Source organism: Copadichromis virginalis, linkage group LG15 (genome assembly GCF_057382275.1).
Source record: "Copadichromis virginalis isolate Kocher_CV1m ecotype Utaka linkage group LG15, C_Virginalis_male_GT1.1, whole genome shotgun sequence".
Classification (NCBI taxonomy): Eukaryota; Metazoa; Chordata; class Actinopteri; order Cichliformes; family Cichlidae; genus Copadichromis; species Copadichromis virginalis.
Genome location: NC_140632.1, coordinates 32,347,326 through 32,419,414, shown reverse-complemented (window position 1 = coordinate 32,419,414; position 72,089 = coordinate 32,347,326). Strand labels below are relative to the sequence as shown.

The window sequence follows — 72,089 nt, the reverse complement described above, 5'->3', positions numbered from 1 at the left end:
TATATGCCCTACCAACAAGTCATGTTGTTGCAAGTTAGCATCTTAACTTTGAGTTGTAGGTGGTACTGGTGTCAATAGACTTTCTAGACTCTGTTTCAAAAGAGCATGAAAGAAGAGGACATCAGAGGTCAACAAGGCCTTGACTTAAATTTACTTACCTCTGTCGATACACTATATCTACACTTTAGGGATCATTTTAGACATACGTAGACACTGAACCTTTTAAAAAACACATTTAGATCTTCAACAACACACAAAAGGCACAATATAGCACATAATGCAGCTGACGCACTGAGATACAGTTTGCAGGTCTCTCAGTTTCTCCCAAATTAAAAGGTAAAAAATCTGAGCCACCACCAATGACAGGCTGTCAGTGTGTGTTTGTCCACTGTCTATGAGTGTGCATTGCATGCATGCATGTGGGCGGAGAGCTGGAGAGTTCACATGGGTGGGAAGCCAGTTTCTTGCCACATAAACACAACAATTATAGTTTCCCACCATCAAAAATGGGCTTACAAACTAGAAGTACAACAGTCTGTAGCACAGCTTTGTTTGCTGGCTGCTTTTCTAATGGTTTGGCAAAATAAGAACTTATAATATAAATCACAAGAAATAATTCAAACAATAATAATTGCACAAGATCATGTCACAAATTCAAGTTACAAGTTTTCAGAACTTTTTCATGTGAAGTGCGTTGGCAGCCTGCACCCTTGTTCACAGCACGCCTGTTAAATATGTCTTCTACATCCTGCAAAAACCACAGAGTTTTGTATCACAACCAGCAAAAAGTAACAATATATTATCTTAAAATCATATTGCCAATTTCTATTTCTGTCACATATTTGCAGTATTAATCAACATTGCGTGCTAATCAGTATCATTAATCGTGTATTAGCAAGGTGGAAATCACATCCTTCAGGTAAAAATATAGTGGGATTTAAGTTCTGTCGGGCTTTTGATAATGCTCCCTAAATTTGATCTCATATACATTAATTTCTCATCTGCTGCGTCAACAAACACTGTACTGTAGCCACAACATTAAAAACAAAACTCAGTGGAATGGAGTCAACAGTATTCAAAGGAACATATAAATGTCTTCTGGACTTGTCTAGAAATCTAGGAGTAAAGCAATACATACACTCAACAAAAATATAAACGCAACACCTTTGTTACTGCTCCCATTCCCCATGGGATGGACGTAGAGACCTAAAATTCATTCCAGATACACAATATAACCATCCCTCCCAAACAGTGGTCACAAATCAGTCCAAATGTGTGGTAGTGGGCACATCTGCTATATTGAGATAATCCATCCCACCTCACAGGTGTGCCACATCAGGATGCTGATCTGACATCATGAGTAGTGCACAGGTGTACCTCAGACTGCCCACAACAAAAGGCCACCCTGGAATGTGCAGTTTTTTGCGCTATTGGGGGTCTGGGGACCCAGAACCGGTCAGTATCTGGTGTGACCACCATTTGCCTCATGCAGTGCAACACATCGTCGCATGGAGTCTATCAGATTGTCAATTGTGGCCTGTGGAATGTTGGTCCACTCCACTTCAATGGCTGTGCGAGGTTGTTGGATATTCGTGGGAACTGGTACACACTGTCGTATACGCCGGTCAAGCACATCCCGAACATGCTCAATGGGTGACATGTCCGGTGAGTATGCTGGCCATGCAAGAACTGGGACATTCTCAGCTGCCATCTGCCCTGAACAATGTGAACCATGATTCATCCGTGAAGCGCACACCTCTCCAACGTGCCAGACGCCATCGAATGTGAGCATTTGCCCACACAAGTCTGTTACGGCGACGAGCTGGAGTCAGGTCAAGACCCCGATGAGGACGACGGGCATGCAGTTGAGCGTCCCTGAGACGGTTTCTGACAGTTTGTGCAGAAATTGTTTGGTTGTGCAAACCAATTGTTCCAGCAGCTGTCTGGGTGGCTGGTCTCAGACGATCTTGGAGGTGAACCTGCTGGATGTGGAGGTCCTGGGCTGGTGTGGTTACACGAGGTCTGCGGTTGTGAGGCCGGTTGGATGTGCTGCCATATTCTCTGAAACGCCTGTGGAGACGGCTTATGGTTGAGAAATGAACATTCAATGCACGGGCGACAGATCTGGTTGACATTCCTGCTGTCAGCATGCCAATTGCACGCTCCCTCATTGCTTGTGGCATCTGTGGCATTTTGCTGTGAGACAAAACTGCACATTCCAGGGTGGCCTTTTGTTGTGGGCAGTCTGAGGTACACCTGTGCACTACTCATGATGTCAGATCAGCATCCTGATGTGGCACACCTGTGAGGTGGGATGGATTATCTCAATATAGCAGATGTGCCCACTACCACACATTTGGACTGATTTGTGACCACTGTTTGGGAGGGATGGTTATATTGTGTATCTGGAATGAATTCTAGGTCTCTACGTCCATCCCATGGGGAATGGGAGCAGTAACAAAGGTGTTGCGTTTATATTTTTGTTGAGTGTATATTCTAACTGGCCACATTATTAGACACACCCAGGTTGTTGAGTGGTTCCAAATTTAATCTAATCAAAAAACAACTTGGGCGCAAACCAGTGCAGGTATGTAGACATGGACAATTTGAACGCTACTTGGTTATGCCAGATTGGCTGGTCTGCATGTTTCAGAAACTGCTCATCGGCTGGATTTTCCTACACAACCATCTCTAGGGTTTACAGACAAAGGTATGAAAAAGAGAAAAGCTCAGTGAACCTGAAAGGAGATGGGCTACAGCAATAAAAGACCACCCTGGGAACCATTCTGGGTACTACTAGAACTGGACAATAGAAGACTGGTGCAACCTAGTACTAGCAAGGTATACCTACTAAAGTGGCTAGTGAGTGCAGCTGCCAGGCTTTTATGAACACAAACACCTTAGAATATCCATCAAGATTAAAAGTAAAAACCTTAACAATACTTTGTGTGTTAGTTGTGGAGTAAATAAAAAATCCAGGGGTGAATAAATATGATATGACCTTGTCAGAGTTGTGTGCATGTCTGTGTGTTTTAAATAAAAGTCTTCTGGCATGTTTTTGTTTTTACTATAGGAAATATGCTTGTAAGTCTTGTGGGGAATTTGTCTTCATATTTCACTAACACCAAATGGCAAAAATAGCCCCCAAAACATACATAGCGTCACTTGAGCTGGATTTTAGTGACCTTGGCTATTCTGCAATAGGCTTAGGCTGCTGGGGGCTTCACATAATGCACTGGGCACTTCTCCTTCTCTTATAAACTCGAGGGTTTATACACCTCTGTGCATTTAGTAATGTGTTATTATTAATCTCTGGCTCTCTTCCACAGTGTGTTTTTTGTCCCATCTTCCTTCCCTCACCCCAACCAGTGAGATGGCTGCCCCTCCCTAAGCCTGGTTCTGCCAAAGGTTACTTCCTGTTAAAAGGGAGTTTTTCCTTCCCACTGTCGCCAAGTGCTTGGTCTTAGGGGGTCGTCTGATTGTTGGAATTTTCTCTGTACAATATAATGAGCCTTGAGGCAACTGTTGTTATAATTTCGAATTTGAATTCAACTTGAATTTAATCTTTCAAATAGACAATCAGACTTTATAATCTGGAGAGTAGTCAGTCGCTGGGGTCCCATGACCTTAAGTTTCATGTTTGTTTTATTTTTGTGTTATAAGCACTGCTTATGATTCTGGATGACGATTTGCTCCTCTGGGTCATAAACAGAGGTGGTTGATATCCTATGTGAGCCTCTACAGGGGACACGGTGGCTAAAGAGATCATTCAGTTGTGTGTATACTCAGCTAAAGCCAGGTTTATGTGGACTAGTTTAGCTGGACCACACACTGTAGTGCAGACTCCAGGTCATGGTAAGTCTCTCAGTTTGGCTGTTTGATAGTGGAAACCAGAAGACAGACTTACCTTGTCTCAATGGAGCAAAACTCCTTCCAAACTTGAGAGGTGAACTGCTCAGAGACAAAGTCAGAAACAAAGAAAAATAGTACGCTGTACAGCTGAAAGACATGGTTAATGAGGAGCTGGGAAGCTTGGGAAGTGCATTTAAATGTACAGCTTTGGAGAAACAATCAACTACAGTCAGATTGGTTGTGTTGCAGACAGTTAATTTCCTGTGACAATACTTAATAGTTGGGTCTCATCTGCATAGCAGTAAAAATGTATGCTATGCCTTTTAATGATGCCTAAAGCCTAAACGAAGAATGCATAATGTAAATAGAACAACATCTTTAATACGGACAGCATGCTCTCATCACTGTAATAAAATACTATAGTCAGTGGTATTGAACGTTGCAATGTGGTGTAGCAGCATAAGCACAGAGATCATTCACAGCATTCACTAAAGCTGTTTGTGTACTGTGATTAGCTTTAAAACCTGACTGAAACTCTTCAAATAAATCATTCCTTCGCACATGATCAATTACCTGTTTTTTTTCTCCACAGGTGATGCTTAGGAGAAAAGAGAGTGGACTTTTTGACCAGACTCTATAACACAATTCCAGAGACTGAGAACTGGTATCTATTTTAAAGAATTCTACTCGTTTTTACTGAATAGAGCTGTTGATACCAACAGTTTCCTTAAGGTGCTTTATATTGTAATATGAAGAACCTTCAACCATACAAAGAAAACTCCAACAATCAGACAACCCTCTATGACCAAGCACTTGGTGACAATGAGAAGAAAAAACTCACTTTTAACATGAGGTTTTTTCACGAAAAACCAAGCTCAGGGAGGGTCAGATGGGCAGGAAGGTAAGTAACTACAGGAGGACAAAGTTGATGAACCATATTATGAAGCTATACTTCAGCTGCTGAAGTTAAACTGAGAAAAGAGTGATGATCATTGAGCGTCAGTAGAGCAGGTCATCTACTGATCGGAAGGTTCGTAGTTCAATCACTGGCTCCCCCTAGGCTGCATGCCAAATATCTTTGGGCAAGATGTTAACCTAATCTGACTGGAGTATGAATGTGTGTGAATGTTACTCAGTAAGCACTTAAATCATAGAAGAAAGTGCTTGTGTCAGTGGGTGAATGTGGTATGATGTATTAAGTGCTTTGAGTACTCGGGGAGAGTAGAAAAGATCTGTATATTAGAATCAGAGAAAGCCAGAAGGGGTTGCACTGGGGTGGGATTATATAGGGATCGGCTCTGACTCCCTTTTTTTGTGATGGTGTTAGATGACAAAAGTATTGGAGATTATGTATCGGAATTTCAGGAGCAGGACCACGCCTCCAACCACACTCCTTCTGGTTGTCCCAGTTCTGCAAGCTGTTCATTCTCGTTTACGTGCCCCACCCTCCCTCCGTCACCCTACTATACTGCTGAGTGACTGTCTTCTGCTCTTCAAATACATTTCATTGCAATGTTGACCCTGTGTTAACTTGCATATGACAAATAAAAATGATAAAACTGAAACTGAACTGGGGAGCAGGTGGAAGAGTCTGGAGAGGTGGAGGTATGTCCTGGAGAGTAGGAAGGAAAGTCACTAGAACCAAGACAGAATATCTGTGTGTGCATGAGAGGGAGACAGGTGGAAATATGAACATACAAACAGCAGAGAGTTTAAATACATGGTGTCAACCATCCAAAGCAACGGACACATACAAGACAAGTAAAGAAGTGAGGGGAGGCAGGGTGGAGTAGCAGGAGATAAGTGCCAGAAGTGATTTGTGACAGAAGGATAGTATAATGCAAAAACACAAACAAACAAACAAACAAAAAACAGGATGCTGACCTGGAGAGAGACAACTTAGGTTGAGTGGTTTGAAGACAAAGCTAGAGGGACAAGGTTAAGATTGACATGTGACATGTAACACTGTGACATGTCACTGTATCTTTTCTGCACATATCAGTGACATGTGGATAGTGGATATCAATGAGAAAACATGCTGAAGATGGAGCTGCCGAGAGGAAAACGGGAAGACCTCAGAGGAGGTCATGGATGCAGTGAAGAAAGACATAGACGGTTGGTGTGAAAGAAGAGGCAGATAATCTACTGTGAAACCTAAAGGAAGGAGCTACAAGATGATGATGATAATGATAATTATTATTGCTCTTATTATGAACAGTGTCTTTATTGAGGATAGATTAAAAATGAGGGGACACTTCTTAGGGGTGTCCATCGTAGTGCCAGTTCATTAATTGAAAGCAATGCATATACTTTTAACAGTATAGTATCCACAATGAATAAAAAGCTTAGCATCTGGCAGTTTATTTTAGGAGCCCGGTTAGTAGATGCAGACACGACTGACTCTCTTTCTCAGTGCAGTAAATAGAAGCTTAGAGTCTGCCAATTCTGGAGGCTGTTTACACGGGAAGCGGACCTGGATCTAAATAAGCCGCTTGTCCTGAAGTCTAAACAGGTGAAATCCTTTAAGACGGCCCAGTCACTGGGTGACAGTCCCTTGTCTGTCAGCACTCTTACTCAGGCTGCAGAAGAGCAGAGTAAACAAACAAGAGGGAATGGTTTGTGAGAGATGAGTCATCAGTTCTGGGCTGCCTGCACCTTCTCTGTGCGTTCTGTGTGCCTCAGTCTGCTCAACATCCGCTCCCCTGAAGGCCCTCGTCACCACAGGCATACTCCAGCAATTACCTTCTCGCCCACACACTGTCAGTCACATGGACTGTAATAACAGGCTGTTGCCAGCACTCTGCAGCTCAGCCCAACACGCCCCCCCCGAACACACACAAACACGCACATATGTGTGCACCACTGAGAGCGCTCACACTGTACGCATCCTAAAAGTAGTCATTCTACATTTGAAATCAGTCTTACTGAAAATCTGACTACATGTTGGAAATATGAACCAATACACAGTTTTAAATTAACTCACTACCTAATTTTAACCTCGCTATATATTTTAAAAACTACAGTAATCAACCTTTTTAGACAACCAGTGGATACATGATATGTTGCTTAAAACAATGAATTCACGGAGCGGTCCAGCAGTTTTATTTGATCTTTTTTTTTTTCATTATTTTAAAATGTCAGATGACTTTCTCAAGAATTGGTGGAAACAAACAGCTAAAAGTAGAGTGAATTTTGTTGCACTACTATACCAACTTTACACCCAGACAGAAATAAAACATCTACCTTACTGCAGCTTTAAATGTTTCTGTGCATTTTTTTCTGGAAAATAAATTGTAGTAAGTAACACTACCATTTCTAATGAACTGATCCCTACTATCAGAAATGCAAACATTCCCAGAAGACTGAAATTTACATTTTTGGACTACAGCTTCATGGGACAGTGTAATAGTCCTGGACAAGTTCTTTGGTATTATGTTGATATCTCAGTGAGATATCAACATATATTGTATCTTAGCATGCATCACTGACATGCTTTAGTAAAAACTTGTATAAAACTTGTATAAAACAGCATGTCTTTTATCCTGTCTTCCTTCTCTCACCCCAACTGGTCGTGGCAGATGGCCGCCCCTCCCTGAGCCTGGTTCTGCTGGAGGTTTCTTCCTGTTAAAAGGGAGCTTTTCCTTCCCGCTGTTGCCAAAGTGCTTGCTAATAGGGGTCATATATCAGGCACAATAGCGGCTAAGATGAGAGAATAAGAGACAGAACATCATCCACTCTGGTCCTGAATACAGTACTCTTTTCACACTATTCACTAACGACTGCACAGCTATCTGCTCATCAAAAACCGTTCTGAAGTTTCCAGACAACACCACTATAGTCAGTCTTATAAAAAACAATGATGAAATCCTCCACAGGGAGGAGATCCAGCACCTGCCCCAGTGGTGTTTACTGAACAATCTGCTGCTTAACACCAGCAAGGCCAGTAGACTACAGAAGGTTCAGGAGGACAGAGCAGCCACCTCACCTCATCCAAGGGGAGGTGGTGGAGTGTGTGGATAACATCAAATTCCAGATCTGACTTGGCCACTGAACACCTCCTTTCTGGTGAGGAAGCTTCCACAAAGACTCTTCTTCTTCAGGAAACTGAAGAGGGCTGGACTCTCCCCCCAGTTGCTCAGAACTTTTACAGAGCTGCAATCGAGAACATCCTCTGCCACAGTACGACTGTGGTACAGCAGCTGCATCTTTTTTTTTTTTTTGTATTTTCTTTATCACAGAGGGCACCACTGTAATTTTTGTTATGTTCTAGCAACATCCATCCATCCATCCATCCATCCATTCGCATCCCCTTATCCTTTTCAGGGTTGCTGGAGCCTATCCCAGCTGTCATAGGGCGAGAGGTGGGGTACACCCTGGACAGGTCGTCAGTCTGTCGCAGGACCAACACACAGGGACAGACAACCATTTGCACTCACATTCACTCCCACATTCACACCTGTGGGCAATTTAGATTTTTCAATTGACCTATCCCCACAAAGCAACTATTGACAATAAATAAATAAATCTGAAATCTAAATATGCAACATGAAATCTGTACTGGGGGTTAATTGTCTTTGCTTGCCTTTCTGTACATATATTTACATATCAACATGTCACATTGCATACATGTGCATATCATGCGTCACAGCAAACCTACTGGTGAATAAAGCCCTCTTCACATTTGACTGCTTGTTTCTATTTTTCCTAGACCTCTGCTTTTGGAAAACTGTGAGGTTTTGTGTTTACATGGCAAAAGTTCACTTTGAACTCCATGGCCTGTCTCCTACATTTAGTTTCACCTGCCACCAAACAGATGCTCTGTACTGAAATGTTATAGTCACAATGTCAGTGGAGAAGGAAGGTAAAATGTGAGCATATTACTGCATCCCAGCTTTATGTTGAGCAAGCTTAAATTATGAATAAGCTTGTGCACTGTGTCAATCAAATGTGTGCAACGGGCAAAAAGATGTTGTAGTGATCATGTATTCAGGAATATTTGCTGTTGTTATTTCATTTTCCTTTATAGCCCTACTCTTGTCTGTTCCTGCTTCGTGAACCAGAGGGCATGAGGGAACAAGATGCTCTTCTTACAGTAACACACAAATCCCTCACCACTAACTCGTGCATCTCTTTCCAGCATGACGCAGCAGTAGCCTGTCAGCTGTATTATTACAGCATCATTGGGATCCTACTGAGTCTCAGCAGAGGTGATCTGAAACAAAGCAGGGCCATCATGTGAAGGCTTTCACCATATTGAATTTTATCTAGACTTATTGTGGCCAAAACAAATTAATATTAAAGGTTGTATGTGTATATATATATATATAAAAAACACCCAGCACGCCCCTGCGGGCGGTTTATCCTTCAAGCTCGGGTCCTCTACCAGAGGCCTGGGAGCTTGAGGGTCCTGCGCAGTATCTTAGCTGTTCCCAGGACTGCGCTCTTCTGGACAGAGATCTCCGATGTTATTCCCGGGATCTGCTGGAGCCACTCGCCTATCTTGGGAGTCACCGCACCTAGTGCTCCGATTACCACGGGGACCACCGTTACCTTCACCCGCCACATCCTCTCGAGCTCTTCTCTGAGCCCTTGGTATTTCTCCAGCTTCTCTCATTCCTTCTTCCTGATATTGCTGTCATCCGGAACCGCTACATCGATCACTACGGCCGTCTTCTTCTGTTTGTCTACCACCACTATGTCCGGTTGGTTAGCCACCACCATTTTGTCCGTCTGTATCTGGAAGTCCCACAGGATCTTAGCTCGGTCATTCTCCACCACCCTTGGGGGCATCTCCCATTTTGACCTCGGGACTTCCAGATTATACTCGGCACAGATGTTCCTGTACACTATGCCGGCCACTTGGTTATGGCGTTCCATGTATGCCTTGCCTGCTAGCATCTTGCACCCTGCTGTTATGTGCTGGATTGTCTCTGGGGCATCTTTACACAGCCTGCACCTGGGGTCTTGCCTGGTGTGATAGACCCCAGCCTCTATGGATCCTGTACTCAGAGCTTGTTCTTGTGCTGCCATGATTAGTGCCTCTGTGCTGTCTTTCAGTCCAGCTTTGTCCAGCCACTGGTAGGATTTCTGGATATCAGCCACCTCCTCTATCTGTCGGTGGTACATACCGTGCAGGGGTCTGTCCTTCCATGATGGTTCCTCGTCTCCCTCCTCTTTCTTGGGTTTCTGCTGCCTGAGGTATTCACTGAGCACTCGGTCAGTTGGGGCCATCTTCCCAATGTATTCTTGGATGTTCGTTGTCTCATCCTGGACTGTGGTGCTGACACTCACCAGTCCCCGGCCCCCTTCCTTGCGCTTAGCGTACAGCCTCAGGGTGCTGGACTTGGGGTGAAGCCGTCCATGCATGGTAAGGAGCTTTCTTACCATGCATATATATAAAGCTCCTTACCATATAAATGTATGTATATATACACACACACACACACACACACACACACACACACACACACACACACACACAGACACACACGATATGTGTGTGTTCCTTATGCTCGGGTCCACTTCCAAAGGCAGTTTGAGGGTTCTGCACAGTATCTTAGGGCGTTTTCCCACCTATACGTAGTTTACCCTTGTCCGAATTGGTTGACGAGTTTGTGAGCTTGCAGCTTTCCCCCTTGGTTTGGTTTGTTTTCACATAGAGAAAAAGCCAGGTGAGCTCCCAGCGAACCAAAATGTGTCACTACAAACCATGTGAGAATGTTCAGTCACCTCTAAGGCCAGATGTGTCTTTGTGGGGAGCAAGAAAAGAGGATACAAGAAGAAAGCGCTCTGTTCTGGGCAGAGACCTCTGGTGCCGTGGCTTGAATCTATTGAATCTATACACTATTCCAGTTTCAAGGTTACAGCTCCTAATTCTCCTATTATCATTGGGACCATTTTGAACTTTATCTTTTGCTTTTCCTTTATCTTATCTTTATTTGCTCCAGCTCTTCCTTCTGGTACTTCTCTATTTTCTCATCTTTAAAATCATGATTACCACATCTACCACAACTGCACCACTATGTCTGGCTTGTTTGGGACTTGAAGTCCCACAGGACCTTTGCCCTCTTGTTCCCCACCCCCTTTGGTGGAGTCTCTTTGGGGACTTCTAGTCCATATGGCGCACAGATGTTCCTGTACACTATCCCGGCCACCTGGATTTTCTTCTAAGTGTACGCTCTCTTAGCTTGCATTTCACACACAGCTACTATGTGCTGTACAGTCTCTATACAAAAACAAAACTGAGGTAATAGTCTTTGGCGCCAAAGAAAAACGATTACAGGTCACCAGAGAACTTCAATCTATACATCTAAAAACCACAAACCAGGCGAGAAATTTGGGTGTAGTGATGGATGCAGACCTAAACTTAGAAAAACACATTAAGACAATAACAAAGTCAGCTTACTATCACCTCAAGAATATATCAAGGATAAAAGATCTGATGTCTCAACAGGACCTGGAAAAACTAGTCCATGCATTCATCTTTAGTAGGCTTGATTACTGTAACAGCATCTTTACAGGTCTACCTAAAAAATCAGTCAGACAACTACAGCTCATTCAGAACTCTGCTGCTCGAGTCCTCACTAAGACCAAAAAAGTGGACCACATCAGTCCAGCTCTGAGGTCCTTACACTGGCTGCCTGTCCGTCAGAGGATAGACTTTAAAGTTCTGATGCTGGCCTATAAAGCTCTGAATGGTTTAGGACCAAAATACATCAGTGACCTCCTGACCCAGTATGAACCTTCCAGATCCCTCAGGTCATCTGGATCCGGTCTTTTATCAGTTCCCAGAGTCAGAACCAGACACGGAGAAGCTGCATTCAGCTTTTATGCTCCTTATATCTGGAACAAACTCCCAGAAAGCCTCAGATCAGCTGAAACACTCAGTTTATTTAAATCCAGGTTGAAGACTCACCTGTTCTCAGCTGCATTTGAATAAAGCACCAAATCCACACTTTAAGCTTAAATTTCAAAACTTACATTTAACTACTGATTTTATCTACTGTTCTGATTTTATCTGTTTTGATTTTATATACTGTTGTTTGTTTGTTTGTTAATTAGTTAGTTAGTTTATTTGCTTGTTTTAATCAATTTTAAATCATGCTTTTTATTTGTTCTTGTTTCTAATGTCTCTGTAAAGCACTTTGAATCACCTTGTTGTTGAATTGTGCTATACAAATAAACTTGCCTTGCCTTGCCTTGCCTTGCCTAGGGCACCAATCTGCAACTTGGGTCCTGTTGCCTGTGGTAGACTGCTGCCTCTCTGGATCTGATGCTTAGGGCCTCCACCTGTGCCATGTGTGGGGCAATTTTCAGGCCTTGCTCAGATCTGCCTGCCAGGTCTTAGCCCTGGTATACTGCTCTATTGACCAGGAACTGGTGTTTTGGCTCTCTGGTGTTATTTCCAATTCCTTTCTGAGCTGTGCTCATGTATTCACTCATGTGCCTACTCAGTTTGGTTGCTATGATGTCTGATAGGAGCTTCTATGCCATGGAAAGAAAGGCAATAGGCTGATGTTATGAGATCCTTCATTACCAGGATTGTTCTGCTCTGTGTTAGTTGGAGGAGTACCTTCTGTTAGCAGACCCCTTATTTGTGCTGCCAGGTGATCCCAGATTAGAATAGCTTCTTCAGCCAGTAGGCACGGATCATGTCACGTCCTGGTGCTGCACAGCTCTTCATTCTGGAGACTTGTTGTTGGATGTCTGTCTTGGTGGTGTATATAGCTCTGGGAGGTTGCTATGGTCTGATTGTGGCTTTACCAGCCACTTGGCACTGGTGTTATTTAAAGCTTCTTGTTTCCTGATATTCTTCCAGTTTCAGCTCTGGGTAAGTCTACCCTATTCCCCCGGTACATGCTGGATGGATCTTTGGAGAACAGGCTATTTATTGTCTTGGCCTCTGTTTCTCTGGTATATGTTTTCAATGTAGTGGCCAGAGCCTTTGTTACAGTTATTAGAGCCTGAATTAGTTCTTTCTAAGATGAGCTCTATAGGCTGCTCATATTCATGCGTTTTTTTTTTTGTTTTTGTTTTTTTTAGAATTTGGAGCCGAAATGTAAACCAGCAGCCTGGGAGGAGCAGTCTTACTCTCAGTGGCCAGATGCGTCTTATGTCAGATGCATTTAGGCTTCAGTTATTACATTATATATGTAGTATGACCATGTCTAAGCTGACAGGCAGGAGGAAGAAAAAAAGAATGAAGGGGGTAAAAAATATGAGAAAATATAATAAAGGGATAGAGCACAAATAGAAAAGCACAATGTATCACAAACTGCTGCAGCTGTAAGAAGTGAGCAAGTGTCTCTGTATGTGCCTTTGCCATAAATTGTACTTGATAAAAAGGGTGGGAAAGCACAATAATGTCCCCAGGAGCCAGAGGCAGACACAGATAGATCCAGGAGATCCGGGCCAACTGCAGCCCCCCCTGAGGCCTCACATCCTGATGACAACCGCACGTCCATCCCACCATGAGGAGGAGGAAACCCCCAGACGGGAGCCATGTAGGTGTTCTCTTCAATGTGAAGTCCATTAGCTTTTCTCTGATTTATTCACCTTCAGAAGTGAATTTTTTAAAAACAAAACAAAACATTAGTGCTCTGTTCTCAACCACTGCAGAATCAGAGTATTTTTGTAGTTGGAATGAGTTGTACTGAAAGTCTAGGGGCATACAAGTTGAACAGGAAGACAGCCATAAGGAGCTCCTGACATGTTCATCTCCAAATCAGACAGAGCACTGCCCAGTCTCACATATTGTGGCCTGTTAGGCAGAAATTAGTCAGTTTGATGGTAGCGTTTACTGACACACACATATATATATGTATATATATTCCTTCCGATTAGTAGATGAGCTACTCAACCTCATTTTTCAGAAGTGATGAAAAACAGTTGCTGCAACAGACTGCCAGTTACCACAGAGCTCCTTTTTTATGTATTTATTACTAGGATTATCATGCTGCTGCAGTCTTTTTCCCCTCCTAGCAACACCAGAAAAAGTAACAGTTTAGCAGGTGATAGCAAAAGGGAACCTAAATAAAGAAACACCAGTTGCGTTCAGCACTTGCCTTTGACTACACTGGTGTTTTCACTGACACAATAACCTCTTTTAGAAAGTTAACTCATTTTGGGACTTTTCAATGAACACTTCAGATCATTTACGCATTTAACTTTCAGCACTGGCTTCATATGAGACTTCAACTACTTCCAGCCCTTACTTGAATTCAGTACTTGTGTGTTTACTAACACTAACTTCAGCTCATATCAGTACTTTCTCCTGTGTTAATGAAACTTTCTTTCAGTATTTTCTTCTATTGATTCTTAAATACCAATTTAATTAAAATCATTTGATTAGTTGTTTAGGTTATCACCCATCTCTTTGCTGTGATTTTGAAATGTATTCCATGGTCTGTACCTTAACATCAGTGTTGGCTGAGCTTGCACAAGACACATAATAGATGCTTTTAAGTCTGCTTTGCTTGCTGGCTTGTTAGCAGCGTCTTGTCATTAAGGAACCATAGTTTGTATATTCCAGCATGCTGCACAGACTTTGACCTTTTTCTGCCACTATAAAATCCCATAGACGTTTCTCAGATGCTCTTCCATGAAAATTAATTAAACAGAAACAAACCACTGATATGCTAATAATCACAGAAAATTTGTCAGAGCTTTTCCTTGCAATTCTGCATCAGAAACTAGAGCAGCTACTGTTCTTTCCCTCCCTCACTCTTATTAGTGCCCCTCTAAATAAACCTGCAGTGAAATTATGAATGGGAAATAATTGTGTTGAGTGCTATTCCAAATAGCAAAGTGATTCATGATCTCAATTACCATGCTTAAGCTGTTAATGTCGCTGAATTGCAGTATGTAATTACATAAGACATGAAGTAAACAAAGAAAAAAAAATTGGTGTAAGAACATGTGGCTTTTTCCTCCTCTAACATTGCTTTAATGATTGCAAGGAGACATCACTCAGTTCTTAAATGACTGCCTGCAGCTGATTTGAAGACCAAGCAGGGATTCATGCAAATTAATGAAATTTTAAGTGGCACATGATGCAATTTATGGATCTAACAAGATCAGATCAAGCAAGATATCATGACCCAAATTCTGTCCATTATTAAAAACTGCAACATCCCTCTCTCTGCCACTGCTAGCCTATTTATGTCATCCAGTTTCCATGGCTACCATGCCATAGATAAAACATAAAGCACACACAGTTTTCCAATGCAACCTCAACTTTCCCTTCCAGTGAGGAGAGGGATGACATTACTCCGCTGCATTCAGTACTGCGCTTCAACAAAGACAATTCAGGATTGCGTATTACATCATCATATATATGAATAAGAGAACATAATTTGCATTCTGATTTGGTTTAGGTTTGAGAAGGCAGAACAAAAACATACACTACACTTGAATTGCAACAATAAAACTAAAATATTATACAAGTATTACTGAACCTCAACCTGCGTGCAAGCATTTAACAAATCAAAATGTGACCTAGAGCACTTTTGCAGATATCTTACATTAACATGTTTTCTCTATAGTTGTGTTTGTACAACTATGGAATCTTCTGTGCAAAAACTTGGGAATTGTGCTAGGATATTGGAAAATGTGAGAGCTTAAACAAGCCTATTCTGAAAGAACACATTTTATAATTGTGTGGTCACAGTTAAACAGATGTAGAAACTACTGAGCTAAGGTTGGGTGTCAAACCTTACAAAGGACCTAGAACAGCTTTTTGGTAACAAAATGTTGATGTCAGCTGAAGCAAAGTCCTTTCAAGTGCAATGAAATTAAATGTACCGGCACTAGAATCAAAATCAATCACGTGCCAGGTGCCCTATTACTTTAATATTGTTTTTTTTTTAGTTTGATGACATATATTGCTATGTTTTTGCACTTAACTTTACCAAAATTGGTTTGTGACCAGAGTTCAGGTTTGGTATCAGTTGTGTTACTAAAGAATATACAAACTATTTTCCAGCTACATGCTGTTTTATTTTTTAAATTTAAGTCCTAACCAGTTGCAGACATGAAGGTTTCCTTGTGAAAATAAAACATCATAATTACAAAATACAATTCAGCCAACGACACACAAGCCCTGTGGACAGAAGCCTTCCTTCCTTGTTTGCACACACAAATAAACCATCAAACTGGATTTCCTACAGCTGGCCAAACCTTACATGGCCTTCTGAGACAAAAGAGAGCTGGACAAAGCTGGCAACAACCTTCTGTCTTCCTTGTGTTTACCAGTTCAGTGAGGAGTAGCTTACACACACACACACACACACACACACACACACACACAGAATACCTGGCAAGAGAAGGAAGATGACATCACTTCTCTACAATAAAGTGAGTCATTGTTCCCTATTTAGCTTTCAACTTCAAACACAAGCAGCACCCTCACAAATGCCCCTCCACCAAAAAAAACCCCTTTGTCAGAATTTGGAGCTGAAATCTAGACCAGCAGCCAGGGGGGTGGTTGGGGGGGGGGTTGCTCCTTACTGTCAATGGCCAGATGCGTCTTATGTGAGACAGATTTGGTGGCCAAATTTGCTCCACTCAAAAGAGCGCACATTGCACAAAATTGATATAGTGTAGCGTGTGAAAATAGGCATTCACACTCATTGTGGCAATCAGTAGGCAGAGCATGTATGGTTCTTTATCTGAGGAAGAATAGATCCACAGCTATGTGGCTCCATTACAAAGACTGTGTGTTTAGTACCACCTGCTGTCTGCCTGGAGGCACTGCAGCAGAGATTCAGATTTGGGCTCAAAATTCTGCTGTTTAAAATGTCTGTAATGTCTTGTTTTTCCTCATGTTATGAACTACAATGACAGAATATTTGAATTGTTTTACTGGATACATGAATAAATGATAGATCTATTAGTTTGAGTGTGCAGAAATATTCCCCACTCTGCACCAACAAGACATATTATTCCCTAAGTAAACATAAATTTTCTTTGATAAAAGCTTTAGAGTTTGTTGATTATTCTATTAACTGGAGTGTCTGTCTTAACATGCAGACACTTTCTCCCTACTGACTAAAGAAATACATCTAAAATTGTAAGTGAAGATAAAAACAAACAAACGAAAAAAGGCACAGTCTGAGCTCCTTGTGTTTTAATGATGAGACAATGACACTGTCTGCTGGCTGACAGGTTGCCTCAAGAGCACTTATGGGACTTTATTTACGCAGCATTCCTCCAATTTTAGTGATTCAGTGGCTGCAGCATCGTTGTAGCTTTTGGTTTGCATTATAGCCTCTTTGGATTATTATGTTTAGATATCATATATTATTTATCATATATTATAGTTTTAGACAGCAGCCAACTGACCTGTCTGTGTTTAAGATTGACTATTTGCTGCCAGTACTGCCTTTTATGTCACCCTGAGTCGACTTATTGGGTTGAAATCTCTCTTACTGTAGCAGGACTGTTGTTACTAAAGTAAGAGAAGCCAGGAATGAAAAAGGAATCTTGGGTATGTTGGACATGATTGTACAGGTTGGTTGTGTTTTTTGAATCTGTATGTGGGTTTGTTACATTTTTAAATTTGTTAGATTTGTCATAAAAAAAATAATAATCTGAATAAAATGTCCAGCTTGAAAGATGACCCCCCCATGTTAAAATGTCTAACTGTATAGCCTTAAAAAGTATATTCTATTGGTTTTAGTCTCTGTAGTTTCATCCTCCATAATAACACACACATCACATCGTTTCACCATTTTGTTTATTTCATAATGCCTTCCTTGATGTCATATGCTGCACCCCCTTCCCAATAACTTATGAAACATTTCGAAAAAGAGGTGTGTGTGTGTGTGTTATAATTCAATCTCAACAGGAGGACTTAAAAAGAAAGATGTTGTTAAGTCTTGGATGTTTAAAACCAGAACCAGTATAATGAGAAATACAATTTGAATATAACCTGATTAAATAGCAACTGTGCAAAAATACTTACGAGATGTGAGACACCAAGAAAAAAAACGTACATTTCATAGTCCTGGGAATAAAGCTGCTGGCAGACATTTACATTATCAGTTCAATGATACACATCTATCTCTCTTCTTTCCGTTATTATTTCATTCATGTTCAGTAGATCAAAAATATCTTTAAAAAAAAAATTTTTTTTTATCCCCACTAAATATCACATAACACAAGCACTTAAAATGCAGGCAACTTCTAAGGCAACATGTGAACTAAAAACAACTTCTACTGTATAGGGAGGTGACCCTCCTCTATTTTGTCCGTTAGGCCATTCACAGACCAGATAAAATATGTCCTATTGCAAACAAATGACACAAAGTGAACTACTGAATAGAAAAGACAAAACGCAAAACAACACTGAGGTCAAATAAGAAGGGATACCACAGCTCCTTGTATTTACTCTGGAAGCTAGCCCACTTTTTAATGTGTATTTTAATGTGAAGCTCTTCCTTCTGCTGACACATCTGACTGGAGGTCTATGGAGAGGCTCATGCTCACAATTAAAAAGGTAGAGATAATGGGTGAATTTAAAAAGGGGCTATGATTTGGATAACAGGGATTCCTAGCACGCACTGCAGAAAGATTTTTTTGCACATTCTGCTTCAAAGCCTTTGTTTTGAGTTTCACATTCTGAGGAGGATGGTGTGGCCATTAACCACTGAGGAGCGCAAACAGACACTGACTGGTTAGCCCACAGGCCCTGAGAGCAAACACAGAGAAAACACAACCTGCGTCTCATCAGCAAGTTGTCTCGGTCATAGACGTCAGCCACCTCGCTCCGTCCTGAAGCGCAGTGGCGGCAGCGGCAGTGTCTGGGCTCATCTGAATGGAGGACCAGTGATTGTTTGGTCTGCGCTCACAGAAGACACTGTGAGGATGTGCAAATGTATGTACAGGAGACAAAGGTCTTCCTGTTGGGTCTACAATGCAACATGCAGCAGACAGTAGAATAGAGGTCTCTTTCCAAAGCTGGACTGGGAGCAGTGTATGTGCAGAGCAGATGACGGGTAGTGTTGGTGTGCAATGTTGAGGAGCGCAGGAGGGTGGAGGTGACGAGGAGGGGGGGGGGGGGGGGGGGGGTTGTGTCTCATCATGACGTGCCCTGTCTCTTCTGTTGCTGAACCCGGATCAGCTCCAGCTGTTTTTTACACTTCTGGTAGTATGTGGACAGACTCTTATTCTCCTCCAGCAGCTTTTTGTGCTCCTGCACCAGACGGGACGTGTTCTGCTGGTCCTTTTCGTCTTGGTCCAGTTCAGCAATGAGCTCCTTCCTGTGCAGATAGTCAGGGGGGGGCTGCGTTTTTAGGCATGTCATTTTCAACATTATGTTACGAGATTATGCATGCAGCTTTGGTAGCTTTTATGCAATTAAAATTTTAAACATTCACACATTACAGCTGTGAGATTTGGCAGTTAAGACACAATGAATAAGCATCTTCCACTGGGGTTTATGTGAGGTCTTTGAATGAAAGTGAATTTAAGAAAAATAATTAAGCAACACTTGACTTTAGTCACTACACTTACTTCCTTTGGATTAGCAAGGCAATCTCAGTTTGCACTTTCAGGTATTCTTGGGCCATCTTGCAGTGTTGCTCAAAAACAGCCATGGACTCTTTGGAGTTGGGACAGGGAGCAAGGGGCTGGAAATGAAAATGGACGCTGTTTAAAAATATTCTGCTCAGGCATTAGTATCAGCTAGTGCGTATTTAAATTTACATTACTCTGTTTACAGAGCATCATGTCCTCAGGGATAATAATAATAATAATCTAATCTAATCAAAATTTATTTATATAGCACATATTAAAAACAACAAAGTTGACAATAGTGTTTCACAGTCAGTAAAAGCATGAGGCAATTAAAACAAGAAAACAGGGCAGGAAACAATAGGTGACAATACAACAAGCCAGATAACAGCCAACTAGTTAGAATCAAAAGCCAAAGTAAAAAGATGGGTTTTAAGACATGATTTAAAAGACTGGATAGACTCGGCGGTCCGAATATGAACACGGAGGTTATTCCAGAGTCTAGGTGCCACGGTTGCAAAGGCCCGGTCACCTCTGGACTTCAGTCGACACCTAGGTTGTGCTAGGAGCATCTGATTGGAAGATCGTAGTGCTCTACTGGGATTCTACAAATAATAATAATAATGAGATGGCTGATGTCCCATGGCCTCAGTCGCCTCATAGCTAAGTGCCTCGAGGCAACTGTTGTTGTGATTTGGCACTCTAAAAATAAAACTCAATGAACTTGAATTGATACCAGTGCAGCTGAGCCGCATCAGATTCAATACAGCATTTACATTACAAAGCATAATTCAATTCAATTAAATTTTATTTACACAGGGCCAAATCACAACAACAGTCGCCTCAAGGCGCTTTATATTGTAAGGAATACCCTACAATAATACATACAGAGAAAAACCCAACATTCATATGACCCACTATGAGCAAGCACTTTTGGTGACAGTGGGAAGGAAGGGTTATTAACTAGGGGTGCAGCAATACTCGTATCGATATTGAACCGTTCGATACAGTGCTTTCGGTTCGGTACGCATATGTATTGAACAATACAAAATTTTTAATTTATTTTATCAACTTTTCTTCTGATGATGCTGTCTGTGTTGAGAGCTCAGTGTATCTGCGTTCAACTACTCCGTCTAGGCTGCACTGTCGAGCGTAGATCCACTGAGCTCAGCGCAAGCTAGCGAGACAGATGTTAAGCTCGTTGCAACATGGCAACTTCCTCAACGCTAGCCAAAATTGAACCTCCCCCACCCTCATTCAGATCTGGCGTTTGGAACTATTTTGGTCTTCATGTGAAGTATGACCCTGAAGGTAAGCGCGTCATGGACAAAAGTAAAACAGTATGTTAGATGTGCCACGCAATGCTCAATTACATTGTTGGGAATTAGTGCGTTAGCGCAATTAGCTCGTTAACGTGTTGACGCCGTCCAGCCCCACACACGGGGCGATCCGCAGTAACTCGTTAACGGAGATTTGCCGCGTTATGGCGTTAATGTCAATTTTAACGAGATTAATGCTGACAGCACTAGTGGGAACACAACGAATATGACTGCACATTTACGCCGACATCATCCTAGTGCAAAGACAAGTGGAAGCAGACAAAAACAACAAGTACGTATGCTACAAACTAGACAGCCGTTAGCACATGATTCTCCTTATGGGGACCTGATATGTTTAATATGCTGCTGAGAATATAGCCCAGAAGAAGCGTATAGTATAGCTTTTATTTTGGAAAGAGCCATTTCTCTGAAATAAACTCTTTTCCAAAGATGAGTGATTTCTCGACCAGATAAGATTTTTTTTTTTTAATTATTTTGTTGTTTCAGCAACATTACATTTAAAAACTGTACTTTTGAGTTAAAATATATCTTTATAATTTTAATAAATGACAAATTAAAAAGGAATGAACATTTTTTTGTATCGAAAAAATATCGAACCGTGACACCAAAGTATCGAACCGAATCGTGAATTTTGTGTATCATTGCACCCCTATTATTTACACATCAGTGCATTGTGTACAAGTGCCTGATAGGATGGTGTACCTGCAGCTGATGGTCTAGGGTGAGATAAGCCATGGGAATGGAGTTGTCTGAGCCATTTGTATCTGAGGGGAGAAAGATATATAACAGGCTGTTTTGGGACTTCATAGAAACAGAAATGTCAGAAATTAGCAACACACGTCCTAAACACATCTTTGGCCAAAAAACAGAAAAATCATTAACATTTATAAAGGTAGCCTGAATGAGTTATAAAGTTGGGCCACAGTGATATTGATGGTGGTATAGTCATTGTGTTTAATAGATGTGTAATAAATCACTGAGGGGTACAATTTTTCACTCTGACATTTGACATGGATACCTCAGTGGGAACAGCTGACAAGAAGTTCTTCGCAACTAAACTTTTTGATATGGTCCAGAAAGGATTTGTTTCAATTCACTTAGACTGTCATGGATTTGGAAGAGGAGAGCTTTTTGAGGATTACCAATTAGCAGTTTTCATCAGAAACTGAGATGCCAGGAGTTCCCAGCTGTTACTGCACATGATATGACTCATATGTTCAGTCCTAATAATACTTTCCCAATGTGGCAGTTTGAGACTTAATACGTACAATAATTATATAATAATTTCTGTACTGTTGCTCATAATTTCAAACAAATAGCTTACAAAAACTTTTCAACAGTGATTCCCTTCTCAATTGTGGCTGTACATTGGGTGGGACTACCCAATGTAGTAAACAGTAGTTAACTGTAGTGGAATTTGTGCAGTTGTCATTACCTGTGGGGTCATCGGGGGAGAAATAGCCCCTGCCACTTGTCTTGTCAGGCGGCATCATTCTCACACTTGGACTGGAAGATCGACTGCTGTTCCTACTCCCCTGCAAAGGTTACAAAAGAAGCCAAAAAGTCAATAATACCCTCCAAGTCTCAGAGTGAGAAAATGACATCTGGACCAAAATATGAGCAAAATAGTGCACTCATTGTAGACAACATGGAGACATTTTTAGTAATGTCATGTCTTTGAAGATGCTCCACAGTGTTTTGTTAGCAGCAATAGTGAAGAATAATGAGCGCACCATTTAACAGCCACTTTAAGCAGTTCTGTCACATTTGTGTCCCACAATGTGGCTGTTATGCTTTAAGCTTGACACGAAAGTACTGTGCACTCTGATTGTGCAGGTTTTAAGTTTACTAATGAATCTAATGCATTGATACTTTAATGGTATAGTAGACAATCGCATTATGCTGTGACGTGATCTGTGAATATGGTTTTGTTGAACTGCTAAGGACTGAACAGTGAAGCTATAATTCTGGGCACACCATAAAGAGCGTGAAACTAGAAAAGCTAACTGTTATCTTTCAAACTAAAAAATGTGATTTAAGTTAGATCTCTTTAAACGCTCAATCCCTAAAGTCACTAATCATCAAAAAGCTAAAACCTCACAGGTCCTCTGCACATGTCTTACCTGGCTGGATTCTGTGCAGATGCCTGGCAGATCCTGTACAGACCGACGTCTCTGAGACTCACATGTGGCTGTGAAAAGCGTAAAGGACAGACAAGAGAAAGAGTGAGACCTCAAGTACTATGGATAGTGGTACTGGGGGACTAATCCCTGTGTTTGCTTGTGGCTTGACGGGGATCCAGACCCACAGAGCCATACTGTAACAGTTGCACTTACTTAACCATCATAAGTTGTGGTGTGGCGGGAACATAACCAATCCATTCAATTCTATTTATGTTGTGCCACTTGTTCAAGGTTCACAATATTGAAATGTAAAGACCCAACAATATTAGAAAGAAACCCAAACAATCACCCAACTCCCTGTAACAATCCCCCTAGCAAGCACTTGGCAACAGTGCGAAGGAAAAACTCTGTTTTAACATAAAGACACCTGCAGCAGAATCAGACTCAGGGATGGGTAGAAGAGAACAAAAACAGCGGGGCTATAAGTAACCGCCATTGACAGAGAACACAGCATACACACAAACCACCACTCCAGACAAAAATACAAAAAAGGTTGTTGGGGGCGGCTCAGACAAAAACACAAAATGTCACAGTACTCATTCTAGTAATCAGCAATTCATCTGCTGGTCAGGTTAACACTATGCCAGGATGACATTAGGTGCAATCAGAACATCAGCTCGATCACCTTGCAGGAACTACAAGACTCTTCAGTTGCATGCAATTTCAAGTTCTGACAGAATTCCAGTGTTTTCTCCACACATGTTACTAGGGATGTTACTAGAGAACTGGTGCCATAGACTGAAAAGCAGCGCACATTTCGGTGCTTTATTTCGGTGCTTTTTTTTTTCCTGAGATGTCATACACTTTGGATTCTAGCCAATCATTTTACCTTTGCAAGCGTAGTAGGCGGGCCCAGGTACGTACGTTCTTTTAGAGCAGTGCTACAGATTAAAAATGCCCAAGGTGAAGCAGTCAAAAGTCTGGCTGTACTTCACAGCAAAAGATGCAAACTCAGCAGCCTGCAACAAGTGCTTTAAGATGATACTGTGCAAAGGAGGCAACACCTCGAATCTGATGAAACACCTGGCGACGCACAGCATTTTGTTAAAAGCCGAAAAATGCGGCGTATTTGATAGCTTACTGCGAGACCTCACACCGAGCACATCTACTGTGGGTGTGGTGCCTGTTATCAGACCCGGAGTTAGCAACATCCCACAAAAACCCAAAGAGGAGAGTCCTGGCCCCTAGCCCTGCCAGTGTAGCAGAAATGATGACGGATGATGGCAGCAGCAGCCGTTCTTCTCTGTGTGAGTAGCTTAATGTTGTTCGTGTGTAATTTACGTTGAGTAGGCTAACCACGTTATTAAATTAATGCCTGTAAGGTGAACTAGCAAACACCATCGTAGTTACATGTGGCTGTCTTCTTGTTTGATGGCAGATACTCCCTTCACCCTGGCCTAAAAGGCTAAAATGACCAAAGAAAAAGTGGAAAACAGCTAAACATGAGAGGTTTTTGGACAAAGTTTGTGTTTTGTTTTTTTCATTGTTTAAGCACTGCTTCCAGCCAAGAGTGATACCATAAATCCCCCATAGCTGCATAAAAGGCTAACATTGTTATCTTTTTACATAAAAACAGCTAAACATGAGAGGTTTTTGGACCAATTTTGTGTTCTCCATTCTTTAATCACCGATTCGAGCACCGTTTAAGCACCGGCACCGTTTCAAAAGTACCGGTTTAGTACTGGTATCGGATAAAACCTAAACGATATCCATCCCTATATGTTACACAGAGTCACAAACTAGCACCAAAACACGAGTGCAACCAATAGTACATGGAGTAATACTACTACCACTCCTCATAATAGCACTAATAATTTACATATCTGTCTTTAGGAATAACAGTCACTCTGAAGCTAAGAGTTGACAGTTGGAGCAACAACATGACAATTAGCCACAGGTACTAACCTAAAATGATATTTTATTAGCAGGCAGGTCCCTCTGGGCTTCACACCAAAATCAACTAAGCTTTGAATGGAATTAAACTTTTTAGGACTCCCAAAAATGCTAAATATTATTCAAGACATCAGACTTTTGACATTTTACCAACATACCATTAATCTGTATTATATATGGTCACAATCTCTGAAATGGCAATGTTAAATGGGAACTGGGACAGTCTAAGATAAAATGTCCTCCTGTTAAAATTGCGGTTGCTGGTGTTTGTTATCTAATCTCTAGGACAGTGTGACAGGGCCTCTAAATAATAATACATTCATAATGGACTGAAAAAAGCAATACTTGTAATCAAAGTTATGGCAAACAATGCAATTAACGATTAAAAATGTGACATTTTGCATAAACTTTTCACCAACCAGCAATGACATGTTGCAACCAACACATTTTAAAAACGCACAACTGCTTGGCAAGTAGTTTGCAGACTGGTCAGCATCTTCTATGCAAACTGTTGGCGACCTGCTAGTTACCAAAGAAATCCCCAGGAAGCTTTTGGTGTAGCACTGTATACATCTTTGCAACTAATATCACATGAAAGACTGGCCGCAACATCCAGCAATCGCCTGCCAAACAGGTCACGGGGGTCAGTGGTCAATGAAGTCTTTAGGTCTCCGTGGATGGCTCTATAGCAATGAGTCTCACAGCAACCATTTGCAACTGGTCGCAAGTCACGACCAGTGCAGACTTATTTTGGTGGATTTGACTGATCTCTAGGCCTGTGTGATTCACAATTAACTGACGCCTAAAACAAACAAACAAACAAATAAATAAAATAAGCGATATCAACTTTAACACCACCCACTTGGAAAAGGGATTCTTCTATAGTCAGGACATTCCCCAAATTTCTAATTTACATCCATGAAAAGTGATCCTATTAAGACAAATTTTTAGTTTTAGAGTTATTGGTTCTATTACTAGTTAGATAACATACACTAATATAAACCTATTGACTGCAAACAACCAACCTGATGATGTCATGTTCTGTACTGACAAGATGACACTAAACATTTTTCAAATATTTTAAGCACTTCTTAAATGTAGTCACATAGACAGTGTTACACATGTAACGTTTCACAGATCAAAGCACACCCCACGGTCGGGTCGCTCACTCACCACCAACGTGATTGGTTTGGTGGTGAGTCAGCGGTGATCTGGAGGGATCATGGAAAAGTGACTCGATGAAGATCAGACCACATTTTACTGACACTCATTACATAAATTGGTTATTTTTTTTCCTTGTACAGGTTTGCAGATCCAAAGGTGCGTGCCTTACCATCTATAACAATTCCATGCAGACTCCCTGCACCACTTGATTAAATGAAACACTTACTCAATGTCTCTCATATATCTTCAAAATAGAAGTATTTCTGACAGGCAGAGTTGTCCCCATTCCCTTTGATCCATATCTCAACTTATAATAATAGCTCTGACCCTCACTGTGAGGGAAATTAATCAAAATGACTTTTTTCAAAGTGGATGTGGATGGATGGAAAGTGAGTGAGAAATGGGGAAAAAAAAAATAGCCATGCTTTCTCAATGTCCTCTAAGCATGAAAGTCAAGGACAAGCTCAAATGCACTAATTTACTACTGCTACCCGTGATTTGCTGCAGCCAAGCCAGGGATATAAGAGACAGGAGAGGGCCAGGACTTAGGAAAGTTATCTCATCTATGTCAAAATACTGACTATAACGTACTGATTAACAACCACTTGCTTTTAGTGGACAAATATGCACACAGCTCCAACAAATGTGTTGATAACAGATGAGAAAACTTCAATATTTTACGAAAAACAAACAAAGAAAAAACAGAAAACAGGACATGACACAGCTATGATGTATGTAACTCCAAAATCAGCTTCAAGGACTTCTGTGTTGTTGTTTTTTTAAATTTTAAATTTTTGGTTTGTGTTTTTAAATCAGAGGGCAAATTCGAAAAAAATTTAAATGTTATGAACATTATCTGCATTCTTGAGGGGATCATATGGAGTGACACACAACAGAAAGCCATGTCTGATGACAGTAACCCACAGGCTCATTCAAGCCAGTTCCACCGTGTCACCGGAAAGACCAGTAGTCCAGTGATACCTGTAACGACGATCTTGGGGACATCCAGTATGGTTCCGAATGATGCAGTTTTACGGTGGCCTCGCTTATACGGGGGGTTTGCTGCAAAAACACATATACACATATAGCTGCATACAGGACAAGCATGCCCACAGCTGGACTGCAAATGTGGGTCATACACATGCAGAACATAGCTGTGCATGCAGAGGAAACATGCACCATTCATTCCAGGAGCTGTGAATCAGTACTGCATAGACAGTCAGCAGAGAATGCACTACCTTCCTCAGCACAGACAAGAGCAGGAATTTTGCTTTTTGGAAAAGTTCAACAAGGTGATCTGAGAACAGAGTTTTCAATAATTAAATGTTAGAAACCCCAACCACTGAAGCTATATTTAATTGTGAACAACATTTAAAACAAACAAACAAACAAGAAAGAAAACTGACAGACATTCACATTGAAATCGAAACTACACCAGAGGAGTTCTTGATTTAGTTTCTCTATGACAGCACGAGTACATCTGCTGAAAGGAGATTAGCGACAGCTGGTTTCGAGAGGCCCTATCTTCAGAGACATATTGGCACTTTTAATGAGGAATCAATCTTCAATTCAAAGTGATGAAATCACATAAAAGGGCGACCTAGGTGCCAAAAAGAAGCTTCCAGACTGGACCAGCAAAGACTGCCTCAATATTAATACTGCATGCACTCCCCCCCTTTTTTTTTTTTTTTTAAATTTGAAGTAATGGCATGATCAGGCCAATATGCTTTGTTAAGCTGGTCTTTTTTTTCTTTTCTTAAATGTATTTGATGTATTGATTTGTGCCAAGTTTTGTCTGGCATTACCTGCAGGTGCAAACTGCATCTTGGGCTCCAACTCTGACAGGTCAGCACTCATTCTTTTGCTGTCAGAAGAAGACAGGCACTGTGTTCGTGCTGACAGACTCTCAACGCTGCCCCCTCTGGAAAGAGACACATTCCTTAATGTGTCTCCCTGAAAGACAAACACGAAACTTTTACTGAACCACAGAAGACTGTATTACAAATGAGGATTAAGTGCTTATCAGTGCAACTTCATGGCTGACTCTGGGTTTTCAGTGTTCTGCAAACCTGGGATATACATTTTTTTACCAGTCAATATAACAGCTAATATAAAAAATTGTCCTTTAAGGACCTTTATGTTTGTTTCATTGTTCATTGACATATGCATTATGATGAATCCAAACTATGTAAAAACTATGTTAAAAAAAACACCACAACACAGAAACCAGCAGAGTTGTCAACAGAAGACAAAAAAAAAAGATAAATCATTACATGTACAGTAAAAACGTCCCTTTTTAATATGGTCTTACCTTTGGCTTGAAATGAGGTGCAAACTGAGGCGTAATCTTAATAGTGTCATTGCTCCCTTGAGAATCACTGTGCTCCATGTTCGCATCACTTCTGTAGCTTGTGCTGTTACCAGTGTAGTCTACATATGAACCTGTCATTTCAATAGACACAGGACAGGACAGGACAGAAGTTAAATTTATTTATCAGTTTTAATATCAGGACAGCAAAGCAGGCAGGCAGGAAAGGAGCGATCGAGAACAAGACTGCAGTAAATTTTTGGCACAAGGGCTATCTGCTCAAATTTATACTGGCACAGAGACAGTTTCAATATTTTTTTAAATATACACTTTCACCGGTATTGCATCTTTACATTAACTTTGTGGATTTTTGTTGTCTTTGAGTTTTCAAAACACTGAAAAAAAATCAAATAATGAAAATAAAGAACTAACAGACAAATATAGAAATCTGAAATAGACTGAAAATATTACTACAATGCATTTTCCTCTGCTTAGTTATATGCTTAAACTTAGGTGGTTGTCTCATTTGAGTTGAGGCTGTATTTGAATCGTCTTGCCACGGCCATCTCTATGGAGGAGTTGGGTGGGGGCAGAGCATCTGTGGCTCCTGGGAGAGGTGGGAGGCTCACGTGTACTTACAGTCAGGACCATAAATATTGGGACATCGACACAATTCTAACATTTTTGGCTCTATACACCACCACAATGGTTTCCAAATGAAATGAACAAGATGTGCTTTAACTGCAGACTGTCAGATTTTATTAGAGGGTATTTACATCCAAATCAGGTGAATGGTGTAGGAATAACAACAGTTTGCATATGTGCCTCCCACTTGTTAAGGGACCAAAAGTAATGGGACAGAATAAGAACCACAAATCAAACTTTCACTTTTTAATTCTTGGTTGCAAATCCTTTGCAGTTAATCACAGCCGGAAGTCTGGAACACAGACATTACCAGACGCTGGGTTTCATCCCTGGTGATGCTCTGCCAGGCCTCTACTGCAACCGTCTTCAGTTACTGCTTGTTCTTGGGGCATTTTCCCCTCAGTCTTGTCTCCAGCAAGTGAAATGCATGCTCAATCTGATTCAGTTCAGGTGATTGACTTGGCCATTGCAAAACAGTCCACTTCTTTCCATTCAAAAACTCTTTGGTTGCTTTTGCAGTATGCTTTGGGTCAATGTCCATCTGCACTGTGAAGCGCCGTCCAATGAGTTCTGAAGCATTTGGCTGAATATGAGCAGATATTATTGCCCGAAACACTTCAGAATTCATCGTGCTGCTTTTCTCAGCAGTCACATCATCAATGAATACAAGAGAACCAGTTCCACTGGCAGCCATACATGCCCACGCCATGACAGTTCCACCAACATGCTTTACTGATGAGGTGGTATGGTTAGGATCATGAGCAGTTCCTTTCCTTCTCCATACTCTTCTCTTCCCATCACTCTGGTACAAGTTGATCTTGGTCTCACCTGTCCATAGGATGTTGTTCCAGAACTGTGAAGGTTTTTTTTAGATGTCGTTTGGCAAACTCTAATCTGGCCTTCCTGTTTTTGGGGCTCACCAATGGTTTACATCTTGTGGTGAACCCTCTGTATTCACACTGGTGGAGTCTTCTCTTGATTGCTGACTTTGACATACATACACCTACCTCCTGGAGTGTGTTTTTTATCTGGCCAACTGTTGAGAAGGGTGTTTTCTTCACCAGGGTAAGGATTCTTCGGTCATCCACCACAGTTGTTTTCTGTGGTCTTCTGGGTCTTTCGGTGTTGCTGAGCTCACCGGTGCATTCCTTCTTCATGAGAACGTTTCAAACAGTTGTTTTGACCACGCCTAATGTTTTTGCCATCTTTCTGATGGGTTTGTTTTGTTTTTTCAGCCTAATGATGGCTTGCTTCACTGATAGTGACAGCTCTTTGGATCTCATCTTGGCAGTTGACAGCAACAGATTCCAAATGCAAATAGCACACTTGAAATGAACTCTGGACCTTTTATCTGCTCATTGCAATTGGGATGAGGGGATATCACACACCTGGCCATGGAACAGCCAAGAAGCCAATTGTCCCATTGCTTTTGGTCCCTTAACAAGTGGGAGGCACATATGCAAACTGTTTTAATTCCTACACCCGATTTTGATGTAATAACCCTCTAATAAAAGCTGACAGTCTGCAGTTAAAGCACATCTTGTTTGTTTCATTTGTTGGAATTGTGTCGATGTCCCAATATTTATGGACCTGACTGTATGCCACACTGATTCAGTGCTGGTCCTATAAATTCACAAAAATGCCACACTTCTGTGTACTCTGTTCAGTGTTACTGTCACTGCACCCTCAACTGCACTGAAGCATTTGTGATGACTGGCAATGAGTCTTTTACAGCGCTGTGGAGAAATCTTGGCCCACTCATCTTTGTAGAATTGTTGTAATTCAGCCTCACTGGAGAGTTTGAGCATGAACCGGCTTTTTAGGTCATACCACAGAATGGCAATCAAATTCAGTTCAAAGCTTTGACTAGGCCACTCCAAAGTCTTCATTTGGTTTTTCTTATATCATTCAGAGGTGGACTTGCTGGTGTGTTTCGGATCATTGTCCTGCTGCAGAACCCAAGTGAACTTCGGCTTGATGGCTGGACATTCTCCTTCAAGGATGATTTGGTAGACAACAGAATTCATGGTTCCATTTACTATAGCAAGTCAACAAAACAGCTCCACACCATCATACTACTACCACCATATTTTACTGTTGGTATGATGTTCCTTTTCTGAAATGCTGTGTTATAGTAATGCAAGATGCAAGGGGACACACACTTTTGTCCAAAAGTCTTGGGGATCATCAAGATGTTCTCCAGCAAAACTGAGAAGAGCCTTTATGTTCCTTTTGTCGTCTCTTTCTTCTGGTGGAGTCATGAATACCGGCCTTAACTGAGGCATACAGTTCTTCTGATGTCCTTCTGGGGTCTTTTGGGACCTCTTGGATGAGTCGTCACTGCACTTTTGGGGTAATTTTGGTCATGTGGCCACTCCTGGGAGGGTTCACCACTCTTACATGTTTTCCCCATTTGTGGATAATGGCTTTCACTGTGGCTTTCTGGAGTCCCAGAGCTTTTCTATTACTATTATTGTAATTTTATATTATTGTTGCGTTTACTTTTATCCTGTTGCTAAACTAATTTCCCTTTTGGGACAACAAAGAATTTGAATTGAATTGAATTGAATTAGATATGGCTTTATTTAGTTTGTCATTTGTTCCTGAATTTTCTTGGATCGCGGAATGATGTCTGGCTTTTGAGGATGTTTTGGTGTACTCCAGTACTTATGTACTTAGGAACATCTATCTTACTGCTTCATGTTAATGTTAATCCAGCTGCTAATGTTATGTGTACTGGCCTGAATTTTACTGCAATCATTTGCCCACAAACTTAAGCCAAGGCTGCTTTCTTTTGAAGGTATATTATTCTGAGAACTTCTAAAACACATGTGACCTTGAGCTCAGTACTGGGCAACTGTATAGATACCAGGATACACTGGAGTTGCTGTGCTGGTCAACAACATGCCGCTCATGGTACACCTTTGTAAACATCCATGGTATTTGTGCAGGCAGAGAAAACAGTTTGAATTAACAAAGGAAAAAAATCCTATGTGGTAGAAGAAGTAAGTTAACGACGCACATAATAGTTTTTCTGTAAAGAAAAGCGATTAGCAGCAGTAAGAGGAACTATAATTATTTAAACATAATCTAGAGCGTCATCTTCACACGACCTTAACATGAGATGTACCTGTACTAGTTGCAGAGTTGCTCTGTCCCTCATCTGAATACTGGTATGGATACTGAAGGGGTTCATCAGACCCTGGGAAGTACTGCAAAAAGAATGAAAACAACACATAATGTTGGGAGTTCTCAACTCAGGCTTACTATGAATGAAAAAAATCCTATTAGTATAATTAATTCAGGAGAGTAGGACTTGGTGATATTTTGAGACATAATATATGTATTATGTATATATATGTAATATATATAATAAATAATATATGGAAAGTTTAAGCTATATTTGGCTTAATGTTACAACCTCAAACACTAAGAGAACACCAAGAATGAATCTACCAGAGATCACTGACACAAAGCCATATTTACCTTGCAGAAAAGAGATAGGGTTGGTCAACTGCTAAGTGACCTTCGTTTACTATAGTTCTGACACTATATAGCACAGTATACAGTGGGGCAAAAAAGTATTTAGTCAGCCACCGATTGTGCAAGTTCCCCCACCTAAAATGATGACAGAGGTCAGTAATTTGCACCAGAGGTACACTTCAACTGTGAGAGACAGAATGTGAAAAAAAAATAAAAATCCATGAATCCACATGGTAGGATTTGTAAAGAATTTATTCGTAAATCAGGGTGGAAAATAAGTATTTGGTCAATAACAAAAATACAACTCAATACTTTGTAACATAACCTTTGTTGGCAATAACAGAGGTCAAACGTTTACTATAGGTCTTTACCAGGTTTGCACACACAGTAGCTGGTATTTTGGACCATTCCTCCATGCAGATCTTCTCGAGAGCAGTGATGTCTTGGGGCTGTCGCCGAGCAACACGGACTTTCAACTCCCGCCACAGATTTTCTATGGGGTTGAGGTCTGGAGACTGGCTAGGCCACTCCAGGACTTTCAAATGCTTCTTACGGAGCCACTTCTTTGTTGCCCGGGCGGTGTGTTTTGGATCATTGTCATGTTGGAAGACCCAGCCTCGTTTCATCTTCAAAGTTCTCACTGATGGAAGGAGGTTTTGGCTCAAAATCTCACGATACATGGCCCCATTCATTCTGTCCTTAACACGGATCAGTCGTCCTGTCCCCTTGGCAGAAAAACAGCCCCATAGCATGATGTTTCCACCCCCATGCTTCACAGTAGGTATGGTGTTCTTGGGATGCAACTCAGTATTCTTCTTCCTCCAAACACGACGAGTTGAGTTTATACCAAAAAGTTCTACTTTGGTTTCATCTGACCACATGACATTCACCCAATCCTCTGCTGGATCATCCATGTGCTCTCTGGCAAACTTCAGACGGGCCTGGACATGCACTGGCTTCAGCAGCGGAACACGTCTGGCACTGCGGGATTTGATTCCCTGCCGTTGTAGTGTGTTACTGATGGTGACCTTTGTTACTTTGGTCCCAGCTCTCTGCAGGTCATTCACCAGGTCCCCCCGTGTGGTTCTGGGATCTTTGCTCACCGTTCTCATGATCATTTTGACCCCACGGGATGAGATCTTGCGTGGAGCCCCAGATCGAGGGAGATGATCAGTGGTCTTGTATGTCTTCCATTTTCTGATGATTGCTCCCACAGTTGATTTTTTCACACCAAGCTGCTTGCCTATTGTAGATTCACTCTTCCCAGTCTGGTGCAGGTCTACAATACTTTTCCTGGTGTCCTTCGAAAGCTCTTTGGTCTTGGCCATGGCGGAGTTTGGAGTCTGACTGTTTGAGGCTGTGGACAGGTGTCTTTTATACAGATGATGAGTTCAAACAGGTGCCATTCATACAGGTAACGAGTGGGGGACAGAAAAGCTTCTTACAGAAGACGTTACAGGTCTGTGAGAGCCAGAGATTTTCCTTGTTTGAGGTGACCAAATACTTATTTTCCACCCTGATTTACGAATAAATTCTTTACAAATCCTACCATGTGAATTCATGGCTTTTTTTTTTTCACATTCTGTCTCTCACAGTTGAAGTGTACCTCTGGTGCAAATTACTGACCTCTGTCATCATTTTAAGTGGGGGAACTTGCACAATCGGTGGCTGACTAAATACTTTTTTTTGCCCCACTGTATATGAATAAAGATGTGGTTTGTTTAAAATAGTATAATGGTTTTTCAAACATATGAATGATGTATTTTAGAAGTGTTATAAAATAATACACAAGACTATCTATAATTTGCATAATTACATCAATGTTCAAAAATACTGTTGGCCACCAGTGCTACCCCTCAAACCTCTTAGTATACACGTTTGGTATCAATGTAAGACTGTTAAAATGGTGTTAAATGGTTAAAATGTGCCGTAAAACTATTTCCGCAAACGGGAAGCAGTAGCACAAATGTATTCCAACAGCCGAAAAGTCATCCACTGCAAAATGAAGAATGTTTTAAACTCTGCATGTCAACATCTTCCCACACACCAAAGAAAATGTTAAATAAAACAGCTGTGATACCTGATTCTTTGTCAATCGTTTTTATAGTCACCGTCTAGACTTTTTTTTCTGTAATTTGGGGTCATCACATTTTAATTTTACTATTTTTATATATTATAAGCACAAAAGAACAATTTCAATTGTTTTATTATTACTCGATGTCCTTTTTCGTTATGATCTTTTGTTTGCTTTTTAAAGGTCTAGTGTTGACCACCTGCTGTGACAGTATTGTCATTGGTCAAAAACCTCTGCGTGCAACTGATGGTTAAAAAAAATGGTTTAAATAAAACATTTTAATTCATTCAGATTTCTTGTATTCAAAGCAGAAAAATAAATATTGAATGAGCATACCAGTGCAAATTTAGGCACTGTATGGTTGAAAACAATTTTTGTTTTTTGGAGGTTATTTAAACATATCGTGATATATATTGTGTATCATGATATAATCAAAAAAATATTGTGACATTAGATTTTCCTCATATTGCCCAGGCTTAGTTCACACGTATATAAACGTCCCATTCTTAATTAATAGCGTTTAAAATTATGTTGGCCTGCCTCCTGTATAGGCCTGCACAATAAATCGAAAATTTATTGTCATCGCGATATCAGCCTGTGCGATGGGCCCATCGCAAAAGACGGCGTAAACGGCGATAATTGGGTACCTTAAAATGTTTACACACGTGCTTTAAAGAATTTACCAATAAAAGAAACCCCTTTACACATTTGATCAGTCGAATAGAGCCCTTCACGGCATTAACCAATCACATGGATTAGAGGTGGGGAGTGAACAACACTGCAGCAACGAGTCAGAGTTGTAATGGCTGAGAGCGAGACACATGACAAGAATGCTACTGACTATGAACTCGTGGCTTAAAAAAAATAATAAATAAATAAATAATAATAATAGTACCTCGCTTAATTGGAGGTACTTTGGATTTGATAAAGACGACGTTCTCCAAACACAGGTACTCTGCAAAACTTCCTGAATACTTGTGGCAACCACCAGAGGAATCACGACTAATCTCCACCATCATCTTCAATACAACCACAGAGAACTGTTTGAAGAGTTCCAGAAAGATAGGGCTAGCCAAACAAAGGTTGCTAATGTTAAGACAAAGAGCACAGCAATCCAACAGCAGTCTCTGTATCAGATTTTTCAAGTGGAACTCCTTATGAGAAAACGTCGAAGCGGTATAAAGAAATAACAGAGGCCATTACACATTTTTTGGCTAAAGACATGATGCCTATAAATACAGTTAGCAGAGAGGGCTTCACCAGTCTAATACATAAAGTGGACCGGAGATACCGCATCCCCTCACGAAACTACATTTCCCATGTCGCCATTCCACAAATGTACGAAACATGCTGCAAGACCGTCATGTTTGAACTAAGCCAAGCTGAAAACTACGCAAGCACTACAGTAAAGTTTCCTCTCCAGTTTTGACTTACATCATAACTACTTGGTGAGTGGTAAAATGATGAACAACTGCATTGAGATCATTTGCAGTATAATTTAAGTTATGTTTATTTAAAACTAATGATAGAGACCGGGAAGGATGTCTTTTTTTTTATGGGGGTAATGTTTCAATGTTAAAGTGCACTTTGTTGTTACACTGCTCATACACTGCTCATACAGCAGCTTTCTTTAAATAAACTGTTGCAGTAAAATGGAAATTATGTATTTTTCCATTATGGAAATTATGTATTCATTTCATTTTTTTTTTGCTATTTATTTTATCGCAAGTCATATCGTTATCGCAATATTGATCAAAGTTATTGCACATCGCAGGTTTTCCTAATATCGTGCAGCCCTACTCCTGTAGCTATAACAGCTTCAACTCCTTTAGGAAGAATTTCCACAAGGTTTATTCCTAATCGGTTCCACTTTGTTATGATACCACTAACAGTTGACTGTGTAATATTTAGTAGCAAGGACATTTTTGTTGCACACTCGGAACCCTATCGCGATACCATATTGGAATACACCGAGCTCCTGAGAGTGCCCCATTCTTTCACAAATGGTGTATATATCAGCCCAAATGCAAAACAGACTAAACTGTTTTCTTTCATGCTAGTGTCCACACCCTGGTGCAAAATTTGGTTGCTTGGTTTTAATGAAATTATTAATTTTGAATGGCAAAAATACAGCTGCTCAATTTTTTTTTGAAAAAGCACAAAAATCTGCACAACTTCACCATTTAATACTCGTCGCCTGTTTACTTCCCCTTTGACCGGAGAGATAGAGGGAGAGATGGATAGTGGTGTCATAACTAGGGATGGGTACCGGTATCCGGTGCCATGATGGCACCGGTTCTGACATAAACGGTAGTAACCAGACCGAAAAGCAGCGCACATTTCGGTGCTTTATTTCGGTGCTTTTTTCCCTGAGATTTGATACACTTCAGATTCTAGCCAATCATTTTATGTTTCCAAGGATAGTAGGTGGGCCCAGGTACGTACGTTCTTTTAGAGCAGAGCTACAGATTAAAAATGCCCAAGGTGAAGCAGTCAAAAGTCTGGCTGTACTTCACAGCAAAAGATGCAAACTCAGCAGCCTGCAACAAGTGCTTTAAGGTGATACTGTGCAAAGGAGGTAACACCTTGAATCTGATGAAACACCTGGCGACGCATACCGCTTTTTTTAAAGCCGAGAAATGCACCGTACCTACTCCGTGTGTGGTGCCTGTTATCGGACCCGGAGTTATCAACATCCCCCAAGAAACGGAAGAGGAGAGCCCTGGCCCCTAGCCCTGCCAGTGTAGCAGAAATGATGACTGATGATGATGGCAGCAGCAGCCGTTCTTCTCTGCGTGAGTAGCTTAATGTTGTTCGTGTGTAATTGTACATTAATGCATGTAAGGTAAACTAGAAAACACCGTCGTAGTTACATGCGGCTGTCTTCTTGTTTGATGGCAGATACTCCCTTCACCCTGGCCAAAAAGGCTAAAATGACCAAAGAAAAATTGGAAAACAGTTAAACATGAGAGGTTTTTGGACAAAATTTGTGTTTTTTCCATTGTTTAAGCACTGCTTCCAGCCAAGAGTGATACCATATATGACCTATAGCTGCATAAAAGGCTAACATTGTTATCTTTTTACAAAAAAACAGATAAACATGAGAGGTTTTTGGACAAAGTTTGTGTTTTCCATTTTTTAAGCACCGGCACCGTTTCAAAAGTACCGGTTTGCCACCGGTATCGGATAAAACCTAAACGATACCCATCCCTAGTCATAACATCTCTGGACTGGTAACTGCCATTTATAAACTAATATGTTTAGAATATATTCGACCAGCTACTTTTTCTGGTGCCGACAAGCAAGGACAGCAATGATTAAACATTGCTGTCAGCTAGAGGTGTACATCCCTAATTTTAACAAACTGATGAGACCCCCGGAGACTGCAGTTTTTTGATTCATTTACTTCAATTTACTAAAAGTACACAAGGCAGAATACCTTCATTAGATGAGTCATGATCTTCACTATCTCTTCCATGGAAGGCCGCTGAGAGGGGTCTTTGGACCAACAGCGAGTCATTAGGCTTTCAATGGGCTTGGGCAAATTCTTGATTAAAGGTGGTCTTGTGCCTGAATACAATAAAAAGAAATAACTGGTCACACGCAGTTACAGGGAAAGACATATCTGCATCACACAACACAAGAGAAATAAATATTATATATTACTGCCTCCCATTTTTTGAGTCAGTAGTGCTGCATCCAGGATGCAATAAACTGCAAGGAGAGCTGAAAAGGTCAACATGTCTTTTACCCCCTCTGCCAACATCTTTATTTTGACAATCTTCTAGCATGCATGCCTGAGCACTCTTAGTGGCCGACAGCTGGATGTGACCTCTGCATCACCCACCACAAACAAACACACAGACCCACACAGTCAGACAGGAAGAGTGACTCACCATTGTGCACAGCCCACATAATGCGAAAAGCTGGCCCTCCGATTTCATCGAAGGGCTTCCTGCGGGTGATCACCTCCCAAAGAATGATTCCCCAGCTGAACACATCACACTTCTCGCTGTAATTGCTGCCTGTGAGTAGAAAGAAACCCACAGCAACACTTAGGTCCTTTTCAAAGAGGGGGAAAAGGCTCAGTCTGACATCACTGACTGATAAAGGAAATTCTCTGCGGAACATTTGACAAGAGAGCGAGGAATGTGCCTGGCAAAGGCAGCAGCTTTTCTCTTGCTTTCAGTGGGGAGGAGGATGAAAATAAGGGAGCCATTTTCACCAAGGAACAGCTCCTGTGTTGCTTAATTATGGAGCCTGTTATTGAAGAATTAAAGTGCACATCATACACCTATTTCAAACTTGCTGCGCTGGGTTTTTCTGATAACATTCCACACTGATGCAAATTAGTTGTGAAGGGTTCACTGAGGGGGCAAAAGCGGCTTGTTTAATTGCACTGGAGTCTTGCAACATGCATCCAAAAACAAGGCAATGACTAGGAGTAATTCATCTTTCCCTGTGACATCCTCTAATCAGTCTCTTATTGTAGACTTACATTAGGCTCTTGGTTGTGTAAGAACAAAAATTCTGCGTTTACAGAAGAAAAGCCAGTACAGCATGACTCCATTCATCATCTCACTGTCACTGGTTCGGTAGCTACTATCAATAAATAAGAGTATGGTGGAAGTAATATATAGTATAATAATAATAATCATAATAATAATAATAGCAGGACCCATCTCCAATTAGATGAAACATGACAAAGATGATGAGGCTGAGGTAATTAGAAAAACACATCTCAGTTTTTCTTGGTCAAAAAATAGGAAAACATTTCAAACAGCTGTAATACTACTCATATTTGCCTTCAAATACTTCTGGGGCCATCCATGCTGCACTTCCTTTGTTGTTGGTCATGTGTGTCTGAATGTCACATGCTGTTCCAAAGTCACAAATCTTCAGCACAGTGCCTCCTGCCACCAGAAGTAGACTGAAACAAGGAAGACATACATCCTGTTAGCAGCAAAAAAGTGCCTTGAACTAAACAACATAGGACTAACTGTAACTAACTTCAGCCCGGTTTTGTTTAAAATGTTTCTTTTTAAAAAGTACTAGAGGAATGACAGTGCTCGGCTCTTACGACTGTTTGAGACAAAGGAAATTCTATAGTAATAATGCAGGAAATAAATTCCTGTACAATATTGGATAGGTGACAATTTGTGACTATGAGAGGCTTCATTAATTCTATAAACTCTCCAAATGATCTACACAGAACAGGTAAGCTGGTCCTCTCTTCCTACAGAATACTTACTAGTAATAGGTTAGTTTTCTTGCTTTTTTTTTTTTAATTAATGCTGGAAGTGTTGCCTCTGGTCTGAGACAATGGAATATAATCCAGATATCACAACATATTTCATTAATTACTGCATCCTATATAGCAGTAAACAATTACATCAAATCTACCACTATTCTGTATTTCCACATGTTTTCTTTTTTTAGTGCAACACATTTAAAGGGTTTCCACAGAGGAAATGACCATGCAATAAGAATAAAGACAGTCTTCACATAATAATGAGATTTCCATCCTGTGTGGATGCCCTGCAAGAGTTGGCATTTATAGAGGGTGTGTTAGTCTGATCCAGCTGTTATAAAGAAGATGCGAGTAACTCTATATGCTGATAACACAGGTTTTCTTCATGGTATTTACCACTTCCTTTGATCAGGATTTTACATTGCTGGCATGTAATGCCATTCCCTGAATCCTGAAGCTGCCAGATTGAATTGCAACCACTGCTTTTCATTTCCCTTTTTTCCATCTAGGCTTTCCATAATCAATGAGAATATAATCTGAATAAGCCCAAAACAAAATGTATATCGAAGTAAATAATGTCTTTACACCTTCCCATTTTGCCTGTATCAGACACATCCAAATGTCGTTCATTTATGGCCAAAATGTTTTGGCTAGTTATTTAAGGGTTGGAGTACACTGTCTTGCTAATTTCTTCTTCTTCTTCTTCTTCTTCTTCTTTTTTGAAAAATACAGCATTTTATCAAATTCTCTGATAGTAGGATTCGTATCATGAGAGAGAAAGAAAAATGATATATTCTGAACATGTCACAATTCCAAACTTTCATTAGCATCCTAAAGGTAAATAAAAAGAGCCATAATAAAATAAGAAAAACAAAATACAACACACATCTTACTGTGACACTTCCACACACCTCAGCATTCCTGATAGGTCGCAATAAATGTCTGTTAATATTAGGGCTGCCACGATTAGTCAACTAGTCACGATTAGTCAACTAGTAAAATCGTCGACGACTGATTTAATACTCGACGCGTCGTTTGAAGCTTTGTAAGATCACAAAAGACGCAGGAATAAGTAGTAGAATTTAAGAGTGTAATAACGGACTGAAACAGAAGATGGCAGCACTGCATGTACAAGGATGCCAGGTGCCGTTAAACCCCGAAGAAGAAGAAGCTGTGCCCCAGAATTCATAGCGCGGCCCAGCGCAGTAGTCAACAATGGCGGCAGCTAGTTAGTTTTAATATTACTCTTATTATTCTTTTTGGGTCACAAAATAAAGTTTAACATATTTTCAGGTGAGAATGTAGCTGTGTAAACCTCAAATATCTGCTCAGTTTATCAAGACACCACATATTTTCAAAAGCGCTCTGACGTTTTCGGAGATGTGCGTTACCCACTAGCTCGATAGCTAGTGGGTAACATACGTCTCACCAGCTCGATAGTTAGCCGGGGTTCAAGGCTCATTAGAGCCTGTGAGAACACCGGACTCCCGGCAAATCGTTTTCAAACCCACCGCCGTCTTTCACTACTCAGGTTAAACATGTAATATAAGTCACTTAGAGAACTTAAAAATGTTATTGTTTGGCTTTTTTAGTATTTTATTTGTTCCTGAGTAAATCGGTTTGGCTGAGAAATAAAGTTATAGTTTTTACACAGCTGAATAAACGTCAAGCAAACAACTGATTATCAGAAGTGTGAGATGCTCGAGAATATACTCCGGTGTCTTGTTATATTTTAGATAGCAAGGAGCAGGCGGCTGAGTTTATTTAAACTTCACTGAAACAACCTGCAGATTTAATTAAAATTTAATAAACTATCATCTTGTCTTTATTTTTAGTTAGCACATACCATAAACACTTCAAACTGTAAGCTAATGAGTTAGTTATACAAGAGCAGATGCGTGCTGGTGCAATAAGCTGTACGTTTTACGTCCAATGGATGCATGATCTGATTAGTCGACTAATCGCAAAAATAATTGGTGACAAGTCGACTATCAAAATAATCGTTTGTGGCAGCCCTAGTTAATATCTTGAGTAACTTTCAACTAAGTGGCTTACAATGTCATGCCAAAAAAAAAAAAAAAGCCTCTACATGTTTCTCAAAAGATACCAGATATTTTAACAAGAACACAATATAGTACAAACTGAATCAAACTACTTTAAAGAAATAATTTGCTGGAAACATAAAGGAGTGTGTGAGGTGAAAAGGTGCATACTTGGGTGGTTTGAGGTCCCTGTGAATGAGAGCCTTTGGTTTCATGCCATGGAGATAGGCCACACCCTGGGAACACTGTAAACACCAGCTCATAGCATGGGAAGCAGTGTAATAGGGGAGGGGTTCAGCACCATGCAGTACTGTGGACAAGAAAACACAGTCTCAAACAGCGACCACAGACAGCATACCTTCAAACCAACTAGGCAAAGTGTGGGGTCCCTATAGTATTTATGACACTGTCATATGGACTGAAACACCCATGTGCATTTTCACTATAGCTTCTTTAAGAGTACTGACAAAAAGCTATTACTAGCCCTCAGTGTCCCAGCAGATGCACCTATGTTATAAATTTGAAACAGCCTGGTGTTATTTTCACAAGGAGAAGAGTGTTACATTAACAGCTTCCAAGACATAATTTAGTATTTTTGACACCAGGAGGAACAGAATACCTGTAAATAATGATCATTATTATACAATCATATTTAAAAATATAATTCATATTAATGTTTTTTTTTTTTAAATGACAGCAGCATGTTTAAAAATGCTGGAGAAATATCTTACAACTTACTAGGTTAATTTGAAATTCAATCGAGTATTACAAGACATCCCAGGAGTGTATATTAGTTCACCAATCAAAATAAAAATAAAAATGAGTGTTTGTCAACATAAAATTTCAAACTCATTGGGGATATTATCATTACTGATTATCAATAAAGGGTGACCCTTAATAAACATTCTGTCAACCAAAAATGTTCGCCAGAACAGCTAACAGATACAAGGCCTAAGCACACGAAGAAACATATATGCACATTAAATACCCACAATGACCCTCTAACAGCATATATATTTTTAAGAAAAAATTATAATATTAATGACATTAATTTTGAGTAACTGATATAAAATAATGTGTATTTTCTCATTCAACCATATACATGTGACCTGACTCTGTAGTAAGACTAAACTGCCTAGAGTCTCATTTGCAGTGGAAAAGAGGTTGAGGTTCAAACTCTAAATTTGTAGACATCCAAAAGCATTGTTTCAACAATATCTTATGACTGGATTTCAAAGTGTCAGCATATTTCACCATGAAATGTAATCACAACACAAACTGAGCTATCTGCAGCCTTGTTAGAAAAACTCACTTTACACTTCATTTTGTCCAAATTTATTCCGCAAAACTAATTTCAAACTCATCTTCACACAGTCATTTTTACACTATCATGTCCACCATGATGCCATTGGTGTAAGCATATTTCCATCATCACAACAATTGCCAGCCAAAGTCAGAGACCAGGAATTCCATTTGCGCACAAACACACGCAATATCATCAAGAACAACAGGACTTTTCGATAGTTCTCAGCATTTGTTATATTTGCTTCACTGCCCGCAATGTCCCACAAAACTATGTCCAAAAATGTAGTTTATGAAAATGTATTATAAGCAAACCACTAAGAACAGCAAACTACTTTGTCCCAAAACCTCATTCAAGTAAACCTGATAGCTACAAGGGGAAAACCCCAAACTCACTGAAATTCAGCGAAATTTGCCCCATAACAATTCTGGCAAATTTTAAGTACAACTGAGCACAGAATATTTTATGAACATGATACAAATTAGTACTAACAGTGCCCTCCATAATGTTTAAGACACAAGTTTTTGACGTTTTGTCTCTGAATGCTACCCAAAATGAATTATATATAAAACAGTTGTGACTGAAGTGGAGACAGCTTTAATTCAATTTTTTTAAAACAAAAAAATGGCATCCTTCTTGAGTTATCACATTCACAAGATTTTCAAAAACTTGACCTCTGACCTTGACCTTTTAGTTGAGGTCAGAGATTTAAATTTGTCCCCCTTTTGCAGAGGAAAAGCCCTCACCTGGCCAGGAAACTGGCCCTCACCTGGCCAGCTGGGCCAGGTGAGGGCTGCTCCCCTCTTATTTCATGATATTTCATTTCTGAAGTGTTGAATTTGCTTTTCATGGTTTGAAAGTTAGGGGGAAAGAGATTTCGCAAGAAAGGGAGGCCATCATTAGGCGGAAAAATTCAAATAAACCTGCACCTATCTGACATCCAGTAATCCCAGACTCTGCTGCTACATGACAACAAATTGCTTATAAAAGCACTCATGGTAAACATAAGAAACAACAAGCCTAGATATACATAGGATAAGTCTTTTAACTTATTTGAAAATGAGGCTGTAAGAAATATATGTATGTAATTTATTTGCAGAAGGTTCAAATACTCAATTTTCATTCTTACTGAAAATGTTAATTTAACTGTCTTAACTGTACGCACACAAATTATTTTATTACTGATCAATTTTATACCCCACCAGTTCCCAGGTTTATCTGAATATTTAGGTATGTGCATGTAAGGGCTGCATGTCGCTGTGCAAACATGGACTTCTAACGAATCAGAAAAGTGGCTGAACATGCAAACAACTGGAGGATCAACTCAACAGGGCTGTGTCTGTCTAAAGCAGTGTTCATTACTAGCAAAGCAAAATAAATGGTGTAACATGTAACACAACCATAGTGTTTTCTATTAAAACATATTGACTCACCATTATATAATGATCCACCTTCTGCATATTCCATCACAAGGCAAACCTGCGGTGGAAAGAACACCATCAAAAACTCAAAATCAACCAAATAGACCAAATAGTCATTGTTATCCTAGTGAACTTACTGGACTATTGCAAGAGCCATAGAGTTTCACAATGTTGGGGTGATTCACACGTGAAAGTTGTCTGAGCTGGAGATGAAAAGGAAAGGTTACACACAGGCAGGCTGTTGAAATAATCTTGAGAATATTTCAATAACGAAAAAATACCTCAACAATAAAGGCTTTCCTCTCTGATTCACTCTCAATAGTCTTGATTGCCACATCTTTTCCTTTCCATTTTGCTTTGCAGACGACCCCAAAAGCTCCTCTCCCCACCACCTGAGAACAGGTAGTTAGCATCAAAGTTACACTCACTAGGTAAGAGCTTCATCGAGCTGACACTAACTGTTGTCATGCGCTAGTGACACGAAAAACAGCAAAAATAATCCCAAGTTACCTCCTCAACTTCAATGTCCTCATAATTGATTTCTTCAAAGGGATACCCAGGTGGTGTTTCAAGCATTTCCGCTGGTGGTAACGATAGAGACATTACTAGCTTAGGTCAGCTAGTAACTTACTATGAAAACGAGCAAACAACACATAGGTAAAAAGCTCAATATTAATAAATAATAAATAAATCAGCACAAGGATACTTAGATAGGTTTCAAGACATCAATTGCAATTACGCAGTCGTATTTTTTTTTTATTTTTACCGTAACTGCGTAATTATGACTGATGCCGTAAGGAGACATGGCTACTCAATAAAACAAACACGTTACAGCCTTCAAAAATGGCAAATTGTCATTCTTTGGCCGGCTGTCAAGCACCGAAAAACGGATCGGCGTTTGCCTACCTACTGTCAGTTCCCTTGATGCAGTCAAGGCTAACCGCATAGCATAACTAGCTCAGTTATGCAGCTGCTACGAAAAACTACTGGAGAAAATAAGTGTTTAAAGTTAGCTTTTTGCATAATTAAAGATCTGGGACGACAGAATAAGACTACACCATTCCTCACCAGAGTCTGACACTGTCACAACACAACCTTAAAAAAGACAAGCAATTCGAGGCCTGTTAAAATAGCAGCTTACGTTAGCTGGCTGGCCCGGTTGGTAACGCTAGCTACCAGGACTTTCTTAGCTTCAACAATCCAACTCTTCGTAGATGACTTGTCACCAGTGCCAGTTATGTGGACATGGGGATATTTTCTACTATTCATGTAAAAAAAAACCTGGAATAACGTCCATTTTTATAAAAACTGTTTTGTCTATCCACTTGACAAACAAGCATAACTTTTTGACAACTTGTGTAGCTGGCTTGCTAGGAATGTATTTTGATTCTTCGCAGGGGAGAGGGGGAGCTCCACCAGGAAGTGTGTGCGTATTGTAATTCTGTCCCCCGAAACCCAAAAAAGGTACGGAAGCGTAATGCATTAGCTTCAGAAAATGAAGCATTTTTTCCCCCGTAAATGACATAATTAGTTCGGATATAACACACAAAGAAAAAGTAAGAAATTTGTTTTCGTGTGGAATATTTCTTTGTTGTAAAGATGTTTCTAGAACAAGTCCTAAACTAGGTCTCAGGACAAAGACAGTTGTTTGGTTGTTTAGTTTGTTTGAAAAATTATTATTTCAGTTATTTTCTGAAAATTTCCGATACTTAATATTATAAATAAAAATGTTGAAGCAGTAAAAATACTTCTATGCCATTTTACAGATTAGAATTTAAATTTACTTCCAAGATAACATATATTTTGTATTTGTCCTTAGTGTAAGGTACCAATCAATATAAAAAATAAAAATAAAAAAGAATGTTTTCATTAAAAACATGTAAATGTAATAATGTGTCTTGCACATGTCGTCAATCTTGCATGAAAGCAAAAAATTCCGTTTATCTAAGCAGAATATTGACTCAACATCTGTACAGTCTTTTATTTTTAGGGCTGGCAGAATATAAGATTAAATACATCTTGTTTTCTTACATTTACCTGCTGTGATCCAGGGCAGCTCATTTCCTCCCTTCTGTTTGGTATTTCTGTGAAATTCCCTCTGTCTATCACTTATCCCAGCTTACTCGTACAAAAGAAAAAAAAATATAAATACTGCAATTCAGAAAAGGAACATTAGTAATGAACAATGATAATACAGAAGCTTAAGTGCAGCTTTTATCACTTATACATCATAATCTTGGGCTTATATAGGATTCTGCATTCTTCATGGAAAGCAAGTGAGAGGTTCAAAGTTCAGCTGTGAATTTAACAGGCTGTTGTTTAAAACTTGAAATATATAAGCAGGTCTATATCAGGGTTATATCATTATATCATTGTTTTCACCTCCCCTTTCATAAGGATGTTCCAGTGTATCCTATGCTAAAGGAAGCAAAAAGAAATCATTGAAGCTCTTTCTGTTAGTATTTGGAGAATTGGAAGACCTATTAAGTTTAGAAACCTTACTAAGTAAATCGGGCTATTGGAACACACCCTTGGTGTCTGTTCTAAGCTTTATTTAAGAAATAGAAAAACTCCTGTCTGAAATTGTTCATCTGCTATTTGTATGAGAAAAGCCTGATAGCTGTGGGTGTATTTGATTTCCTATATCACTCTGTTTTACAACAGAGAGAGAGGAGTCTTCCAGTACTGATGCCTTTTGTTCCATAAAGATTTTATAAAGTGGGTGATCAGCGTTATTCAGGATGGCTTCTAATGTCTTTAATGTGCATCCTTCCCCAGCATCTCCAGTCTGGCACCAATTACAAAGCCAGCTTTTCTCACTAGTTTGTCCAGTCTCCTTGCATCCTTGTTACTCATGCTGCCTCCCCAGTAGACTGCAGCATAGAACAGGACAATTGCCACCATAGACTGATAGAACATCTTTAATATTTTACTGCAGATCAAGAGATTTTAGTTTTCTTAACAAAAAGAGGTAACTTTGCCACTTTTTGTATAGGTTGGTATTCAGGGACGCATTTAGATTGTTATCTAGGTGTTTTCTAGATATTTGTATTTTGTTACCATCTCTATGTCCATCCCACAAACTTTCACAGGCTGAAGAGGGGGTGTTATGGCCCGTCTAGGCACGGCCAGACCACAACATAAAGGGTGATCCATCCCCGTCCAACCCCAAGCAGCACGTCACACACTTAATATTTTGTGACAGTGATTTATTTACAATAAGTGCAGTTAAACAAAGGAAGGGAGCATATCATAACTTCAGGGTGAACCCAAGGCCAAAACAACAAACAAAAGGTAGGCTATCTCAGGAATAAACATAACTTACCTACTCAAAGGAACTAAACCAAACGACAATCACTTTCCTCCCTGCCTAACAAAAACAGGAGAAAACTGATCAAACAAAAAGGCGGTCCACCCCTACATGCTCTTACATTAACCAACATGGTAACATCGTGACACAGTGAACGGTCTGCCGGTTGGGTTGGGCCGAGGATGAATGAAGTGGCAGTCGCCGGCGGTCTCTTCATATCCGCTGCCTCCCGGTCCTCAGCCAATCGGTGTGAGCCATCCACCCTGGATGCACCAATCCCAGAGGAGCACCTGGGCACTCAAATTTACATATGATTACGATCAGTCGTAACAGGGGGTCTGGGAGTCTTGAGAAATCTACTCTCATTTCCTTTGCCTTATAGTTGTTCAATATGAGGTAGTTTTTGTGACTCCAGTCACTGAAGGCTTTTACAATATTCCCATATTAAGATTCTGGTCTATTCCTGATACACGCTACAATGGCAGTGTCGTCCAAGCATTTCTATTTCTGCTGTATACAATGAAAAGGAATTGAGCCAGTCCCCTGTCAAGCCCCCGTGCTGCTGATTAATTTCCTAGAAACACAGTTCCCCAACCTGACAAACTGTGTCCTTTCTGTCAGGTAGTTTGCGATCCAGGAAACAAAGGAGGAATCATGGTGAGCTTGTCTTTGAGTATATTTGATTGAATGGTATTGAAACCACTTAAAAAAAATCAAAGAACAAAACTCTCACATAAGGGCCAGATTCCTCCAGATGAGTTAGGGCTCGGTGACACCTGTAAAGGACAGTCTCGGTGTAAAATCATTTGTTCCAAGATCTTCATGATGTGCCATTGGACCATGGAGGAGAGCAAAGTTATAACATGCACAGAGCTGTAGTGAAACTGAGTGTTAAAGACAATGAAAAGCCTCACTGCAGCCACTGTCAGTGCTTTTGATGCTTTATTTTGTGATCTTTGGTGTTTTTCACTGTTCCATCTTTCCCAGAGAGCTCCGTTATTCCGTTATAACCAATCAACATTAGGCAGTCCATACGTTATCTGCTTCCAGCAACGCGCAGCTATAGGATCTTGATGGATTGAAGAGAAAACCCCTCTCCCTCCTCTGTCCAAATGAAAACTGTATGGTAAAGGTGGGTGGATCGGTCCAAATGTCAATAGTATCAATACCAATGGTGGTACTGATATCAGATCGATATTAGCAATATAGGATCAATATTTTTTTTCTGTCCTCCAAGTTCAGTATTTGGCCCAACTAAATTAATTTGTTATTTGGAAATGAGAAGAATATGCATAATGAAAAATATCTGAACCTGTTTGTTTTGACTACACGTCTATTTTTTTCCCCAGCCTATATCACATTTAAACAACACATGCTGACCCAAAGTGCTTTAACAATAGGCACAGTTACATTCCAGGTCTCCAAAAAACCCAGTTTCAAAATGCATGAATAGCTGAAAGGTGTGTCTTGTTGTGTTAACTAATTACTACGGAAAGCAAAAATCGCAATGCTCTCACCTACATAAGTTGCCCTTAGAAATTAAAAAAATATCAGTATCAGTATTGGTATTGCCAATACTGATACTGATATTTATTGGGTATTGGATCAATGCCCAAATTTGCAGTATCACACAGCACTGCTGCATGCTGACAGACACATTTGCAGGACTATAAAACCACTTTACTATCTACAGCTCTAGCACTCAGCATCAGCTAGGAGCGTGTGCACTTGGACCACTTGTTTTTTACCAAACACAAAATAAAATATGGTATATGCTGTAGTTTATAGTTATAAAAAATAGACTAGTTGACTCTTCTACTGTTTTCTAGGGACCCTGTCAGTCATGGGCCCTTAGAATCATCAACACTTTTCTCCCCCTATGGTGCTCCTCTTCTCATTTACCATTAAAATCTTGAAGAAGTCCACATTCTTCAAGAAGAAAATAAATTAAACCTGTCATTTCATTTCTTTTCTTTTACTATTTTATACTATTTGTAACATTCTTCAATGTCTCTGTAATTTTGTCTTTTGTTTTGGGGTTAGTACTGTTGTCTCATAGCAAGAAGGTTCGTCTACAGGGAGTGCAGAATTATTAGGCTGAAAGACGACCACCACTGAACAAGACACACAAGCTGAAACATCAAGACTGGGCCAAGAAATATCTCAAGACTGATTTTTCTAAGGTTTTATGGACTAATGAAATGAGAGTGAGCCTTGATGGACCAGATGGATGGGCCCGTGGCTGGATTGGTAAAGGGCAGAGAGCTCCAGTCCGACTCAGACGCCAGCAAGGTGGAGGTGGAGTACTGGTTTGGGCTGGTATCATCAAAGATGAGCTTGTGGGGCCTTTTCGGGTTGAGGATGGAGTCAAGCTCAACTCCCAGTCCTACTGCCAGTTTCTGGAAGACACCTTCTTCAAGCAGTGGTACAGGAAGAAGTCTGCATCCTTCAAGAAAAACATGATTTTCATGCAGGACAATGCTCCATCACACGTGTCCAAGTACTCCACAGCGTGGCTGGCAAGAAAGAGTATAAAAGAAGAAAAACTAATGACATGGCCACCTTGTTCACCTGATCTGAACCCCATTGAGAACCTGTGGTCCATCATCAAATGTGAGATTTACAAGGAGGGAAAACAGTACACCTCTCTGAACAGTGTCTGGGAGGCTGTGGTTGCTGCTGCACGCAATGTTGATGGTGAACAGATCAAAACACTGACAGAATCCATGGATGGCAGGCTTTTGAGTGTCCTTGCAAAGAAAGGTGGCTATATTGGTCGCTGATTTGTTTTTGTTTTGTTTTTGAATGTCAGAAATGTATATTTGTGAATGTGGAGATGTTATATTGGTTTCACTGGTAAAAATAAATAATTGAAATGGGTATATATTTGTTTTTTGTTAAGTTGCCTAATAATTATGCACAGTAATAGTCACCTGCACACACAGATATCCCCCTAAAATAGCTAAAACTAAAAACAAACTAAAAACTACTTCCAAAAACATTCAGCTTTGATATTAATGAGTTTTTTGGGTTCATTGAGAACATGGTTGTTGTTCAATAATAAAATTATTCCTCAAAAATACAACTTGCCTAATAATTCTGCACTCCCTGTAATAGTTGCCATAAACTCACCCAGAATTTCTGAAAAGCTATTGAACAAATACTGTGATTGTATTTTGCTCACAATTGTCTGCAAAACTAAATATCTGAATACTTTTTGCCAGTGTTTGCTTGGATTTTGATGCAACTTTGTGTCAAATAGAGTGTTTTAGTTTAAAGTATCTTTGCTAGCTTCTACAGGGAGTGCAGAATTATTAGGCATGTTTTTCTTGAAGGATGCAGACTTCTTCCTGTACCACTGCTTGAAGAAGGTGTCTTCCAGAAACTGGCAGTAGGACTGGGAGTTGAGCTTGACTCCATCCTCAACTCGAAAAGGCCCCACAAGCTCATCTTTGATTATACCAGCCCAAACCAGTACTCCACCTCCACCTTGCTGGCGTCTGAGTCGGACTGGAGCTCTCTGCCCTTTACCAATCCGGCCACGGGCCCATCCATCTGGTCCATCAAGACTCACTCTCATTTCATCAGTCCATAAAACCTTAGAAAAATCAGTCTTGAGATATTTCTTGGCCCAGTCTTGATGTTTCAGCTTGTGTGTCTTGTTCAGTGGTGGTCGTCTTTCAGCCTTTCTTACCTTCGGTATGTCTCGGAGTATTGCACACCTTGTGCTTTTGGGCACTCCAGTGATGTTGCAGCTCTGAAATATGGCCAAACTGGTGGCAAGTGGCATCTTGGCAGCTGCACGCTTGACTTTTCTCAGTTCATGGGCAGTTATTTTGCGCCTTGGTTTTTCCACACGCTTCTTGCGACCCTGTTGACTATTTTGAATGAAACGCTTGATTGTTAGATGATCACGCTTCAGAAGCTTTGCAATTTTGAGACTGCTGCATCCCTCTGCAGGATATCTCACTATTTTTGACTTTTCTGAGCCTGTCAAGTCCTTCTTTTGACCCATTTTGCCAAAGGAAAGGACGTTGCCTAATAATTATGCACACCTGATATAGGGTGTTGATGTCATTAGACCACACCCCTTCTCATTACAGAGATGCACATCACCTAATATGCTTAATTGGTAGTAGGCTTTCGAGCCTATACAGCTTGGAGTAAGACAACATGCATGAAGAGGATGATGTGGACAAAATACTCATTTGCCTAATAATTCTGCACTCCCTGTATCTACAGATGCAGATTCTGCTGATCGTTGATGCAACAATTTAGCAAATTTAGCAGTAAGACCCTCCTTGATAAGGAAAATAACACTTACATAATGTCAAAATTACATTTTTGAGGAGGGACGTTATATAAACACAGCATTTGATGAATGTTAATTACATGCTCTACACACAGGGAGTAATAAAGCATGTTCCCAATGGAGGCTTTCCAAACCACTAAGCAAGCACAACTCATACTAATGAGCATGAACTAATTTGTTGTGATATTGAACAGAGGGTTGTTAATAGCAGGAGCCATCCCTCTAGCCTGAAATAATTATTCTAATCACTCATTTCAAAGGTGATTAGAATGGTCTCACCTGGAAGGTTTTTTTTTAGACCTACCTCAATAGACATATGGTTTGAGAGCACAGTCAAAATTTCGGTGCATGTTGCCTAAAATCTTTTCAAGAGTGATTCCTCCACAACTTCTGCGCAGGAGACTTGTGTTGTTTACAAAAGATATGTCCTTGAATTCATGTGTCATCATCCAGCAGCATCACAATAGAAGTTGAGTAGTCCCTTGCAATGTCAAAGTTTCATGTAGTAGCTAGGGATGGTATTTACTGAGATTTTTAAAAGGACAATTGATCTGTCTTCAGGGCTGGATGATTAATTTAAAAATCCTTGACATTAAATTCACAAGGCTCATACTTACAAGCAACCTTCAGTTCCCTAAGATGTGCTAGGTTTCTTGATATATTTCTCTCTGGTCTCTATACTCCGGGGAAAGAGCTTCTCCAGTTATCTAATGACATCCTGATGGCGGGAGTGATATGGAAAAAATTATTTTCACCTCAGTGAAGCTTTTAAGCTGTGCATGTGCACCCGCCTATATCAGAGAGCCACTGTGGCCCTATTTTATCAGCATCAGTGCTGCATGAGGTGTGTTGATAAAATTTTGGGATTCCACCAATAATAATCCAAAATTACAACTGATCTAAATTTGGCAAATTTTGAACTACATGACTGCATGTTGCATCCATGCCTGAAGAAAGAAGTATATTCTTACCAGCAAAGAATCAAGATTTTGTGTTATAAATGGTGATATCCACTCTTTAAACTACATTTTTACGTCCCAAATAAAGCAAAGTGGACTGGCACCTCAGATAGCACTTTTCGTACTCCATCTGAACACTAAGAACCTTTTACTGCTAGCCACATGTACCCATTTATACAATAGTTTGTCTACACACACACACACACAGTGACATGCAAGTCAACACAACACAACACAACACAACAAAGCAACAATCAGCCTTCAACAAGATAGCAGCAGAGTAGGCCTGTAACAAGGAAGAGAAGAACAATTATCTGGGGTCCACCCTACTATAAGCAGTGTTGGGTAAGTTACTTTAAATTAGTAACTTAGTTACATTACTAGTTACTTTTATCAAAAGTAACTCAGTTACTTCAAGTTACTCGTTAGTTTCAAAGTAACTAGTTACTAGGGAAAGTAACTTTGGTTTTACTCAGAATTCTCTTGTTAATGTGTTGCTTCTGTAATTGGATACCCAGCAAGATTGCCAGTCTTCTAGCTTGCTTACTTGCCACAAGTGCACTGTGCCACCTACCAATAGAAAGGAAAAAAATAATGTGCATATTTCCACGAGAGAAATCCCACACCTGGACCGTCGTTGACCGCTGCCATGATTCTAGCCTACGTCACAGAGTCATGTGCGCTTTTTACATCCAACACCAAAACTGCAGTTGTGGTCCTTTGATTGTACTCAGAACTCGGAAATTCTGCCTTCTGAATAGGAAGATGTAGGTAACACCAGACTGCAGATGAGCTGCATACAGAGCTGGACTGGGACAAAAAAATCATCCCGGGCATTTTGACTAGAGACCGGCCCGCCATTATAGGAAAAATCATAAAGCCTTTGAATGAAAAAAAAAAAAAAACGCTATTGTGACAGTGATGTTCACTGTCTTGATGGTATATATGTATCAATCTATCAATTGTTTGTTGTAAGATTTAGATAATTATTTAATAAAAGCTAGACATTTTAAATGAGAATAAGAAAGAAAAGTATTTCTTTGTGCCCCCTTTCCCTGTTAATGCCCTACCTGGCCCTCCTGGCAAAACTTTGCTAGACCTGCCTCCGCACAGTTACCAGCTGTCAGCTACGTTAAAAAAAAGGATGCTGGTGTTATTTGTCTCTCATAAACAGTTCATAACTTCCCTTCAACTCATTAATGTCAGGTAAAAGGTAAACCAGTTTTTCCATCACCTGTTGAGCTCTGATGATTCAGTAAGGACATCTCCAGGTTTCATCTTCATGTTTCCCTCTCACCACATATCCAAACCGACATCATGAGCAGCAGCTTTTGCAGCTGTGGCTCCAGCAAACACCAGCTGATACTAGAAATTAATATTAAATAAATTCTAACAACAGCTGATCAAGCTTAAACGTGCAGCTGTTGTTTAGTGCGACATCCGCTGGTTTCTTCTTTCTGGCGCGAAGTGGGCGATAAACAAATAAGAGAGAAAAGCCGATCAGCTGATCATTGATCAGTTTCATGATTGAAGTAGAAACGAGAGAGGGAGGGGGAGAGAATGAGAGAAGAAGAAACAGCTGCAGTGTAAAGACAGAATAACTCCAGCTTTGTGTCTTTTTCAACAAAATAAAACTAGTACCGGTACCGAAAAAAATAAAATTTATTCATAACACACGTGAAAAGACCAAGGAAAACCGAGGAAACGATAAAAACGATAACAAAATAACGCTAAAAAACCCTGAAAACTATACATTTCACACCTGAGCCTCAACTCTCGCGGCCCGGTACCAAACGACTCAATAACAATAATAATGTAGTTACTGTAACGCGTTACTTAATAACGCGTTAGTCCCAACACTGACTATAAGTCAAAATGCAGACAACCTATGAGGATCCTACTCACCACCCTTTAACAGGTACACAGCTTAACAATTGCCTGGGGAAATGAATCTAATCTGCAATGCTTAATAACAGGCTGTGATCATCGCCAGCTACGGCAGGAATGACTGCCAAATGCCAGGACTCAGCTGCTTCTTATAACCAGCCTCTGATTAGAATAGAATGCATTTTATTGTCACTACACACATGTACAATGAAATACAGAGCATCTCCTACTCAGCGCAAACATGTAGGAAAAGAAAGGGGGGTGAGGTGCACAGTTCTGAAGCACTATATACATATGAAAAATATATTTAAAAAAATGTACAAATATACAAACTGGGAAAGAATAGTGTCATACATTTAGAGTGTGGGTTATTGCATGTAAATTAAGTCTTGCACAGTGGTGATAGTAGTTGTGTAGTCTGTTTATAGAGGTAGATCCTTGGACTGTGTTAGCGCTCCCTAATGCTGGGCTTACACTGTGCGATTTTTGGCCCATTTTGAGCCGATTTTTGAGTCGTGCGACCGTTTTGGCGATCGGCCCGATTTTGGCCTTCATCGTGCGTCGTGCATCGTGTAGTATACGTGGGGTAATGAGACGCGATTAACACCTCACAACGAGCTCCCGATCATCAATCGCTTGGTCGTGAGGGTGTCACCGCAGTTTGTCACACTGCGCACGCGCAAACACAAATGCCAGCGAAAAAGACGGCGCAGCACGGCAGTGCAGCGTGTGATCTGGACACAAGCGATGGAGGCACATCTTGTAGAACTTTGGAAAGCTCATCCGAGCCTTTTTGATGTGGACTCAAAAAATTATCACGACACAACAACCTTGAAAATAGTTGGATCTACACTGCTGCTCAATCACAGCTGCCTGATCAATGTTTTTCATGAGCAATTTAGCAAAGTTGATGGTGGTGGTGTGCGTGTCTGTGTGAGTGAAAGACAGAGAGGGAGAGCGAGCGACAGAATTTCTGTTATAACCTTCATTTTATGTACGCATAGTTTGAGCACTCAGGTCGCATCAGAGCATCAGGCCGTATAGTGTGAGACCCTGCATCGTGACCTATGAACTTCTAACCCCTGCGAGTCAATCGTACAGTTTGAGCAGGAGCTGAATCGCGCGACTGAAAAAAAATCGCACAGTGTCTGCCCAGCATTAGAGAGCAAAGAGAGAAGTGGAACGTTCATGCTGAGTTCACAGACCCCATGCATGAACAGAACATCTACAAAATCTAACCCACTACATTAGCAGGCAAAAACTGCACAACATTATCAGTCATCAAGTTTTAGAAATCTAGAGTCTAAAGTTACTCTTTTTATATTTATAAACTATTTTGCTATTGTAACTGAGCGCTTTTAACTGCTAGCCTCACTCATCCACACACATTTATACAGAGTGCAGTATACCGTCTTGTATATAGCATCTTGTCTAACATTTGCACGCATGGATACATTGGGGTAATTTTGACAAAATCAAGAAGACAGACATCAAACCACTGACCTTCCAAGTGGTGGACAACCCACTCTACCTCCTGAGCCAAAGATGATTTTATTGATTTAGTTTTGGCTGTCAATATGCATTATTGTAATGTACCTTCACTGTGAAGAAATTTGGGCCATGTTTAAAGTCAGGAGTCAGCGTTATGAGTTATCACAGCCACAGGGTGTTGCTGTTGTACTTCCAACAGCTGGCCTCTCTTTCAGATGAGCCTAATAGCGATCAGTCACAGTTCCCTCTTTTTCTCCACTTATATTAGGCCAGCATATTTCATCTGTTTGTATGCCACTTACAAAGAAATTCCTCACAATTAGGATGGATTCATTTACTCATTCTTATGTCACCATCAGCACTCTGCTACATTTTAAATAATCTTTTTCCTCTTGCAACTTGGATGATTGATTGTGGTTCACTCATGCAGCTGATGAACATTTATCTTGTGTTTATGGCTTTTAAGTGCCACGACCACTGCCGTTTGGTGTTATGGAGATCTTTTCCCCGAGAAGACTTGCATTATTTCATTAGAGTGAATGGTAAAAAACCAATCCAAACAAACAAACAAAACAAATACAACAACTCCTGTCGCTGCCAGTTTCCCTCCAACCCCAACAAGTAAACAGGTTAGACACTGGGAACTGCTGCCAAGTCATTTAAAAATGTATCTAAATCCTTCTTTCACTTATGCTGAATTTATTTGACAGGTGAAACACATAACCTGAAAAAATAATCCCACAGTCTAATTAGTACTAGTACGAGCAAGCAGTGTGCAAATGGCTGAATACTCAGCAGAGTGAATCAAAGAGCTAAACCTGAAAGGATGCCTTAAGTCCAGTAAAAGTGTCAAGCAATGTGACTATTACAGCCAAGGTATGTTTTGAGCCCAAGCAGAAATGAATGTATTATTTCTCGTCTTTCTGTTCTCACTTGAAGAGTTGATTTTAATTGGATTGCGCCCCCTCTAACTGCTTCCTGTTCACAGGGTGACAAAACAGCTGCAGCCCTACATAGTTGGTGGTGGCAGTACCACCACAGATAACCAGCTGAGAGTGACCTTTCTGCATTGTTCCTCCAATGTATCACAGTTGATATGCTGTCTTGAGAGGAGTAGCAAGGTGGGACAATGCTGCCTTACCCTCCCTTCCATTCTGTGTGATGAGTTTCTCACGTGTTGTAATGAACCCGATCAGATTTATCTGGCCAACCTTTTCATTCACTAATACTAATGTTACCTTTTGGGAGAGTTTTTAGACCCTTTTAATGTTGTTGTGGCGATACATCTGTGATGGGCTTGGTGCTTAATAAACTTTTCTTATGTTTAATGAGGCAAAACTATTATACCCAGCTGCCCTACACATTTCTTTATTTGCCCTACTGAATTTAATTTACTTTTATTTCTTATTTTTTTTAAAAATGCTGAATGTTTTCATTTTTAAAAAGACATAAATGTCCATGTAATAGTTGTAGCAAGTTTTTCTCTAAATGCGTCACTGCACTAAGTCAGTTTTAGACAGGCTAGCTTCATTCATTTAATGTTTTTACAGGAAGTGATAAGAAGGTTGATAATATATCAATCACCTAAAAATGTAAAAATAACACAGTAAGTATGGTCAAAAACTTAGATCCATGCTGCAGTGTGAAGATGGCGAATTCCTGATGAGCAAATAAAATCAACAACAAGACAATTGAATATGTTTATCAATAAAGTGACAAGCAGCAAATTTATTTTATTTTAAAACCTTATTAATAAATAGTGACTGACCGGCATCACAGCAGAATATTTGGCATGTCATAGTAGGAAAAGTTAATTATCAATGATGGCTTCATTTTATTTAGGGGAAGTCAGCTGTGTTGGATGTTGGCTCATTGTCACAGCTCAATCTAACACTTAGAGGAACTGAGCTGTTGTTAATCTGAATTTGTTTCACCAGTCACTGCTAAACACACACACACACACACACACACACACACACACACACACACACACACACACGCGTCATGTTTGCTATCCTCGTGGGAACATCTCATTGACATAATGGTTTCCCTAGCCCCTTATCCTAACCATCAAAAATGAATGCCTAACCCTTACCCTTACCCTAAACCTAACCGTGACCCTGACACTAAAACCACATTTTGAGTGTGAAAAATGCCTTCAACCCCATGGAGACCAGGATTTTTGTCCCCATGAGGGTTGTTGGTCCCCACAAAGATAGCAAGAACACACACGCATACAGTGTGAGTATCAATTAGAATTTTTATTTATTTGGTGATGGTGATGGTGGCGGTGTGTAAAAAGGAAAAGTAGATTAAATCCATATTCCACCATACGTTAATATCTTCATGATCCAAAGGCTAAAACCATATCTGACTAAAAACAGAATAAAGTTTACTGCTGTTATCAGAGACTCTGCAACATTATTGGCACTCGTACATCTTAAAAGCAGAAATGTGACTTTTCTGTCACATTTCTGCTTTTAAGATGTACGAGTGCCAATAATGTTGCAGAGTCTCTGATAACAGCAGTAAACTTTGACTGTTCGCACATGAAATAGGAAGAATGTAAAACAATATCTTAATGCTGAACATGGCTCTCCTGCCACTATGCATTAGTACACAGTTAAGTTGGGCATACACTGTGCGATTTTGGGCCCATTTTGAGCCGATTTTTCAGTCGTGCGACCGTTTTGGGGCACTCAAAGAGCAGGTCATCTACTGATTGAAAGGTTGATGGTTTGATCCCTGGCTCCCCCAGTGTGCATGCCAAATATGCTTGGGCAAGATACTAATCCCAACTTGCTCAAATGTGCGTGAATGTGTGTGAATCTTAGGTAAGTGCTTGTGTGAATGTGGCATGTTGTATAAAGTGCTTTGAGTACTCCAGCAGAGTAGAAAAGCATTATATACGAATCAGTCTATTTACCATTAGTTGCATTGACTGGTGGTTTTAATGTTCTGCTCTATGAGTGTATGTACATCTCCCTCTAAAATATATCAAATTAAACCCAACCACTCTGACAATAACCACCATTAGCAAGTGATTGTTTGGCTTGTTTGTTTTCTCATATATTTATTCTTCTAAGCTGAGTGTAGCAATATACAGTATATGATTAAGAAAACAAATCACTGGTACACAGTTGTTCAAAGCAGGAGTGGCTTTACTCTCATTTAATAATAATAATGGATTGGATTTATATAGCGCTTTCCAAGGCACCCAAAGCGCTTTACAATACCACTATTCATTCACTCTCACATTCATACACTGGTGGAGGCAAGCTACAGTTGTAGCCACAGCTGCCCTGGGGCAGACTGACAGAAGCGAGGCTGCCATATCGCGCCATCGGCCCCTCTGGCCAACACCGGTAGGCAAGTAGGGTAAAGTGTCTTGCCCAGGGACACAACGACCAGGACAGAGAGCCCAGGGATCGAACCGGCGACCTTCCGGTTACAGATGCGATTCCCAACCCCCTGAGCCACGGTCGAGCTTGATATTTTTATTGTAAACAGAACAGGTTAACAGAGGGCTCACATCGCATTGTGACATCATCTAAGTATACTGTCACAGTACCACTGATAAAGAATCCTTCACTAAAGCTCTTTTACACACAGCAAATCCAGCATGTCCAAATTAACACTGTCGGATTTGATTTCAACACTATTAAAGTGTCTATATGGGTCCACACCAGAGAGTGTTAATTTAACTCTTTTTGGAGAGTTGGTACATTAACTCTGATTTAGTGTTAAACACCAAATCTGTCTGGAGTTGATAATTTAACACTTGGTGTTAAGAGTTTATATATTAACTCTCAAAGAGTATTTTAGTTTAACTACGTAAGAGTTATCTTCTAATTCATTCTAAAAAGCGGGAATTTTACTGTTCTGAACTTCTAGAAATTTCTTTTGGAAATAAACATTTACTAAAAAGATGCAATGGTTTTTGAAAAACATTTATTCTGAACTGTGCACCACAATTTCAAAACATTTTCTGAAAGATGTAACAGTGTACATGTTCTCACTTTCATTAGAATTTTGTTTATCAAAAGGTCTGACATGGTAAATGCAAATAACAGCATTCTCATCACTTATTTCTTCAATACAATATGCATGTCCTTCATTCATCCCTTTGTGGAACTTCAACGCACTTCTGCTCTCCCCCATATTCCATCTTCACAAGCATATCCTGTGCAGAGATTGAATAAAAATTAGTTGACACTAATTAATGGCACAAATAATCCAGTAAACAATTGCAGCACAGTAAGAAGGAATCCTCTTTGAGCCATTACTTGTGTAAAGTATTTTCCCAAAAGACGAGGACACAGGCAACAGGTAATACTGAACTAAATGTAAAACCTCAACCTTTTTCATTTTTACCTAAACCGTGTGCACAAAACTCTGGAGGGATCTATGCTAACGTAGAACCCAGTCAGGACGTCTGCTACTGCTGTTTGCTCGTTTTTTTTATTTTTTTTATGGGCGATCGTTTTCAGGCTTCAAGTAGCACCATTATACCAACATTTCACATTCTAGACATTGTTTTAGGTGTATTTGACCAAAGGTTTGACTGAAAAGCCTTTTTTTCAAGGCTGTGGTATTTGCCCGCAAACAATACCTTTCAGCTAGCTAAAACAGAATATTATGCTATCAGCGAGCAACATGGCTAATGCCTTTCACACAGCTTTGTCTCAACTCCAAAGAGCCACAGAAGTAAAAGCTAATAATAACAATTGAAACAATCTTTGAAAAAATGACTTACCAAGCATGGCAAACAACTCAAATATGTAGAGCAAAATGTTCTGAAACGGCTTCACTTCAGCTTCGATTGGAGCCGTGCTGGGGGCGGAGTCTGTGAATTTACTCTGTTGGTGTCATAGCCCCTGTAGGAGTTCAGAGTTAAGAGGTCAAGAGTTAATGTTTCCATTTTAACACCTCCAGATTTGACAGAGAAACACTCATTTTTAACACTCGATTTTAACTACTATCATTTTACACCTCAGAGTTACATTAAAAGAATGTGACTCTGCTTAGAGTAAAATTAACTCTACTTTTGCAAGGAGACTATTAACACCAAAAAATGTAACACTTTTGAATTTGCATGGCTGTCTCAATGACAGTAAATCCAAAAACAGTGCTGAATGATAGGATTTATAAAGTAGTGGTTGAAGATACTTTAAACATTCAGCTGTTTTCCACATCACAAACAAACAAGTTAATGCAATCAGTTATTCCTGGCAACTTTTCTGTTGGCACTCTGACAGCACTCACCAATTTAAGAATGTGTGACTGTGATAAAGACAGAACATTCTGCTGAGGAAGCAGCTGGTACATGAGCACATCAGTGTTGTGTATCAAAGCACATGGATGAGCAAGATAGGATAATATCCATACCCTTGAGCAGGTGATATTATCAAGGGGAGAACACAGAAGAACAGACTGTGGTAGTCTCAAGAGTGGGTGAAGGTCTCCAATGGGATCAAGGGCATTTTTGTTGTTTTTGAATTTTGCTCCGAGTATCTGCAGGAATGCTTTTAAAGAAACACTGATGAAAAAGTAGGAAGAATTTTAAAGTTACCCATGGAAATTGTTCGAGCACAAGGAACTAATTTCTTTTTTAATGCCATTGGGACAGCTGTACAACCTTTCAAGGATTTAGGAGTAGGGATGGGTACCGGTATCCGGTGCCATGATGGCACCAGTTCTGACATAAACGGTAGTAACCAGACCGAAAAGCAGCGCACATTTCGGTGCTTTATTTTGGTGCTTTTTTTTACCTGAGCTGTGGTACACTTTAGATTCTAGCCAATCATTTTATGTTTCCAAGGATGGTAGGCGGGTCCAGGTACGTACGTTCTTTTAGAGCAGAGCTACAGATTAAAAATGCCCAAGGTGAAGCGGTCAAAAGTCTGGCTGTACTTCACAGCAAAATATGCAAACTCAGCAGCCTGCAACAAGTGCTTTAAGGTGATACTGTGCAAAGGAGGTAACTCCTCAAATCCGATGAAACACCTGGCGACGCATAGCGTTTTTTTTTAAAGCCGAGAAATGCGCCGTATTTGATAGCTTGCTGTGAGACCTCACACCGGGCACATCTACTGCGGGTGTAGCCGTAACCCTGCCAGTGTAGCAGAAATGATGACGGATGATGTTGGCAGCAGCAGCAGCCGTTCTTCTCTGCGTGAGTAGCTTAATGTTGTTCGTGTGTAATTTACGTTGAGTAGGCTAACCACGTTATTACATTAATGCACGTAAGGTGAACTAGCAAACATCATCATAGCTACATGCGGCTGTCTTCTTGTTTGATGGCAGATACTCCCTTCACCCTGGCCAAAAAGGCTAAAATGACCAAAGAAAAAGTGGAAAACAGTTAAACATGAGAGGTTTTTGGAAAATTTTTTGTGTTTTTTCCATTGTTTAAGCACTGCTTCCAGCCAAGAATGATACCATATATGCCCTATAGCTGCAGAAAAGGCTAACATTGTTATCTTTTTACAAAAAAACAGCTGAACATGAGAGGTTTTTGGACCAACTTTGTGTTCTCCATTCTTTAAGCACTGGTTTGAGCACTGTTTAAGCACCGGCACCATTTCAAAAGTACCGGTTTGGCACCGGTATCGGATAAAACCTAAACGATACCCATCCCTATTTAGGAGGATTATGGCCACCCCTTAGCACCATTTCTCTGTCTGACCATAGGCCTTTAGTCTGTGGCGTACAATGCTCCACACAGCATGATCACTGATGTAGCTGACATAAGTTCAGTTTTCACTGAAATGTAGTGCAGGAATCAAATTTCAAGAAAAAAATATGAAAGAAAATGACTATCGCTGTCATTTTCTGTTGACAAATTTCTATAGGTGGTTTATCAAGAAAATCAGTTCATGGAGGCAATTCTTCACTTGTTGCTCTTAATCCCAGTGTTCACTAAGCGAAGCCTGCAGGCCTTTAGTGACTACTGATAATGTTTTTGTGGCTCTCAAGTTCAGCAAGGAATAAATCCCTTCTCTATAATTCAGACAATGGCAGATCATGCCATGTTGCGATTTGAAAATACAGTTTGACACCAAGGAAGTTTTTCTGTTTAAATCCAACTCTACTATCAGCTATCATAGCAGACCTCACATTGACCAGTGACGTTGGTGTCAATGAACAGCTTTCTTATTAATGTTGAAAAAACAAACAAACAACCATAATCAAAAACTATAAAACAGTATATTAAGTGACCAACATTTTTCCTGTCTTCAGTCTTGCCTTGGCTTTCTAAATTAGCATTTGGTCATAAACTAAAATAAAAATAAGTAGCCCTGCACAAAAACCAATGAAAAAAAGTTACAACAAAAAGTTGAATAATGAAAAAGAGTGTATAAGATATAACACTTGACCATTAGTTTTATTTTGTAAAAACAACCCACTGCATTAAAATAAGTCAAATAAAATTTCCTTCCTGAAATCCAATATACTCATAATCATTTTAAATCAACTACTAAGGATGTGGTTAATTTTTCAATGCTGATAGAACTGCTATGTTGCTGAGTTGTCTTTATTGAATTCAGCAGAGTTAACAAAATGTACTATAAAACGGTATATATAATAATTACTAGCGAGCTGCTTCATTAGTACGACTGGAAATGACCACATAATTTGTCTGACTTCTTGCACTCCATTGTTGAAGTGCAAGAAGAGTAAATGTATTTGTTTACACTAAACACTTCATATGCACCACTTTTTCAATTTCCTGAAAAATAATTATTACCTATTTGGTGACATGAATCATAATCAACTGTGGGGTTAAACTGTAAAGATGCCAGAGTGACTGCGGCTTTAGAAAGATTCCAGAGCTCTGTGCCAGTATTTTCTCTACACAAGTCTTTTGCAGCTGAGGGGATTTGGCAATTGCTTATTTTGACCCTACCTTGGTATCACTGATAAACTGTGACAACTGATGTCTGAACAACCAGTCAAATAAAGTGCCAATAATGAGCAGTTTGCTGCTTGAAAGATGGATGCCATCTGTGGCAGGCGTGGTTTGTGGCGCAGCTGCAGGGGAGGCCAACTCACCGGAGCTCCATCGGCAATCACGCCTCCCTGCATAAAAAGAACATAAAAGGAAGAGTTGCTGTTATGGTGGTGTGTAGGATGCAGCTGAAAAGCTGCGGCCGTGTATTAGTTTTCCTGAACAAACAAGAGAGAAGTGAATATCTTGGCTCTTCCTACATGTGTAAAAATCTTTCTCTATACAGAAGAGGCAAACCCTTATCCTGTTTTTGGGCAACCTTCCATGAATCAAACAGGCCAAAGCTAGCTTCAAAGCCAGACCATAGTGATTTTGACAACAGGAAACAGTCTTAGCTGGAGTACTACTTTGACCTAATTGAAAAGTCTAATTTTTCTGCTATTTTACAGGTGGTTCAGATATGTTCAAACTATTACAACTAATGTTTTTTATCACTGTATGTATCAGTATATCCACCTTTATGGAACATAAGTAGAGCTGGACATTTCTTTGCCTGTCAGGTTTATATTTTCCTACACTGAAAATAAACTGCAGTCATATCACAATTCTGCACAACATCTACACACTTGTACAGATAGCAGGACTTTCAAGAAACCTAAAAAGATACTGCATACATTTAATACTGTACTTATATCAGATAGAGATCAATTACGAGAGATGACTTTAAAACAATAATGTTTCAAGAAAAACTGTTGGGAACAAAAGTCCAAGGCCAAATCTCTCGTAGAATGAGTTAAGATGTTAAAATTAATGCAACAATCCCTCTAATGTATCTAACAGCATGTTTTAAAACTTTTTTAGAATGTACATTTGATTTTCAAAAATTCATCACGCTAAAAATGGTCAAAATATGCATTCAAACATTAGTTCAGACAGACCGTGAAATTAATCTCAGCAGCAATCCCAACACATTGGTTGATGTCAGTACCAGCCCATGTCTGCTTCTGCACACTCAACTGACAACTCTTGAATAAAGTATGCTATTTACACTTAGGGATGGGTATTGATAAGATTTTCACGATTCCGATTCCATTTTTGATTCTGTTTAACGATTCGACTCTTTATCGATTCTCTTATCGTTTTTTTAAAAAAAAAGGAGAACACTAAGGTCGAATAGCTTAAACTTTGTTTTATATCTTCTATTTGAACAAGATAGAAATTTAGGAGTAACATGGCCTTACAAACCCAACAGTGAGAGCTTAAGAGATCCAGCCTACGGCTCTTCAATGGGGTGTCACAGGGTCCCCAGGAAAAAAAAAAGTAAAATAATAAAATAAATATTCTTCTGTAGCAATAACAAAGTATTGTCACAGGCTGGGTCTCTGACCCAGTGCTCTGAGTTCATGTTTGTATTTGTCTCATTTTGTTATGTGATTAGTTTTGTGTCATTTCCTATCTGTCTTTAGTTTGGGCAGTTATTGTTTATTGTTCTTCTGGTTTTCTATGTTTTGGGGTTTTGTATTTATTCATCACGTAGGTCTGTTAAGTTGTGTTGCCATGTTTAGTTTTAGTATTTCCTGTTTTATTCTGACAGTGTCATGTGTTCTTTGTTCATTGTATTTAGCTTTCCTCTCCTGGTCCTGTCATTAGGTTTATGTCAGTCAGCTGTTCCCCCATGTGTCTCCACTTCCCCTGATCACCTCATGTATGTATTTAAGCCCTTTGTTTTCTGCATGCCATTGTCGGGTCGTCTGTTTATTTTGACCTTAGTCTTAGTTAGTTTTCCTCACCCTCAGTCATAGTTATGGTTTTCGTCTGTCAGTTCTACATTAGTCTTAGTCATAGTCTTTGCCTGTTATTTTCCACCACAGTTATAGTTATAGGTTTTTGGTCTCAGTCCCTCTTAGTGTTTTTGTTTCTTAGTGTTTTTGTCAGTTTGCTTCGGTTTCCTGTGCCGTCATTAATAAAGGATCACTTTTCTGTTACAACTTTCAACTCCTCGTCCATCATCTGCTTTTGGGTCCTGCTTCCTCACACATCGGCGCACCCCGCCGTGACAAGTATAACATAAATTATTCTGTAGCAATTACACAAGAATATCCAGTAATGTCCCTGCCTACAATTAAACACATTCACTTACCGATAATCGGGGGCATCTGCTGTGGCAAATGGGTGCAAGCCTTTTACCACAAACTTAGTCACTGCTCGGTGACATTCATCTATTCTGGCCTGAAAGGAGACGCTACCGGTAGACTGCAGTGAGAAATGCCAGCATCTGAGCCAGACTCTGTCTGTCTCTCTCATCATGGTCACCTAAATGCAGCGCACAGTAATGGCAGGTTTTGTAATAAGGCAGATAGCGCTAACATAATATGCACTGTTAGTTGATTATTTACCTGCCGCATTAACGGGATGTGCAAACGTTACCGCTGCTGCTGTGTTGAGATTCACGAGTCTGGAGCGGAATTAAAAACACAACATTCATTTAAGGTTATCGCGTGTTTTGTGAGCAAATCCTTTTGCATATTCGTAGTGTTTCCTCCCTTAAATGAAATATCCACTTTGCAAGTATTGCAAGTTGCCCTGTTGTCATCCGTTCTCGTAAAGTATAACCAAACTTTTTAGCGTTTGAGTCGCCATGTTTCCTGCCAGGTAAATGACGCTCCGCAATGTGGTGACGTCATTCGGGGCGACTGGAATCGATAAGGGAATCGTTTGCAAAAATGGCAAACAATTCCAAGGAATTGAAACAGTAGGAACCGGTTCTCAACAAGAACCAGTTTTCAATACCCATCCCTATTTACACTACACTACACCAATATAATATTAGTTGTCAGTGATGCACTGTTCTGTGCTGGGGCTTGCTACTGCTCTAGTTGCCTTTAGGTTCCAGAACACAGCGATGCAAATATGGTGGTGGCAGCATCGTGCTCTGGGGGTGCTTCTCTTCAGCAGGGACAGGGAAGCTGGTCAGAGTTGATGGGAAGATGGATTGCAGAGCAATCTTGGAAGAAAACCTCTTGGAGTCTGCAAAAGACTTGAGACTGGGGCGGAGGTTCACCTTCCAGCAGGACGACGACCCTAAACATAAAGCCAGGGCAACAATGGAATGGTTTAAAATAAAACATATTCATGTGTTAGAATGGCCCAGTCAAAGTCCAGATCTAAATCCAATCGAGAATCTGTGGCAAGACCTGAAAACTGCTGTTCACAAACGCTGTCCATCTAATCTGACTGAGCTGGAGCTGTTTTGCAAAGAAGAATGGGCAAGGATTTCAGTCTCTAGTCTTTTAGAAAATGTTAACTTGTGTATTACTGAGTTAAGTGCTTGTTATACACACTAATGAACTTGATAGGCTGCATTCATTAGTTCTTATTAGATGACTTGCAATCTGTTTGTGATAAATAAGCAAAAATCACAAACCTTTTGCTATCAGTTGCAAATTTGTTTTTCAATTCAATTCAATTCAATTTTATTTATGCAGCGCTAAATCACAACAACAATTGCCTCAAGGTGCTTTATATTGTAAGGTAGACCCTACAATAATACATAGAGAGAAAAACCCAACAATCACACCCCCTATGAGCAAGTACTTTGGCAACAGTGGGAAGGAAAAACTCCCCTTTAAAAGGAAGAAACCTCCAGCAGAACCAGGCTCAGTGAGGGGTGGTGATCTGCTGCGACTGGTTGGGGAAAGAGAAGGAAGACAGGATAAAAGACACTTATATTAAATACACAGAAATACACAGCTGTGCAACTGCGCTATGATTAAAAGTGGTCACTGAAAGCTTGAAAATACAAGACCCTCGTGCTCTGAGTGATGAGCTGGTCATCATCGCTATTAATGAAAGGAAATTCAGTGCAGTTATGACACATTTAAATTTACTAATAGAGAATCCCACATTCTTATTTTGAAAGTTCTGTTGAATGGTAAAACATAGCACTCTGCCTGGTTTATGTTTCCCTGCCCCCAGGCTGATCAGGTTGCTGTTGTGGCATTCCCCAGAAATGGGAGTTCTGCTTGGGAGACCTGCTGTGAGCTGGAGGATTACTCTAACCACATGCAGCAGGTGAAGAACAGGTGTAGATGTGCCTATTCTAAGCTCACCTGCAGTACTATTCTATACTTTCAATACTATGACCAAAATGTGTGTGCGTGTGTGGTCATCTCCTCTTGTGTGTGATGGTGAACTAAAATGTTGGGTCAGGTCCAGTTAGAGGCAAATTTATAGTGGCATTTGAAATTAATAAAGGAAATTGAGAATCATTTATACATGCCAGTGTCAGCAGCACATCAGCAAAACTGTCAAGCAGAGGTCACATATATCCATGCTTCTTATGGATGAGGCCCTAAGCCAAGTAGAAAATTGCTTATTTTCCAGCTCCAAAGGGATGTTGTATTCTCTGTGGCCAGGAGCAGACATCTATTCCTATGTACAAGCAGTAGATCAGCACTTTTATCAGAACTTGTCAGGCCCTGTTCTATGGAAAGAACTCTTCCTGTGAAATCACTGTTATACTGCAGTTAAACACAGAAACAACAGTATGATACAACAAAGGACATCTAATAAACAATTCACTTTGCAAATGCAAAGGGCGATGCAACATTTACAAATGATGTTATCAAATAATTCTATTTATTTGTTTTGGTAATAAGTTTTTTCCAATTGCTCAAGTTGGTGTGGTTTTGTCTCTTTCGCTATCATTTAAAACATTTAAACAAAATGTTCCTTTCCTAAGTCTACACTCATCATAAAACCCTTTCAAACACAAAAAGTTTTATAAACCCACCTTATTAACCTGTATTTATTTGGTTTTCAGTGTAGTAAATTGGCTTACGTTAAAGCTGTTATGCCATATATAACCACATATCTCATTGTGGTGGGTTCAGCCAGCCTCATGAGATTACATGGATTAAACACAGAACTCCTTCATCCCAAATCAATGTATATTTCATTCTTTACAAAAACATAACTGAGTTACATTTTTTTGTATTTCCCTCCAGTAGTAGATTCAGCATTTTCATTTCTCCCTTTTCAGTTCCTGCATATCTCACAGTATCATGAAAAGTTTAATTTAATCTTTTACCTTACTTTCTCTGCATTCAGTACAGCTTTAACCATTTACAATGAAAACATCACTTCTGTTTTTTTTTTATCAGCAATGTGTCCCAGGAGTGTGACTGCTTCTCTCTATTGGCATATCAGAGAAGCTGCACCATCAGTTTCAAAGCCAAAAACATGCAGCAGCAGGGTTCTATCCTGCTTGTGTTTAAATTGCTGGCTGTCTGGATTGTGTCCAAAAAATGATGTGGGCTCTATAGATAACTGGGAAACTTTCTGGGGAAAACCCGTTGTTGTTATTCGGAGCTAGAACCAATTATGTTTACATTATAAATGCTTCCCTTGGGCAGTATATTTAGAAGCATACATTTCATCATTTGCTATGCAGATGATATCCACATTTATTTATGTCAGGATCTGATGGTGCCCCGACCGGTCGACCTGCCGGTGTGTATATATTTGTGTGTGCGTGTGTGCCTCTCGCTCTGTCTTTCCCCTCCGGCTCCGCTGTGGTGTGTACGGAGGCAACCTAGCAACAGGGGACCCCACGACCCAGAAGTGCTGTCGCCCGGTGCTGCCGCACCTGCAATCAATTCACCAGCTGCTGCTAATCATCTACCATCTTGGGCAGGGCTATTTAATGGTGTGGCAGAGCGACAGACAGCGCTGGAGTATTGCTAAGCCTGGTAGTGTTACGAGCTTGCGTTCTCTCAGTGTTGATTGCTCAACGTATTCATCTCTGCTGTTGTTTGTGTGCACCCAGGAATTGGGATGGAGGATCCAATGGCAAAAGGAAGCACTTGGAGGAGAGGGGCACTCACTACCACGCATGGTCTGAGCATGGGAAAAAGGATGCACTGTCTTTATTCTGAGCTCCATGCCTGAGTCCACTCAGTAAACCATTTGGCTGGAGTATTCTGTCACCAACGTGACAGAATACTCCAGCCAGCCATGGACTCAGCGGACTCTAATCCTGTCCAACGAGAGCTCTCTGTTCAGGGCGAAGTTTTGGACCGCCATGAGAGCATGATGAAGCATATTATGACAGAACAATTGGCGATGCGACAGGTGCTAGCAGACCTCCAAGGTATGTTACTCACTGCCCCCAGGACTTCAGCTAAAAATCCACAACCCACTCCATCAGTAAGTGCGGCCGCAGCTTGCCCACTACCTCCTTCACCGCCACCTCCACCTAAGTGAGAACACACATTACCAGTCCCGGAGAAGTTTGATGGGGACTTAACTAAGAGTAGAGGCTTTCTGATGCAGTGTTCATTAATCTTCAGACAACAGACACAGGGTTATGGCTCAGATTGTGCTAAGATTACTCTTATGGTGGAATGTTTTGAATGTTCAACCTAATATCTCCTATCAAGATTTTCTAACCAAGTTCCGCTGTGTGTTTGATAAAGGGACAGACACAGATGGTGCCGCTAACCATTTGTTTACCCTGAAGCAGGGACGTAAGAGTGTTGCGGATTTCTCCATGGACTTTTGGATCCTGGCTGAGGAGACGGGCTGGGCGGAGAACGCACTCCGGGGAGCCTTCCTGAACTGCCTTAATGAAGAAATCAAGCGTGAGTTAGCTACAAAAGAGCTACCCGACACTCTTAGTGCTTTAATTAATATGTGCATTCAGCTTGATAATCATATGAGAGAATTTGGGAGACAGGCAGGAGAGGGACGGTGACCGGCAGGGGGCACTAATGCGCCTATCGGACTGCTTCCTTCTCAGTGGAGAGAGGAAGAAGAAGAACCAGCGGAGGATGAGGTACAACTGATGCAGCTGGGTTGGGCTCGATTCAGTACTTCTCATCGGAGGAGAAGACAGTGCACGGGTGAGTGCTTTGTGTGTGGGAAAAGGGGACACTGGGCCGAGACATGAGCAAGTAAAAGAATCCGCCCGCCAGTAGCAGTGGGAATACTGGCGAGTGCCACAGCTAACTCTGTCCCTCATCTCAGCTGTCCAGCCAAGTTGATTTTTCATTCCCTCACTCACCCTTGTACTGTGCTAATTGACTCTGGAGCTGAGCAGAGCTTTGTGGATGAATCGCTAGCTCTTAAATTAGCCTTACCCATTGTTCCTTTCCCTGAGCCTCTCCAAGTTTCGGCTCTTGATGACAGCCCGCTGACTATGGTTACTCACCGCACTCAAACCATCACACTCACCCTCTCTGGCAATCACTCGGAGCAGCTCAGCCTGTTTCTTTTTAAATCTCCTGATGCTCCTCTTCTATTGGGCTATCCCTGGCTGCAGCAACATAACCCGCAGATTGACTGGGCAAAGGGCCGTATTTCTGGGTGGAGCAGTCAGTGTCATGCCTTGTGCTTACGCTCCGCCACTCTGGGTGCGGCAGTTGCTAATCCCGTAGAGCCCGTTGAACCCCTTGATTTTTCTGGTGTCCCGCCTGAGTATCACAACCTGGCCCAGATTTTCAGCAAAGTCAAAGCCTCCTCGCTTCCGCCCCATCGACCATACGATTGTGGAATTGATTTGATTCCCGGCACTCCCTTGCCCACCAGTTGGCTTTATAACATCTCTAAGCCCAAGCGGAAGTAGATGGAATGGTACATTAATGATTCTTTGGCGGCCGGTATCATTCGACCCTCCATGTCAACCTTAGGCGGGGGATTTTTCTTTGT

At 40.4% G+C, this 72,089-nt stretch overlaps 1 protein-coding gene across 4 annotated transcripts; it reads right to left on the bottom strand.

Annotated features, from left to right (window-relative positions):
• Nucleotides 1–17,570: 17,570 nt before the first annotated feature.
• On the bottom strand, nt 17,571–45,898 carry map3k7 (mitogen-activated protein kinase kinase kinase 7). 4 transcript variants are annotated; one of them, XM_085432923.1, is made up of 18 exons: nt 45,614–45,898; nt 44,983–45,102; nt 44,754–44,864; nt 44,610–44,675; nt 44,485–44,530; nt 41,920–42,058; nt 39,261–39,385; nt 38,352–38,480; nt 37,895–38,025; nt 32,029–32,110; nt 28,257–28,387; nt 27,751–27,898; nt 26,927–27,007; nt 22,829–22,896; nt 22,141–22,240; nt 21,408–21,469; nt 19,366–19,481; nt 17,571–19,112 (listed from the first exon to the last, which is right to left on the bottom strand). In XM_085432923.1, the coding sequence occupies exons 2-18, from the start codon at nt 45,073–45,075 to the stop codon at nt 18,932–18,934; spliced, it is 1,809 nt and encodes a 602-aa protein (XP_085289049.1). In that variant the 5' UTR covers nt 45,076–45,102; nt 45,614–45,898; the 3' UTR covers nt 17,571–18,931. The 4 variants fall into 4 exon arrangements, with proteins under 4 accessions (XP_085289049.1, XP_085289051.1, XP_085289050.1 ...); XM_085432925.1 differs by having other exon boundaries at nt 44,983–45,053; XM_085432924.1 differs by lacking the exon at nt 45,614–45,898 and adding an exon at nt 45,379–45,603.
• Between the last annotated feature and the right edge of the window lie 26,191 nt (nt 45,899–72,089).

Excerpts from the sequence above, each read along its gene's own strand:
- map3k7 (XM_085432923.1), bottom strand. The coding sequence starts at position 45,075 with ATGTCTCTATCGTTACCACCAGCGGAAATGCTTGAAACACCACCTGGG. Across the intron at positions 27,008-27,750 it reads GATGCAGTTTGCACCTGCAG|CAAACCCCCCGTATAAGCGA; the intron begins GTAATGCCAGAC and ends GTGTTTTTGCAG. Across the intron at positions 22,897-26,926 it reads CCCCAAGATCGTCGTTACAG|CCACATGTGAGTCTCAGAGA; the intron begins GTATCACTGGAC and ends CGCTTTTCACAG.